Raw genomic sequence first — 52,906 nt, 5'->3', positions numbered from 1 at the left:
TAGAGGATTGTTTGAGTCAGTGTCATTTTAGTTCACCTGAGTTCAGAAACCCTAGAATTCAGTTTAAACCAGTCGAGACCAGTTTAAACCTCGTTTCCAGTGTCACTCCATGCCCTACAGAGGCAAAATCATTTCTCGATCATTCTTTCAAAAACATCATTTTTATTATCTCCCAACTGGTACAACCAGTCATTGGAGCTTAGATCAGTTTCTTAAAAAATTTATTTATATCCAAGACTCAATTCACATTTGGATCGGATCCAGTGCCGGATCTGAAACCAATTATCAATTCTTATCCTCGAGCAGGAATTCTCAATTCCTTGTCTCTGCCAGAGATCCGGGACTTCAAATCCATCAATCAGGGTTTATATTTTGTAATCATTTCATATCATATCACATCATCCAGAGTTTATATTTTGTAATCATTTCATTGTATTGAGTGTTATTTTTGAGATCTAACACTCTGTTTTTTTAAAATATCAAATCCAGATTCAATTTTAAAACTTTTCTTTCAAAATCAATTTAAAAAACCCGAGTTTAAAATCGATATTTTTCATTCGTCAACCCCCAGGACCTTATATTTCTTTGTTTCAAAATATTATCCTTAGAAAGTGATCTGGATTCGTTTTAAACTCAATTTTTAACTCATCTCAATTCTCGAATGGGACCCATCTAGGTGGTGTCGCTTCTAGATCAGTTCTTTCATTCAGATTTCTCAAAATTTTAGTTATTTTAGAGTTTTAGTCGATTTAGGACTCTGTCTTTTTACCTTTTCAAACTTTCATTTATTGGTTTTAAACTAGGAGTGGCCTTACCCCTTACCCATTTCTTTTATTTGGCTTTTTTTTTTAGAGTTTTAGTAGGATCAGGACTCCATTCTAGAGTTTCAGTTGGTTTAGGACTCTATCTTTCATTCCTACTTTTACTTGTTTTCAAGAAAATCTTTCAAAATAAACCAAAAATTTAGAGTTTTAGTCGAATTAGTACTCTGTTCCAGAGTTTGAGTTGGTTTAGGACTCTAACCCTGACTTTATTTTTTAGAAATTCTTTCAAGAACCTCTTCATTTATCTTTAAAAAAACCAAATTTCAAAGTTTTAGGACTTTATCCCAGAGTTCAGTCGGTTTAGGACTCTAGCCTGGAGTTTTAGTTAGTTTAGGACTCTGTTTAAACTTTCGATTTTTATTTGGGGATTTTAACCTTGTTTTAAAATCTTTTTAAACCTTTATTTTAGCCTTTTCAAAACCCAAATATAGGGCCCACATAGGTGGTGTCACATTTGAGAGATTTTCAATTCATTTAGGACTCTAGTTGATTTAGAACTTTGATTTTTATCTTTTGTTTCCAACGTCTTTTTTTGAAAACTTTATTTTTAATTACTTTATTTTCAAGTTTCAAAGTCGTTTTTGAAAAATCAAATGGGGCCCGCAGTAGGTGGCGCCACATTTGAAGAAGTTTAGGTTAGTTCAAGTTTAGTTAGTGTTTGAATTAAATTAGGAATTTGAAAAGCCAAAAATGGTTTTAAAATTCAACCTTTATTTTGACATTTTAAAAACTTTGTTTTTAAATCTTGATTTTAGAGGTTTTAAAAACCAAATGTGGGCCCACATAGGTGGTGCCACATTTGGGGGTTTTCAAAGTTAATTAGGAGTCTCAATTAGGTTACTTAGTAGTTTAGTTAGATTAGAAGTCTTTAGCAAAACCGCACCCCTTAATTGGATTAATTAAGGACAGTTTCAAAAACTAAAACATTTTAATTAAGTTCTAAAAAAAGCTATAAATAGAGGGGCATGGGGGTCGACCAAAGCATCCTCTCTCTCTCTCTCAAATTCATGGGGCTCTCTCTATTCTCTCTCATCCTTACTCCTCCTCCATTGGTGCAAGCAAGGTAAGCTCCTCTTCTTCTTCTTTTATTGTTTTATATTTTTTTTGCCATTGTCGCCCCCTATGTATTGTTTCTTCTTCAATTTTTCGTTCAAGCCCCATGCTATACAATTCAAGATGATGATCTACTGATCATCTACGATTATTTTCACATTTCTGATCAATTGGATTCGTTAGAAAAAAGTTTATTATGTTAAATGCCCGAAAAGGATCGAGATTTGACCTTTTTATAGCTTGAATCCCTCTTTTAATGGCTAAATCAAAATTCTAACCGTGCTTCCCTAAATTTTTTAGTTTATTTCATCATATTCATGTTTATTTTAGCTTTTCAAGCATCAAATCATGATTCATTGCATTATTTGCATGTTTTTTTTATATTTTTAGTATGAACAATCCATGCTATTTCATTCTAGGGTTTTAGATTCATTATTTACAAATCTGGCCGTCTGTTAATATATTTATTTTGCCAAATTATATTCATTAGAAAAATCTGATTTTTTTATGGTAAAATCATGCATATGTCTACAGTTTCAAATACAAAAGTCATGATTTTTAGAGTCTATAACCCTGTGTTCAAAATTCAAAGTTGAAACCTGCTTTTTGAGTCACGAAAATGCTATGGAAATTCAAGAGTACCTTTCTAAAGTCATATCTCCCTTGTCTAAGATCCGATCGACGATTCGTAAAAATGATTGTGTTCTTATGAATCTCTAGTGTATTCTATAAAATTTTTACAAAATTCTATGGTGGATTGCTATTTTATTTCAGTTAAGAATCGGATCTATATTTCTGCAACTGTCAATCGTTATTTAGAATCAAAGTCAACTTGTCGGAATGATTTCTCCCTAACCGGAGATCGTATCGATGATTCGTAAAAAAAGATTATTTCTGTCAGAATCACTAGTATGTCTTTGTGAAATTTTATAAAATTTGAAGACTGTTTGTTATATTTTTCTGCACCCAAAACCAGATCTGTTTGTTTCACATCATTACGTATAGGCCAGAATCAGGTACATATTGCCGAAATCATATCTCCCTAACCAGAGATGCTTTTTCTGATCTATACAACAACAACAACAACAACAACAACTACGCCTTCATTCCAAAACAATTGGGGTCAGCGATATGAACCAAAAAAGAAAATCATTCTGGGTCATCCACATGAATCCTTCTCCTCCAATCATTTCTATCCAATGCCATGTCCTCAGTGAGGTTCAAAGCATTCATATCTTTTTTTATCACCTCCATCCATGTCTTCCTAGGGCTACCCCGACCTCTTTTAACTAATATATTTTCCCATTTCTCCATCTTTCTAACTGGAGCATCATTAGGCCTTCGTCGAATATGTCCAAACCACCGTAAACGATTCTCTCTCATCTTATTTTCAATGGGTGCAATGCCTACTTTCTTACGTATCTCCTCGTTCTGAATCCTATCTTTTATTGTATTTCCACACATCCATCTCAGCATACGCATCTCAACTACACTCTTTTTTTGAATATGATGTCTCTTGGCAGCCCAACATTCTATACCATATAGTAAAGCGGGCTTAATAGTCATCCTATAAAACATTCCCTTCAACCGCAATGGCATTCTACGATCGCACAACACTTCAGTTGCACTTTTTCATTTCATCCACCCAACCTTTATCCTATGATTTACATCTCCATCAATTTCTCCATACTTTTGAAGGATAGATCCCAAATATTTGAAACAATTCTAACTTAAAACCTCTTGCTTCTAAAGTCTGTCTCCATAATTCTAACTTAGCATTAACCCCAGCTCTAGACTCATCAATCAAAACAATATCATCAGCAAACAACATGCACCATGACACATTTTCTTGAATTGATCTCGTAAGCTCATCCATCACTATAGCAAATAGGAAAGGGCTTAAAGCAGATCCTTGATGTAACCCAACCGTTATAGGAAAATTGGTTGTCACCCCTCCACAAGTGTAGGCATTGGTTACTACTCCTTTATACATATCCTTAGTTATACTAATGTACTTGAGAGACACACCTTTCTTCATCATTGTCCACCAGAGAACGTCCCTAGGTACTCTATCGTATGCCTTCTCCAAATCAATAAAAACCATATGCAAATCTTTGTTCCTCTCTCTATTTCTCTCAATAAGTTGTCTAAGAAGATGTATAGCTTCCAGAGTTGATCTTCCAGGCATAAAACCAAATTGATTCTCCGATATCAAGACAACCTTCCTCAACCTAGACTCAATCACCCTCTCCCAAAGTTTCATAGTATGACTCATGAGTTTTATATCACGATAGTTTGTGCAATCTTGTATATCACCCTTATTCTTATATAAAGGCACCAAAGTACTCTTCCTTCACTCATTAGGCATCTTATTTGTTCGCCAAATCAAGTTAAAAAGATTTGTCAACCATTCTAAACCTTTCTCTCCCAAGCATTTCCAAGCCTCGATAGGTATACCATCTGGGCCAACTGCCCTTCTTGATTTCATTTTCTTCAAAGCCTCTGCAATTTCTTTCTTTTGAATCTTGCGCATGAAGTCACGATTCATCTCATGAAAAGGAATGGAGAAGTCTCCAAAATCTTGAGCATGACTTTCATTAAATAACTTATCAAAATAATCTTTCCATCTCTCTTTAATCCCCTCATCTTTGACTAAAACCCTTTGCATTTCATCTTTGATACATCTAACCATACCCAGATCCCTCGATTTTCTATCTTTTATCTTTGCAAGCCTATAAATATCCTTCTAGCCCTCTTTGGTATCCAACTTGTCATAAACCTCCATATATACCTTATCCCTCGCGTTCCGAACTACTTTTTTAGCTTCCTTCTTTGATATCATATACTTCTCCAAATTCTCATTATCACGACTCTTACTTAGATTTCTATAACACTCTCTTTTAACCTTAATAGCTAATTTGACATCCTCGTTCCACCACAATGTATCCTTACCTAGCGGTGCACCGCCTTTAGACTCACCCAATACCTCCTTAGACACCTTTCTCATGCCACACACTGTTTTATTCTACATTGATTCTGAATCCTCCTTGAGACACCAATCAGCTTCCTTAACTACCTGCTCAACAAACATTTCTTGTTTAACTCCTTTCAGTGCCCACCACTTAATTCTAGGATCTATCCTATGTCTATCCCTTTTGCGGCATTGTCTAATTGTAAGATCCAAAATTAAGACTCTATGTTGTGTAGCTACACTTTATCTCGGTATAACCTTACAATCGATGCAACAACCCCTATCTCTCTTTCTAAGTACGAAAAAATCTATCTGACTCGTATTAATCCCACTTTTAAATGTTACTAGGTGGGACTCCCTCTTCCTAAACCAAGTGTTTGCTAAGATCATATCATAGGACAAACCAAAATCTTAAATCCTTTCTTCACTTTCGTTTCTTTCTCCTATGCCATAGCCTCCATGGATACTCTCAAATTCATCCCTACTAATGCCTACATGCCCATTAAGGTCACCGCCGATGAAAAGCCTTTCTCCATAAGATATCCCTTGTACTACTCCATCTAAATCTTCCCAAAATTGATGCTTAATGGAATCATCTAAATCTATTTGAGGTGCATAAACACTAATAATATTAATAATATCTGAACCTAATACTAATTTAATAAGTAAAATCCTATCACCCTTCCTACGGACCTCAACTACATTATCTAAAAACTCACGACTAATAACAATCCCTACTCCATTCCTATTCCTATTTATTTCTGTATACCAAATCTTATATCCCCAAGGTTCTATCACTTTTGCTTTCTCACCTACCCATTTGGTCTCTTGTAGACATAAAATATCAATCTTTCTCCTACACATAACATCTACGAACTCTACCAACTTTCCAGTTAAAGATCCTATGTTCCAAGTGGCTAACCTAATTTTATGGTCTTGGACTAACTTCTTTACCCACACCCGTCCAACAAAGTGAGGGAACCCTTGCCTATTTGACACCACACCCGGGCGCCGGTGTGATGCGTCGCTTCCGGGCGATGACCTAGCAACCCTTGCCCATTTATCACTGCCTCTGGGCCTGTAGAGTACAACGCGTCGCTCTGTAGGGAACGCCCCAACGAAATTCTCATATTGGTTCATAATCATAGGGTATCACTAAGTTTTTATGCGCCTATTGCAACCCTCCTCCTTTATCCGGGCTTGGGACCGACAGTGTATAACGAAACAGTTATACACAAACGGAGTTGCTTTTTCTTATCTATAAAGGGGGTATTTTTGTTCATCTCTCTAGATTCTCTCTGTAAAAATTCATAAACTTTAATTGTTGTTTGATATCTGATTATGGCGTGACACTGTGACAAATACGTGATCGCGGACAAATCACATATTTTTATGTTTTTATTTATTTTTTATATCAAAATAATCTCAAAAATTGTGTTTTTCGATTGTATTTTAATTTTATGGTTATTAGAAGTGTACATATCATTTTTTATGAATTTTAGAATTCATTTGATGCATTATTTAGTTATTTTATAAAATTAGGATGCCACGGAGTCCTGATTCAACTAAAATACAAGCAAAATTGGATTTTTTTATGATATTTCAAATTTTTTATGAAAAGCTTGATATTTTTAGGGTTTGATCATGTTAATAATCATGCTTGGGTGCTCTCCACCCGATTTGGTGTTGTTTTGAACTTGTTTGATTCCTGAATTAAGCATTTTACAAAAATATTTTATGAGAAAGCTTGTTTTAAACCCTGTTTTGTAATAAAGGTCAATTTTCATGGGTATTTCGGTTATTTTTCTCAAAATTTCAAATTTCAAAGTTATTTATTTAAGTCTGCATCATTCTTTATTATGTTTTTTTCAGTGAAGCATGGAAAAAGGCATATATCTGGATAAATCCCTCAATTTCAGATATTGTTGGATAAATCCCGAAAAGCCAACATATTTCTGCTAACAAGTTTGCTAATTTTGCAAGGGGGTTCAAGATTAGATTTTTCTTTATTTTCTTTTTTTTTCTTTAATTTATTATTAATGTAAATTGTAATATTAGAATAAAAATTTACTTTTCTGCTTAGCTTAGGACGCATTTATATATAGTTTAATTCTGATATAACTGCTATTATTTGATCATTCATGCACATATTCAAATCCACAATGGTCAACATGAATGGCGCATGCACTCACTTTTAAGGAGTTAATAAACTCGATTGAGTTCCTATTTATAGCCATAGTCAGAATACGAACAATATTCAGATTTACCATCTTTTTTTAAGCCACAAACAACCTACACTCTTAGGCTATTTTCAGAAATCATTGCATATTCTCAAAACTTTTCTAAGTATTCTTCCTTTTTAGAATCAAATGAACTATATTCAATATGTATTCGTTGTCATAGTCAGGGATACATAGCGAATTTATTTCATCTAAATTCTATGAGACACACAAAATTCTTTTATCAATGATTTTAATCAAAATTCTTTAAAAAATATTTTCTTAAATCACATTCATGCATCATCTAGGTTAAATTGCATCATGAAAAGGATTTCATAGGGTCACATGCCCATCCCTGTTGAGTTGGTTCATAAATCAATCTCAGAAAAATCAATTTTCTCAATGTTATTCCATTTTTTCCATAAAATCGAATTTCTCAAAATAGTTTCTCCTTTCAAATATTTTCTAAGTTCAAATCATGATTTTCCTTCTCTCTAAAGTATTCTCCCAACGTGATTCATGATTTTCAAAGTGTTCTATTTTTCAAGAACTTCCAAATACTTGAAGCATACATCATATTTTCTATATCATTTTCCAAAGTCATAGCACATGCCTGATTCTTTGTGCTTTTAGGAATAGAACATTGATTTAGACAGTTGAGTAAAGTAAAGCACATGATTGATCCTTGGTTCGATTACCTCTGGTTATGGCGTCAGGAATGGTTGAACTTCGTACCAACAAACGAGTCCCATTCTTCAGAATTTTCCCTCATTTTAAAACAGAGGTGAGTTATTTTCAAAAACGTTTTCAAAGGTCAGTTTGACTTGCAAAAGTAAAATTTTGCAATGATAACACATTAACATACATGTACATAACCCAAATCTAGAAATTTAATTACATTGCTGCACACATTCATGTTTTGTAAATTTTTACTATGCGCATGGCCAAGATATTTATAAGCATGTTTTTATTTCATTAATATGATAGTATCAAGTGCATGCTTTCATTTAATGCACATAATCGAGTCAACTGCATGCTTCTATTTAGTACATACATTCATGTCAAATGAATTCACCCATTCATGATTCACACATGGAAATATTCCTGCAACTGCATGTGGGTAAACCCACATGAAATTTTTATACATACACATGCGCTAGAAACCAGCTTTATGCTTAGCATACTATTTGAGTAAATCATATCCCATCAAGGCATGTGAAAATTTACATTCATGACATGAATTAACATCAAAGTGCCTGCTCATAACATAATGTGAAAAAATGCATACCTGTACAATTCTCATTACAGGTTTAAGCCACATTCAAGGTTAAATACATTTATATATATTCATATATATATATTTTTAAAGAAGGCTTACATCCACTTGACAGAAATCAGAAAGTCTTTTTTTTTAATACATGTGACCCAATCGACTGGATCTGGCACACACCCAGCCGAACCACTCGGGTCGGCTGGGTCAGTTTCCCAGCCCAGTCGACCCAGTCGGTTGGGGCTGACTGCCCATGGCTCAGCCAACTGCAGGTCGGCTGGGCCCAACAATTTAACAACTATTTTTTTTTATAAAAACATTGTACGGATTGACAGACACTGCACGAGCCCAGTTGGGCCTGTGGGCATGCTGCCAAGGCCTGGCAGCCAACTGAGTACCACTCGGATGGGTTGCCAGTCGGCCCAAACCATAGAAACTTAACTATTTTAATGTTTCAACAGGTGTGTGCAAGTGTCATCTCTTGCACAAATGGTTCATAATCACCAACTTCAAAAGAGGAATACATATAAATATATTTTTATTTGCCCATGCTTTCACAGGCCTGTACAGATTACTAAACCAATAATAAAAAAAAATTGAAATATTTCCTGCAACACATTTTCATTTAAGCATGAATGACCATGGGTTTCTTAACTTAATAATACATGTATGTAAAGAGTGTGAAACAACAAACGATTCATATGGACATCATGCACACATATTCAAAACTATGAATGTATACAAACAACATTGATTCAACATCAATGCAAGCAAACATACCCTAAGTGTGTAGGGTAACAAGCTAAAAGTTCAATGACATGGAAATTGCCTCGGTGCCAGTAACAGCGTAGATCATGTAACACTGTTATCAAGTATCCTCACATGAAATGCCCAAACACAAAATAGTATAGCACCACACACACACACACATGCAAACAGACTGTTTCACGATAGATTGCAGTGGGTCACCGAAACACTGTCGAATTTTTACATTTTTTTTGTCCAGTCCATAAATTGATTTATGGCAAAATCAACAACAACAACAACAACAACTACGCCTTCATCCCAAAACAATTGGGGTCGGCGATATGAACCAAAAAAGAAAATCATTCTGGGTCTTCCACATGAATCCTTCTCCTCCAATCATAAATTGATTCATGGCAAAATCAAGGATCAGAAATTAAGAACATGAATCTGTAGTGTCCACAACTAGTTGGCTACTCCAAAAGGATTAGTCTGTGGCATAAACCAAATTTATGCAGTTTTTATTTTCACTTGTGCAGATCCTTTTCCTGATAAGGTTGGGGTATACAATGGGCATGTTCAGTTTAGACATAGGACAAAAGCTGACATGCAAAATAACAAGTTTGATATGGGCTAATGCAAAAAACATTGATCTATAACATGATCTATCCATAGGGAATCGATTTCCATTAAGATTAACCTTTCAATGAACATATATACGTTACTTAAGATTATGTTGTAGCACAAAAATAGACATGAACAGAATTTTAATTGAAAAATGAGAGGAAAGAACCATCAATGCACCCATGGAAGAGGATCTCGGAACCCTCTTCCATGTATGTAAAGATATCCACCCATATTTTCGCTTGTAATATGGATTTCCAGCAAGATATTGCATGGGAATCTCACCCATATTCAATACCTCACTCGATTCAAGAGAGGATACCTTTACCTTATTGAAAATCGAAAGAAAATTGTGGATTGTGGTGCAAAAATTTGGGTGGTTTTGGAGAAGATGCTCCTCATCTTCTTCCTCACTTTTTCATTCCTTTTCTCTCTCCATTCTCTCTCTCTCTTTTTGTTTCCTTTGTTTAAGAAAGCCAAAGAGCCCCCCCCCCCCCCCTTCTCCGGTCTTCTTTAGATGGACTGGAGAGGGAGAGCTTCCCTCTTGGGCCGTATCAACTTTCCTTCCTCCAAAATTTTTCAAATCTCAAAATTTGACTTTTTGATAGTTTCCAATTTTCTTTAGAGCTCTTCCTTAAAACTTCGCAAGCCTTAATAGGCATGAGTATGGACTCTTTAAAAAGTCCAAAACCAAACCTAATTAAAAACTCATAATTAATTAATAAATTAAATAATTAATTAGTATTAAATAATTTATAATCATCTAGAGGTTTCCAAAAATAGCCAAATTAACTTAAAACACTTCTTATACTTAATTAACTTCAATTTAAAGTTCCTAATTGAATTTAAAGCTATAGAAACATTGGGCATGGTTTTGGATCTGGATCCAAATCTGTCTTCAAAGATCCAAATAGATTTTAGACTGGACCAAATCCAGATTAATATAGGTCATGAATAGAGTTCAGATCCATATTAATTTGGATCAAAATCATTGGATCCAATCCGATCCAAATTTGGATCTAGTTCGACAAACTGTTCATTTTTTTTGAAAAAATGCAATTTTTGGGGCAACCGGAATTCGAATTCAAAAAAGTAGGGTGTTATTGAGCTCAGAATTCTGAGATGCATCCAACGACATATTACACTGTTATCATCGCAAATTTTTTAACTTTTGCGAATCAAACTGACCTTTGAAAAAGATTTTTGAAAATAACTCGCCTCCGTTTTTAAAATACGGGAAAATTCCATAGAATGGGACTCGCCTGTCGGTACGAGGTTCAACCATTCCTGCCACCTTTAACAGGGGTAATTGAACCAAGGATCAATCTTATGCTCTACTCTATTCAGCTTGTCTAAATCATATTCTAATTTCTAAATGCACAAAGAATCAGGCATGTGCTATGAATTTTCAGAAAATGCACATTTGAAAACATGATGTTTGCTTTGAATGATTGAAATATTTAGAAAATGTAAATCTTGGAAATGATATCACATGAGAAATCGTGAAATGGGATTTGAAATATACTTCTGAGAGAAATAAAAATCGATTTTGAGGAATCCTTGACATTTGGTGAAAATCGATTCTGAGAGACTTGGTTTCTCTTAATTCAAACTTGGAAATTGAAATTCTAACTTAGAAAATTTGAATTTGGAACTTGGGAAATACTTGAAATATTCTTTGAAATTGAATGCTTTTGGGAAAATCGATTTTGCTATAAGACTTGGGAAATTTTGAAGAATTTGATTCCTTTGACTTGGAATTTGAATTGGAATTGGAAAATTCATGAAATGAATGAATATGATTTTGAGGAATTGGGAAAAACTCTTTGTATTTTTGAGAAATGCAGTGCATTTTGAAATTAGCCTAAGAGTGTAGGCTGAATGTGGCTAATGTGAAGATCATAAATCTAAGTATCATTCGTATTCTGACTATGGCCATAAATACAAATTCCACCAAGTTTATAAACTTCATAGAAGCTAGTGCATGTGCCATTCGTGTAGACCATGGTGAATTTGTAAAAATATGCATGAATCATCATTCATCACACATTAACATCATTTAAGAAAATAAACTATATGCAATGCAACCTAAGCTAAGCAGGAAATGTAAATTCTTATTCCAAAGTTTAATTACAAATTACATCACTATTGAAATTTAAATACATGAAAAATAAAGTCTTCAATGTACCTGCAAAACTAGAAAACTTGGTTAATGAATATATGTTGGCTTTTCTAGATTTATCCAACAATATCAGGAAATTATTGGATTTTGCTAGATATAAGCCTCTTCTTGATTCCCTTAAATAAAAATGATAAAGTATGAAATAAAATGGAATAAATAAGGAAGATAAGATATGAAATTTTGAAATTGGGGTCCAAATGACCAAAATACCCCTCATAACAAGACTATGGTCTTGAAATTAGGGTTTTTAGAAAGATATTTTGATAAAATGCAAGTTTTGAAATTTGAATGGAATAAACTCAAACCAAATATGCTATGACATGATTAAAAATATGAAATTAGGGCTAGGGATTTCGAAATTTAGGTCAAATGACCAAATTGCCCCCGATAGCAAGACTATGGCCTTGAAATCAGGGTTTTTAGAAACAGATTTTTGGTAAAAACTCAGGTTTTATGCACTAAATGAAATCAAATGAGCATCAAATTAAACCTAAAGCATCCTAATATGATTATGAACATGATTAAACCCTTAAAACATATGCTTATGCACGAAAATCCAATAATATCTCAAAAACTGTGATTTTAGCAGTGTTTTGGATCTTTCAAGAACCCGGTTTTGCAATTTGCTTAATTCAGCCATCAAATGGATTCTAAAATCCATAAAAATTGGTACCTGCATTTGTTATAACCCTAATGTCGAATTGGAATTATAAAAATAATTTTTTGACATTAAATTAATCCGAAAATTGCATTAAACCCTAAAAATATGCTATTTTTGACCAAATTCACCAACCAGTTTCAATCCAAGACCTGAATCAGGGGTCAAATCTCCATGGAAATTTATGAAATTTTACAGAGACTAACTAGGAAGAAAGACAGAGATTTTCCAATTTACAGATCGGAAAAATCATCTCCGGTTAGGGAGAAACCCTTCCGGCAATATGGGCTAAAATATATCACTCTTAACAGGGATTAAAACGGCTACTTCAGATTGAAAATACAGGAATAAATAGAAAACCTAAACAAAAATTTCTGAAATTTTAGTGGTGAATAGTAGACAGAAAAATAACAATACTCATTTTTTACAGATCATGAATCGGATCTGTGGTTTGGGATTTATGACTAACACAAGTCTGATTAGGGTTTTGGTAAACCCTAACGAGTTTTAAATTTAAAAATAGATTCTCTAAAAAGGGAAAAATAATAAACAGTAATAAAAAAATCCGAAAATTTCACCGCAGACAGATCTATTCAATGTGAATCCATATCACTTTAGAGATCTAAAATCGGATATAAGATGGGAGAAATATCATCACAGCAAGTTACCTTCTTGATTTTAACCACGATTTTAAAGCTTTAAAAACCCGATTTGATGTCTGATTTTTTTGACAGGGTTCCCGAGATCCAAAACCTCTGATTTTTCTACAGTAACTCAATAACTCATGCATACATCACATATAAAAAAATCAGAAATAAACAACGAGTGCTTCAATCCGAAATAACATCATCTTTACCGTTCTAAACCTAGAACACACAGAAATTTAAGAAACTTGAAAAACCATGCATTAACTAATGTAAATAAATAAAATAAACCATAAAACAGTAAATAAAGCTTATTTCTATGCTATAGAATATAAAACAAACATGAATAAACCATGAAAATAAATTAAAAACAGGGAATCAATGGCTGGAATTTGATATCACCTTTAAAACATAGATTTAACCCATTAAAAAGGGTAAATCTTATATTTTATTGGTTAATAATGCAAAGAATCATGTTAAAATCAATTCTAATGGATTAAAATCTCTATAAATCATCCAAAACAGGGTTAGATCACCTTCTTGGAGTGTTCTTGCTGATTCTTGATGGTTCTTGAGGTTGAATCCATGGTTTAATCCATGAAGGGGATGACACCAATGGCTAAAATTGATTTAAAACATGAAAAAGTATTAAATAAAACTAAAAAATATTAAAAATATTACCTTGGTGCTTGCAACTGCAATGGAGGAAGGTGGAGGTGCTGGAGAGGAGAGAGAGGCCACGAAAATTTGAGAGAAAAGAGCCCTCCTTAGGTCCCTTTTTATAGTTTTTCAAAAAGTCACTTAATTAGGGTTAATTAAGAGGTTTTTCATTTTTTTAGGACTCTTTCTAATAAATCCACTAAAGGCAACGATTTTTTGTGGTTTTCTAACCCTAAATGAACTCTAATTAAACCTTAATTAACACCCAATTAAACCCTAAAAAGTCCAAATGTGGTACCACCTAGTATGGACCCACATTTGGTTTTTAAAACCTGAATTTAAAACCTTTAAAAACCAATGGTTTAAAACTTAAATAAAATGGATTTTTAAAATTGATTTTGACTCCTCTAAACCTCTAACCTAACTAGGACAATGACTAACCCTAGTCTAGCCCTGACTTACTCGAATATGGCACCACCCCGAGTGGGCCCTACTTGAGTTTTTTTTTTTTAAATGATTTTAAAACTTGAAATTGAGAAAGTTTTCAAAAGATTTTCAAAAGTAAACTTTGAAATTAAAATTTTTGAAACGGCATAGGGTCCTAACTGGGTCAGGAATCCTCTGGATATGGTACCAACTGAGTGGGCCCACATCGAGTTTTGCAAATTTTGAAATAAACACTGAAAATACCTTTGAAAAGGGGTTAAAATTAATAATTAAAATTCAAGATCTTTGAAAATAGGGTCTCAAGCGAACCGGAACTCCGGGTTAGAGTCCTGAACTCTTAGGACTCTGAGATTTTAGATTTTAAAAGCCAAATGAAAGAATTTTCAAAAGATTTTATCAAGAAATGATGAAATAAGTCAGAAAACACAGTCAGGGTTAGACTCCTAACTCGACCGAACTCTAAAATAGAGTCCTGAACTAACTGGACTTTGTAAAATGACCTAAATTTTGAAAATAATCGAAAAAGACTAAAAATGGAAGTAAAACAGACTTAAAAACAGACTTCTGACTTGATTAGGACTCTGAGACAGAGTCCTGATCGGACTGAAACTTTCAAAAATTTGAGAAATTTTATGAATAGAGGAATTCAGAAGCGACACCACCTCAATGGGTCTCATCTGTGAATTGAAATCGATTAAAATGTGAATTTGAAATGAATCCAGATTGTTTCCTTGAGAAAATATTTCGAAATATAAAGTCCTGGGGTTGGAAAATGACAGAGTATTGAATAAAAACCCAGGTTTTGAAATTGATTTTGGAATAAAAGCTTTAAAATTCAAATCTGGATTGAATGTTTTGAAATAGGAGTGCTGGATCTGGAAAATGAGATGCAATGACATGTAATGACATGCAATGTTATGCAATGCGATGAAATGATATGCAAAAATGTATGCAGTGATATGCAATTACATATGAAATGGACAAACACTGGATGAGGGTGAAAATTTGGGGTGTTTACATACACGAATATCAAATTCTGAATTTCGTTAAAAAATAACCTGAATTTCACTTGAATTTAAAGGTTGAAAATAAAACTCTTTCTCACGCTTCGATTGGTTCGTCTCGACATTGTCAATGAGATCTGGGTCAAACCCAGACTCAAAAACATTGGTCTAAAATCAAGGCTCAAACGATGTTTCTTTCAGACTTAGCCAAATTTTTTATAAGATCATAAAACGACTAATTGCGAAAATATGCGACATTATATTTGTATCACTCCACTTTGATATCGAAAACCTGCATTTTTATAGTCGTTGGAAAGCTGAGACGTAGACCTATAACTTTTTTATTGAGTCAGCTAAAAACCTCTCTAGGGTTTTCATTTTTTAGCTTCAAAACTGGAATAGAAACATGCTTTGTAGATTAAAACAATTGAATAGTCTATTTTTTAAATAACGTTTCTCCCCAATCGCTCATCAAATCAAGGTGATCTTGATAGTGTGGGAAAGCTAACCTCTTGACATATCTCGATCCTTTTTTTTATGTAAAAGGAATATGGCTGAAAAATATTATAAAACAAACAGAAAAGGCACAACCGCGCCTATTCTAGTATGTAGAGCATGCCTCTATTCTAATATTGGAACTAAAAAATGGGAACGCTAAAGAAATTTTTGGCTCTTACTCAAAACATAAAAGTTATAAGCCGCTATCTCAGCTTTCCAACGATTATAAAAACATCAGTTTTAAACATCAGAGCAAAGAGATACAAACCTAAGAAAAAGGACTATTCTGTAAAAAATAGTCACATATTTAAGAAAAAACTCACATATATTTAGGAAATCGCACGTGCAAATACTTAAAAGGTCTTTTTCAATCCGGATATTTGTGATTTTGAACATGGTGAGAATATAAAAAATTATAGGGTTTATCGAGAAATGCATCAAATTACTCATACGGTATGGTAATTTTTTGTAAGGTTAAAGTGAATGGTTTTCAGTGTTGGACAAATAGATAGTTGTGTTAATTAAATGTATGAAAACTATATGGATGATTTTTTCTTGCATATTATTTTCATTTAATGTATAATATGTTATGTGGTTGTTGTAGACAGTTAATTATGGCCTCTAAAAAGGTTAAAGTACATTACCATCTCAGTGATGATTTTCATTGGAGATCTATAATGTTGTCAAAAAATAGTAACTTTAAAGAATTTATAGCTTGATGTCTGATAAAACTGGATATGTTGAAGAGTATTTAAGCTTTCAATATGGACATTCTACGGACATAGAAAGCTAGTAAAGATTTATACTCGTTTTGGATGAGAATGATGTAGACTCTATGTTTTATGGTAGTGATGTTTACTTGATTGTTTTGAGCATACAACATAACAAAGTTAAACAATAAGTAGTTAGAAGTGACCTCCATGAAACAATGTATTTATCTCACGCAATATCTATTGAGAGGAGAGGGCATAAAACAATTGATAACATTGTTGTTCGAAACATATACAAGAAAGACTTATAGTTTCCCCAACCAATTAAGGATATAGATGTCATACGTTCCGAAAATGATCAACTTTCACTGACAATTAATATTGTATATGATCAAATAATGTATAGCTATGGACGTTCACTATAATATTATGGATAACATACATCCTTCCAGAGAGATAAATAACTAAGTACAAGTTGTTGGATTGTGTAATCTGTGCTTGAAATGATGATATTATTTATATGATTAATTATGAAATTTGAAAATGCATGAATGATGCCTACCCACAAGCAGATGAAAAGATAAATATGATGTCTTGTAATATAGTTGGTACATAAAAACAACCAATTTATGGTACCAACAATCATGTAAACAACAGAGAACTGAATGATGATGATGATTATACTATGTTGGATGAGGGTGACTCTGAAAGTATAAGAGAGAACTAAAACACAAATGACATGAGACAATTAATGACAGATGCAAATGATGCACAAACTACAATTGAAAAGTCAAACCCTTTGTATGTTCTATAAGATATATGCAGTAGATTTTTTTTTTTTACTAATGAGATGTAGTTGAATAGGTTCTCATTCAGTGGATTCTCATATAACGAAGAGCAATTGAAAATCATTAAAGCGAATGCATCTAAAATCATTGACGAGTTGCGTAACAAAAAAGTCAATAACCAGACTCTTTTTAGTAGATAACAACAGACTCAAATGACAAAGACATTGTTGTTGGTCAAAGGTTTAATAATCTAAAGCATTGTCATACATTTTTTAAATATCATGTGATCAGGCAAAACTATAAAATAAATTTTTTGAAGAGCTGCAATAATAGAGTGAGAGTTGCATGCACGAGAAAAAAACTTCAAACTATGGCTGATTACCCAAAGGTGCATGAATTAACATTCTTTTAATTGAAGACATACAAAAAAATGCATATATGTGGTGGTTCATTGGGAAATCTTTGAGTGAAAAAAAAAATCTTTTTTCTGTGAATTGCATGTGTTATTCACAAACACTTGCATGATAACTCTAAGAGAAATTATTAATGGCATTAGTCATGAGAAATGTGTGAAGATTAATTATAAACAGGATGATAACACATGAAGGAAGTGCAATTTAGTACATATGAAGAGTCCTTCAAGATGCCTCCTATTGATTTGGATCATTTAATAAAGACAAACTCATAAAATGTAGGGGTACGTGAGACTGATAGAAATGATTAATTTAAGTACCTTTTTTTATCCTTTCGTTTATACATCGATGGCTTTTGAAAAGGGTGTCCTCTAGTTCTTATGGTAGATGACACATTTCTAAAAGAAAAATACATTGATATATTGTTGTCAATACATTGTATTTATTTTTATGGAAAGATGTTTTATGTAGTATTTGTAGTTGTAGATAAGGAGCCTAAAAAATCGTGGGAATTGTTTATGGAGTGTTTGAAGCATGAACTCATATAAAGCAAGTTTAGAGAGAAAAGACAATTGATAGTTATATCAGATAGGCACTTAAGGTTTTTGTATGTTGTCCCCACACATGGCATAATTTTTATGTTGGATATTGCATGAAGCACTAGACAAAAAACTTTGCTAGAAAAATTGGTACACCACTCAGTTCACTTTGATGGAGTGCAACTCGAGCAATCACAAAATAATAGTTTGTATATTTTCTTGAAAAAAATCTAAGAGCAAGATCAAGTCGCATATAATTATATTGTCAATGCCATGAAATCAATAATATTTTTGGTTACGTCGCACTTTTTAGGAAAAATATATGGGTGTTTAACATCTAATATAGCATAAAACTTCAATTTGTGTATTATCTCCATATATGACAAGTCATAATGTCTTTGCTTAAGAGACTTCATATCATATTGATGACACTATTTATGAAAAGAAAGACTATCAGGCAGAAAATGTTAGGCTTTATTGTGCCTGAGATAAAAGAAAAGGTAGAGGCACTAAAAAAAGCATAAATACTAATTGTGGTTGTCGTACATTGCCACCAACGTCAACATGAGACTCGCGACTAACATTATGATTACAATGTGTATCTGGAGAAAGAAGAATGCTCTTAGAACCTTTGGCAAGTAAGTAGGATTTCATGTGAACATGCAATTGCATACATTGTATATGAGGGCAAGCTGTCAGATAATTATTGCAACAAATACTTCAAAGATGATTTGTATATAACAACATATAATATATCCTTAATTTTGCCATTAACGAATAATGTCACATACAACTCTCCAGACACTCTTATTTTAGCCTATCTACTAAAGGTGATGTGTAAACCAGGATGACCAAAGGTGAAGAGATGAATATGAACATCAAAGGATGTTGTGTCATATAAGTGCAATATATGTGGTAAGATTGAGCACAACAGGCGGAAGCACACATAACTGTATATTTGAGTACTTGTTGCTAAATGTATGTGTGCTTGTGTATATATTTGTAAAGAATTGTTGAATGATTTGATTCTATGTATTTATCGAAAGCTTCTTAATGAGCTGCTATAATATCTTTAATGTGATAAATCGATAGGGTTAACATTACCTACAATTACTATAAAGCTTACTTTTTTATTAAAAACCTATCACAATTAGCGAGAGGAAGAATGACCAAGATTTGGAAAGATCAACCCCCAAACTAACAACCATTGACAGAAGGGTGATTTTTTTTATACAAATCACATGTATTAGATCAATAAACAAGTAGGGGTATGCCTAACCCAAGCTTGACTATATATATATATATATATATATATATATATATATATATATATATATATATATATATATATATATATATATATATATATATATGTGTGTGTGTGTGTGTGTGTGTGTGTGTGTGTGTGTGTGTGTGTGTGTGTGTGTTTGCAAAAAGTCTTAAACATAGTAAACCTTAAATGGTAAATCTAATGGCAAATACTAAATAAAACATAAGGTCACATAAATAAAACATCTATAAAAGGAAAACATACATAATACATTCATAACAACAACCAAACAAAAACACTACAAGGCTATTTACGGCTCATATCTAAAAAAAAGTTCGAAAACAATGGTAAATGCCAGAATTGCTAAAAAAAACTAACTAGAGAAGTCAATGAACATCAAAATGGAGCAACAAACTTTTATAGGAATCATCACAAGGGTATAGGAAAAAAGGTTACCACTCTTTTCACATACAAACGAAAAAAAATGAACACAAACGTCTATATATACAAGTAAATTCGCACGCTAAAATGAAACCTAGCATCGCTTAAAGTCAACAACACGTGAAAGTCCATGAATACAACAAACTTTTTATGAATTTTGCATCACGCAACAACCAACGTGAAACTCTTGACGAAATTCATACTCTAATCGCCTATATATACACGTAAATTCACATGCTAAAACGAAATTTTGTATCGCTATAAATCGAGAGCGTGTGAAAGTTCGTAAATTCTGCAAACTTTTTATGAATTCTGCATCGAAAGGCAAACTTTCAAAAGCACAAACGCAAAACTCTTGACAAAATTCGCAAGTAATGTATTTGCATAAGCAATGTCACAATATTTGTACTATTTGTGCAAAATTCTTGATTTCTGTGAAAATGTCGTGTGAATTTCATTTTCAGTGAAATTTAGCGAGATGGGAGTAATGCGCAAAAAATCAAGAGAAATTCACACGTGCTAAGGGTAAAAGGTCCTAAAAAAGTTGTGAACATGCGAAATTGGACATTAAGCAGATTTTGAAATTTGTGAAGCATTTGGGAAAATGCATCAAATTTGTCATACATAACGACCATTTTTCATATATTTTATGCAAACTTTATAAGGCCTTCCTCATAAAACATATGTAGACTTCATCTTCCTTGCCTATATTTTATATGGACTTTGTAAAGACTTCCTCATAAAATATATGTGAACTTTCTGATACTCACTTATATTTTATGCAAAATTCTTAAACCATGCAAATATTGATTTTTTTCCTATATTATATGCAAACTTTATCATCCTTAAATTTTTGGGTGAAAAATCAATAAGTAGTGAGGCCTATCATAGCACTTGCAAATGTTAAAATGGTCATTTTAATGCCACCATTTATGATTTTGAATATCAACTTATTTTGACAAATTATTGGTTTTTTTGGGATGCATGTCTTTTTTGTCATACAATACAATCATTTTTTGACATTTTTATCTATATGAGCTCTCCTGAGTCGAGTCGAACACCTGATGTTCAGGATCAACTCGTTTAAGCAAAACAAGCCGTTCATGGCTCAATTCACCAACTATACAAATCAATCACAAACAAGTTTGTGGTGAGCATAGTGACAAATATCACAAGAATTATGAAAATCTCCCAAGAAATTGCCTGGAAGTTTAAAAGAGCAATTTCTCACAAGCTTTTCAAAATATCACAAGATTTATGAAAAAAAAACATAAATATCACAATTTAAACATGATATTTACATTTTAAACGGCTATTTATCACAAAAAATCATGTATTTTTATTTTTAAATAAATGTTATTAATATTTTCTTATAAAAAATAAATTTTATTTTTTTAATTTTATTTTTTTTATCAACGGGATTTTGCCAAAAAAAACACAAGATTTATGAAAGTTTTTCAATTTCTCATGAGTTTTTGAAAAATGAGAAATTGCCAATAAAAACGTTTGTCACTATGATGGTGAGCTGAACCAACCCAAGTCACAAGATGCTCGGTTTGTTTACCAACCCTACCTGAACCCAAGTTTCTAGGCATAGGCATAAAATTTGTAACTCAAATAAAATTTGGGTCAACCCAAACCCAACCAGAGTAATATGTGGGTTTTGTTTAGGTTTCGGAAACAAGCCTAGCCGCTCTTGGGTCAGGAGCTTGTTCAAACTCAAAATAGGCTCGGCAAGCTAAATCCAAACAATAAGAACTCAGCTCAACTCGCATAAGCTCGTTAGGTATTAAAAAATATATTTTACTTATAAAATTACATATATCTGGCTTTAAGATTTCATTTTTCGTGACCCAACGAAACCCGAACACAACAATTTGTTTTTTGGGCAAGTTCGGGTACACTGATGGGCCGGATACTCGACCCATTGACAGCCCTAATTGACCTCCACCTCTTTTAAAAAGCATGTCATCACTGATGTCAGCCATCAAGTCATCAAATAATCTTCATATCTTCGGGTTAACTCCAAAGATAACTACCAGTTTTTTGTATAAACTGGCATCTCAACATGGTGGGAAATTGATTTTTCCGGGGTCAATGTATCACTATTCATCAATTGACCTGAAAATGTTGATCAGATAATCTATAAATGTCTTATATTTGCAAAGGCATGCTAGTAGATCATTGACATCATGCCTGCCTGACCCGTCTACATGTCTCTCCAACCTGCTCTGTTCCAAAGTATCGACATCATTTTCTATAGATCATGATCCAAAACCTATTCTGCTAGGCAACTCTGAAACTAGAGAGAAAAACTATTATTACAAAATTGTGTTTAACCTATCATTCTTTCAACTTTCTCTGCAAAAATACTGGTTGCACAATTAAGGTAAACAACAACAACAACAACAACAACAAAATAGAAAAGTAATCTAGGGCATGAAGCCTAGATACCAACTTTTCTAAATAAAAAATGTAAAAAAATAACCAGAATAAAAGAAATTTTATTTATCAATATTGTTACTGGATGCAATTCACCACTCATTTTCTGTCATTTTAGGTGATCAAAAGTACTTGTGCACCCATGGGAGCTCTGGACAGTCCTTTAGCGCAAAAGCAACATCATCGCTGCCATGCAAAACAATAAAAAACATCAGAACATCAAAGAATTACCAAAATCATTCAAAAAAAATTTACAATATGCCAGCTAAAATTTATTGGGTTTAGCAATTCATTCTTCATAACATTCTATCAGTTTTGTGCATTCCTCATGTTTATCCAAGAGGGAGAAAAAGCACTTTACCAGGATGCAACTGTGGCATCAGATTCAAAGATTCTTAATGGAAAAATCTATCTGGTGCAACTATGCATGGCATGCAAATCAAAGACTGCAACAGAAAACTATCTGTGAAGGGTTACCACACTGGATTTTTTGTCACTTTACAGAGGGAAAGGTAATCACACAATCTGGCTCGAATTTGGTTAGGTTAACATATTCAAAGTTTCAAACCAAAGAACTCAGAGGTATCAGTAGACCATGTAGATGAAAAAACATAGGATTGTCACCTCACAGTCCTGTTTCCCTCTGGTGAATCTTAAAAGCAATGGTCCACACAAAGTTCTAACCACATTAGTATTAAATCAACACTTCACCAAAGATATTTTACATCTGAGGTTGCAGTTAGCAAAAGGCTCATGAAGGACAACTGAAACAAGAGTAACCAGTGTAGTCAAGGTCTGATCTTTTAGTTTCCAAAAACAGGTACCCATCAGTGTGAAATGTGAACCATGAAGATGATTGTTTGGTAATTTAATTGAGCTACTGGTAGTCAGAAAGCTGTCCCACATCAAGAACCCATGCAAGTTGAATCCAGATGGTGAGTGTCATCTGCAGATACAATCTTCATATTGGTTTCTGCCAACATTTTTAAGACCTGTAATTCAATTCTTTTGCATGGTGAAAACAAAGAAGAATCAGTTTTACAGAAGCATTGATATTATCAATGTTTTTTGCAAAAGGTGAATTATTTTCAAAATGATATACTATTCAAGAATAGGGCTCTTCTAAACATGCAAGCTTAAGCAAAAACTTTTACCTCAGCATAACCAAATAGACTCACCTGGGAAAGTTTAGCTGCAGTTTCTGCAAACTGTGCCGATATCCCTCTTCACAGAGCAGTAAGCGGCATTCTCCAAGCTTGCAACTGTAAAAAGTAATACAATGATAAGTTGAGCAGCATGTTTTGACTGCTTTATGAAGACCAAGACCCTGGTGGTGGAGTGACAAGATATAAACTCCACAATTTTGTTACTTCAAATCTTATGCTTGCCAATTAGTGAGAATAATCCCACCTAGCAATAAAGCAATGCTGCCCCCCGATTTCATGGAAGCTGTGGTTTCAGCAGGAATGCCAATAATAATTTTCATCATATGAATGATTACGAAGTCCAAGAGGGTTGCTGTATGCCAGTGACAGCCAGCATAAAAACTTAGTCACACCCTATGAATATGAACCAATATGAGAATTTCGTTGGGGCGTTCCCTACTGAGCGTCGCGTTGTACTCTACAGGCCCGGAGGTAGTGATAAATGGCCAAGGGTTGCTAGGTCGTCGCCTAGAAGCGACATGTCACACCGGCGCCCGGGTGTGGTGTCAAATAGGCAAGGGTTCCCTCACTTTGTTGGACAGGTGGGGATAAATAAGATAGTTCAAGACCATAAAATTAGGTTAGCCACTTGGAACATAGGGTCTTTAACTGGTAAGTTGGTAGAGTTAGTAGATGTTATGTATAGGAGAAAGATTGATATTTTATGTCTACAAGAGACCAAATGGGTAGGTGAGAAAGCAAAAGTGATAGAACCTTAGGGATATAAGATTTGGTATACAAGAATAAATAGGAATAGGAATGGAGTAAGGATTGTTATTAGTCGTGAGTTTATAGATAATGTAGTTGAGGTCCGTAGGAAGGGTGAAAGGAATTTACTTATTAAATTAGTATTAAGTGCGGATATTATCAATATTATTAGTGTTTATACACCTCAAGTAGGTTTAGATGATTCCATTAAGCGCCAATTTTGGGAAGATTTAGATGGAGTAGTACAAGGGATATCTTATGCAGAAAAGCTTTTCATCGGCGGTGACCTTAATGGACATGTAGGCAATAGTAGGGATGGATTTGAGAGTATCCATGGAGGCTATGGTATAGGAGAAAGAAACAAAAGTGGGGAAAGGATTTTAGATTTTGGTTTGTCCTATGATATGATCTTAGCAAACACTTGGTTTAGGAAGAGGGAGTCTCACATAGTAACATTTAAAAGTGGGGTTAATACGAGTCAGATAAAATTTTTCCTACTTAGAAAGAGAGATAAGGGTTGTTGCATCGATTGTAAGGTTACACCGGGAGAAAGTGTAGCTACACAACATAGAGTCTTAATTTTAGATCTTAGATTTAGAAAATGTCGCAAAAGGGATAGACATAAGATAGATCCTAGAATTAAGTGGGGGCACTGAAAGGAGTTAAACAAGAAATGTTTGTAGAGCAGATAGTTAAGGAAGCGGATTGGTGTCTCGAGGAGAATTCAAAATCAATGCAGAATAAGATAGCGGGTTGCATGAGAAAGGTGGCTAAGGAGATATTGGGTGAGTCTAAAGGCGGTGCATCGCTAGGTAAGGATACATCATGGTGGAACGAGGATGTCAAATTAACTATTAAGGTTAAAAAAAAGTGTTATAGAAATTTAAGTAAAAGTCATGATAATGAGAATTTGGATAAGTATATGATAGCAAAGAAGGAAGCTAAAAAAGTAATTCAAAACGCGAGGGGTAAGGTATATAAGGAAGTTTATGACAAGTTGGATACCAAAGAGGGCGAGAAGGATATTTATAAGCTTGCAAAAATGAGAGATAGGAAATCGAGGGATCTGGGTATGGTTAGATGTATCAAAGATGAAACGCAAAGGGTTTTAGTCAAAGATGAGGAGATTAAGGAGAGATGGAAAGATTATTTTGATAAGCTATTTAATGGAAATCATGCTCAGGATCTTGGAGACTTCTCCATTCCTTTTCATAAGATGAATCGTGACTTCATGTATAACGACCCCAACTCATACCTTTTGAAAATGCGGAATATTTTTTTTAACAGTGCGAAAAACTTCCCAGAGGCCCGAGGTCCTCACAGTTCCAATTCCAACTTGATAGCCCAAACACCACAAACGAACTTGCAACCATCATCCATAAGAACCAAAATAATTTTTTTATTTATGAATAAGAGTAAATTTCATAGACAATGTTTTATTTGACTAAAAATAAAGCAGCAACTAAAAAAGCAAGAAAGATTGAAATAAAAGAAAGAGTCACTATGTCCCCTGCTGAAGCTGTCAAGCTCAAGTATGATGCAAGTGCTAAATACATGTACCCAAACTTGAACATGACCAGTAATTTACTGAAAACAATAATTTGCAAACATGTGTATCCCCTGATGCCTACTAGAAACAGAAAACCTATCGGTTCATACTATAGTCTGGGTATCGTGGCTCCAATCAGAGTGTTCAGTAGCAAAACACAGCAGTATATCATCAAACTAGTCAAAAACATGAAGGAGTGAAATTCAGTAACCTAACGCATCAATGTACAGGGCTAGTATGAAAATTTCCATAAAATTAACCATTCATTAATCACCCTCCTTATAACAAAATCAAATTACGCATGCTGTGATTCATAGAACAAAACTATATGATAATCAAAACTTAATTGCGTGTGCATGAAACGAAAGAATCACCAAGTTAAATCGGTCACCATAAGACCTGTCAATAGCATGAGGCATTCATCCGAGAACAACCTCTCAGGGAAATAAAACAGGGAAATCCCTATTTCACGACTTCAGGGCGTCTGCCCCTATCAGAGATCCAAAAGCTAACCCCTCTTTACTATTGTTACGAAAAACCACTTAAATGTAGAAATCCGGAAATTAACACCTCCCTGCTACTATTACGAAAACCCCTTGTTATCGCAAACAAAACTCTCCCTTACTACAAGCATACTGAAATCCTTGATGTCCATATGCAAACCCCCCTTAGTAGGGGTCAAAATCCCCAAACTCGGTGAATTTTGGGGTTCCCGAACAACCACAACGCAGAATCAGTACTTTTCTCCCCCTTCTTTGGAATCCGGTACCCCATCCCCATGCTCGACCAACGAAACACTTAAAAGAAAGAAAAACAGGAAAACCTACCTTTTCCGGCAAGAGGGGGGTGACTGTCACGGGTGGAAGGTCGTTGGCTCCGATGATGGTGATGGTGGTTGCAGAAGTGATCACAGTAGTGTTGTGTGTCCCAGGTCGTGCGATGACTGCGATGGAGCCGATTCCGATGGTTGACGGCATTGACTTAGCCGCACAGACGACTCCCCTGAGCGACGTCGACGATGCAACAGAGTGGAGAGAACAAGAGGGATGAGAGGAAGAGGGTGTAAGAGAAGATTTGTAGGAGGGTGGCCCCCGAAACTGAAGGAGGTGGTTACCTCCTTCACTCCTCCCGGCGGCTGCGCTGCACCTCCTCCCCATTACGATTTGTTTCTTGTGGGGTTAGGATTCACTCTGAACCCTAACCCTCTCTTTTTATCGGGCAACCTGTATCGGGTTGCCTTTATCCTTAGTTTTTTTTTAACGTGTTACTTACCCGGTACGTGGGGCGCGGCTCGGGTCCGAAACTGGGACCCGCTGCAGATTCAATGGGTATTAGGGTCCGCAATTTGGATCCGCTACTCATTGCAAAGTGGATCCATAGTTTGGGTCCAAATGGATCCAACCGTGGATCCCTTACATATTTTTATTAATTTATTATATATATATATTTCAAGTATGATATTATTTACATATGGATCCGGGATCCGAAAGGTGGATCCCAAGCCCATAACACATAAATTATGCAAATTTATGCATAAAATTTGTGGTTATTACATCCTTTCCCCCTAAAAAGAATTTCGTCCCCGAAATTTCCAAGAGAGTCTTTGTCCTGAATAACCTCCACTTATTCATATTGCTCAAAATGACCCCGTCTTTTCAGAGAAGACCCAAACATAACCTCAAATCAAGGTCTAGAATCGCTCACAGAGTAGCCCTTTTATCCATAAAAGACAAACATTTCATTATGTCAAGATTTAAAATCAATAACGATCAGATTCTGTTACAACTAAAAGCCAAATCTATTGATTCATGTCGAGCTATCTCCATCAATCTTGGATTTTCACGAAATCGAAAGATAATCCCCCCTCAAATCGTAAAACTGAAAACCCCCAAATCGGAAACCCTTAACTGAAAAATAGACCCCCAACCATTAACTTGGGTTCCGAAATGGGGTTGACAGCAAAATCCCCAAATCGGATGTCGTCACTACCGAAACCCCCGGGTTTTTTTTTTCTCTCGAAACCATACACAGAATCGAACCCCTGTTCGATCCCTCACTAAGACTCAATGAAGAACCATACCTGTTTGGTAGGAACAGTCGGTGCATGTCGCCTTGTGTTGGGACGGTGCAGGTTCAAAACCCAATGGTATAGATGTATAATTGGTAGGGGACTGCGTAGTAGGGTGCCGACAACCTTACTTTTTAATTTCTTTTTTTTAATATATTGAGTCTTGGTGAGGGATCGAACAGGGGTTCGATTCCGTGTATGGTTTCGAGAGAAAAAAAAATGGGAGTTTCGGTAGTGATGACATCCGAAATGGGGTTGACAGCAAAATCCCCAAATCGGATGTCGTCACTACCGAAACCCCCGAGTTTTTTTTTCTCTCGAAACCATACACGAAATCGAACCCCTGTTCGATCCCTCACCAAGACTCAATGAAGAACCGTACCTGTTTTCAGTGGGTTTTCCGACGATCAAAGGCTGGAGACACGAGTACAGAGTCGGCTGAAGTCGCCCCTCACTACTGCCGTGACAGGGATGCTCGTCGTGGCCTTTAATGGTTGTTGGTTGCCGCATTTTTTCGGCGACCACCTCTCCTCTGGTGCACGCCCAATCGACTGAGCGAGAAAGAGAAAGAGAGAGAGAGTCGAGTGAAGAGGGCGAAACCCTCTCCACCCCCTTTTTATCACGCCGACCCCCCCCCCCCTCCCCTCTTGCCGAGAGGCGCGAGGTCGGTTACGCCAGTTGTAACCGTCCCCTCCTCCCCATTCTTGTTTCCCTTTTTGCTTTATAAAACACGCACCGGGTCCGGATCCGGGTTCGAACCCCGTGACCCGCGATACCAAATCCAGTTTACAACTGGATCCGGGTCGCCAAGAGCTAGCGGATCCTCAGTTGGAACCTTGTGGGTCTGACCCCTTTGTACCATAATTTTTTTTTATCTTATAAATAATATTAGTTATTTATTTAGTTTTTAAAATTAACATTATATGTATAAATTAACCCTCATTTTGTGGGTTATTTACGGATTCGCGTATCAGGTCCGAACTCTGCTACTCGGGATCCAAATTCCAATTTGAATCTGGGCTGGTTATAAGAGTGGATTCGTCTGAAACTATTTACTGCTTTCTTTATTTTATTATGATTTATATATATATATATATATATATATATTAAAATATATATACGAGTATATGGATCCATAAGGTGGATCCCGGACCCATCTACGCACCATCATAAATAGTTATCCCTCGAATTATTTAATTAATTAAAATTATTGCACTTATATATATACATACAAGATTATACAAGGTAAATTTATTCGTAAAGATCCCTTTATGGGTCCTGGATCCGAAATTTGGATCCCAGACCCAAATCATATAGAGTCACTTAAATTTTCCAGGTATTACATCCCTACCCCCTTAAAAGAATTTCATCCGCGAAATTAAAACGTACCAAACACGTGTAGGTAGTACCAAAATTAAATATCACACAAGCCTAATGATTGACAACTAAGAGATACCTTAGACCAGATTAGTCTGATTGTCCTGTGTGGTTGTCGTAACGGCAAAAACCCTCCCATTAGTCCTTCGCTGACCCTGTTGTTGCTGAGGTATCTGTTGTTGCTGCTGCGGTGGTTGTTGTCCTCCCTGAGCCGCCGACTTGTTCGGACAGAAAGGAGCAATATGCCCTGGTTGCCGACACTGATAGCAAATCCCCTTAAACAATAGGCAAAAACCTAGTGGATGGTTCTTGCTGCAATTGCGACATGTTGACGGAGCATTTCCTTGTTGTTGCCCCTCATGGGTCCGTTGCTTCTTGCCACCATGAGTCTTTCTGCATGCATGTGAGTCCTTCCTTTTTCCGCCCGAAGCATCCCCTCCATTGGTGCCTACCCTTTGTGACACATTTCTAGACCTCTCCCAGTCCTTGGTCAGAATGGTAGTTGACTCTATCGCATCGGCCAAAGTAGTAGGCCAACTCGTCAGGACGCGAATTCGCAACCCATCCTTCAACCTGTGCACATACTTCGTCGCTCTCGCCTTCTCGCTCTTGAAGAGGTTCGGACAGTACCTCTCAAGACTCCGAAATCTAGTAGTGTAGTCCACTAGACTCATGGTCCCCTGAGTCAAATCGAGGAACTCTCGTTGCATTTGTTCCTCGACGTAAGAGGGAAAGTAAGCATCCAGAAACTCCCCTCTGAACGCCTCCCAAGGAATCTCGTCTCAGTCGGCGAACTTCACCCTTCGCAGGGTGTCCTGCCACTTCTTGGCATCGCCTTTCAGACCAAGGTTTTAAAACCCGTGACTCGGAACTCGACTCGTTCTTTATTGACTAGTGACTCGGCGGGTCAACTCGGTGACTCGGACCGGGTTTTGTTAACTTTTGATTTTAAAAGAAAAACAATATATAATTTATCTCAAACCATGTTTTTCAATAAACATATAGTCTAAAGAGTTGACAGTAAAAAATTGCAAGTTCAGAGTAGAAAAAGTACAAACTTCTTCATAACAAGGTCACATGGAAAGATCAAGTGACATGACATTGAATAGAAATGATTAGAGGAGAAGGATTCATGTGGAAGACCCAAAATGATTTTCTTATTTGGTTCATATCGCCGACCCCAATTATTTTGGAATGAAGGCGTAGTAGTTGTTGTTGTTAAATGATTACTAAAATGCCTCAAATTTAGATGTAATATCCAAAAAAAATCATAATGGAATGTTGCACATTCAAGAGGTAAGAGAAAACAAAGGTGGTTTTACAAGATTGACCAAGTTAGGCTAAAATGAGAACCTCAAGGAAAAAGAAAGTCCTTCTAAGCCTAAAAAGTTTGTTGAAAAAGGATATTTTTGACCAAGAATTATATTAGCAAGTAGCAACCAGCAATTTGTCTGAGAGAGAGAGAGAGAGAGGAAAATGACAACAGCATCCTAGTGTTAATGACATTTGCAGCAGAATATAGTATCAAATACTTCACCATACTATAGTATAGCAAAATTTTGTCTCTTCATAACAAGAGAAACACTCTCTTAACCTATAATACAGCACAAAATGTTACCATTATGAAGAGAACAGTAAACAAAAACATTTCAGCATACCTTATGCTGCTCAAAACTAATGATTTTTTTCATGTTAACACACTAGACAAGGTAAAAAGGTACCTGATTCTAAATAGAGTATCCCAACCAGGGAATGCTTCTCCATTGCTTACACAAAGAGTAGATACAATTGATGCAAGCTGCACAAAGGTACATGACAAAAATCTTAAACAAATGAACTTGAAATGAAAATTAAGAATAATGAGCAACATCAGCTTAAATTATACTGTAGCAATAAATAAGGAAAAGGGCGCAAAATCAGTCCAAACTACCAGAAATGGGTAGATAACAAACAGATCTGTCTACAGCTCAAACTCCTGCCTCTATTGTTTGCCACTAGGGCATGCTTACTTGGTTTTCAATGGGCAGATGCTCACATGAGACTGATCTACTCTGTTTAATAAGCTTGTTCCTTTAGTTGAGTAGCATACGAGGTCCATCCAACCTGAACCTAGTCTGGGTATTTCTCAACCACAACCAGATTCAACCTGGGTTATGCCATTCTAGATATAAACTATAAAAACAAATGAAATACATATGAAAAATGCAAGCATGTATAAGGAAAAATGGGAAAAATACATGGTAATAATTTAAAGTTTTAATGCATAGAAGATGCCTGGCAACAGTTTATTAATCATTTTTTGATGTGTCACCTCTTTTACTATCAAGAACAGGTATCAGGCAATGGCTAGAACTATGATCAATACTCTTTTGCTTCAGCATTCAACAATATGTTTTGTTTTATATTCACTGTTCCAACTCCAACATATAATAAAAGTAACAGCCTACTTAAGGACCTAGGAAAGATGCCTTCGCTGAAAAGATGAACAATACTAATGTCCACAGATTTTTTATTTGAACAATTTCAAGCTGTCATTAATTGCTATATGTGCATTCTTATCTCCAGTTTGTTCACTTCTTTGTAAAGTCTCTCACTGTTATGTTTATTCTTCGTCTCAAGGAAACCTTCTTGTTTAGACCATGAATTTTAAGCAAGTGTTACAAATTAAAGATGGCACATGTATTTTGTTTTTCTGGAGTATATTTTTATTCAGTGCATTTGTGAGACAATATTGTATTATATATGTATAAAGGCAAAATGCTTTATTTTATACTGCATATTTTATGCACTAATTTCGTACTAGCATTACTACATTGATAATGAAGATATTCTGACAGATTTACAACTGTTTTTTTCACAACACATACATATACACAGAAATGCCACATGTAGAACCATGAGGGCAAATAATGGATTTTATGCAATCACACAAAGTAGAAAATGATCCAGTCCTATTCATTGTTTGGGATTATTTTTCTATATGAAAAATAATTGTAGGAAGTTGATGTTCATATGGAAAGCAATTTCAAGGAATTAACCTTTCCAAAGGCTATCTCAGCCATTCCAGACTTGTAGAGATCATGAACCATAGCCACCAGCATGATTTTGCTGAGTTTTGAACATCTTTTTATCATCTGTAAAAAGAAAACAGTCACAACAAATAAGTCATACAAAGTTACCATCAGACTTGTGATAATACAACATAAGAGAAACTGTCACTGCTTGTAGTTGCCAAGGGCTCGGTTTCAAAAAGGCAGCTGCCTTGAGGCAAGGCACCAAGATTTTGCACCTCCCTGATGGAGCCTCAAATATGCAAGAAACGAGACACTCCTAAGGTGATGCTTACATGTCACATCAGACTGAAGACAGACTTGAAGAGGCATATGCCTATTTGTCTATATTAACTTTTTCTATTTTGAGTTACTTTGGCAATTTTTATATACAAAAAGAACATAAAAAAAGGTACAGAAGTAACATCAAAAAATAAGGTTTTCAACTTTGAGGACGAAGATTTGCCTCTTGAGTAAAAAAAATTAGGGAAGATGCTTTTTTTATTACACCAATAGATAAATTATACTATTATTTATTTAAATGGATATTTCCAAATATTTAAGGGAAAAACTAAATAAGTAATAAAATAGGAAGTACCTTCTAAAAATAAGGAAAGGTGAAAAAGAAAGAACAACTGTTATATGATAATAAGTAATTAGTGTTTATCTAAATGAAATTCAAATGTTGCAAAAGATCATAGTGGAATAACTTGATATTCTATTTAGAATATTGTAGAGGAATATTAATGCACTTAATATGGATTTGCCAAAAATTAGGAGACTAGAAAATGATTGCACTAAATTAAATAGATAATGCTAATGAAATATCAAGAACTAAGTTTGTTTGAAGTAAATTTTAAGAACAGGGTAAAGTATTTTAAAAAAAAAAGCGCCTAAGGTGTCACCTATTTGAGTAAAACTTCTTAAGATTTTAGTCATTACATTTAACTGCCTGGGTTTTCTATTTGCCTTTGCAGTAAAGAGACAAGATTCTATAATCATTTAGTTGACCATGATTTAGTTGAATAAAGTGGCTGAGAAGAACTCAATTCATTTTGCAAGAAAATTTGTTGGAGTATTTTCATCAATGAAGGGCTAAAAAGTAATTTCATACCCTAGGCAGCATTGAGGCTGATAAGAAAAAAAAGCCAGCTGTTAAACCTAATAAATATTAGGCATCTTTGCACAAATAGGTCAAAATTCAGGTGGGTTTGTAATTCACTCTAAACAAATTGGCCGTAATAATAAAAAGGATGGAAAGAAGTTCATGATCCAACACCTATCATAATTAAGTTTTTAATTGTTAAAAAATAAAATAAAATTAAGGCTTATGTCTCAGACCACCTTGAGGTTTAACATCTTGCTTCATGCGACAAACTGCCATGATTCTGCCTGAAGCCCTTTAACAACCTTGATCAAGTATATAGCATTTGAAATTTAACAGCTCAAACACTGGATGTTTCAGAAAGCTTTCTATTTCTCTACAAAATAATGTTCCAACCAGCATTTGAAATTTACAAGGAATAAATGGTAGTAAAGATTTCTCACCTGAATATGTGGAGCCTGAAACATTTCATGTATGGCTGCTTCAACTTCAGCCATGCCTACAAGCTGTTTTCCTACATATGAAAGCAAATAAATGAGAAACACAAAGGCCCATCCGTTTAATTGTATCATTTCATCCAGAATCATATAAAGACTATCATACGAATAATATGAATACCAAAGTTGCACATATTGGAAATTCAACCACTATTTTGACCAAGGCGTTTGAATATATCATTATTCAGGCATTGCTAACATCTTTGGGAATGCATTAACCAAGCTCATTATAGTTCCAAGCATTTAAAAATCTAAATCATTGGTGTTTGTACCAATATTACTCTTTTAGGTAAATATGTTCCAACCTCAGACTGGTCAGTGGTCACAGGAGACCTATGTAGTCAAAAGCACCGAATAGGCACCCACCGACTAGTCGCTTAGGCATAATTAAAATGCCTAGGCATTGTAATTCCTAGATAGGTACTTTAAAAGGTAAATTTGCCGATTAGACATTGACTACAGTGCCTAGTCAGTGACTAAGCTGTCCTCGCCTAGGCACAAAGGCAGTTTAATCATTTTTTTATTATAAATTTTTTAACGTACAAAGGGAGGAGGTTAATTTTAAATGATTATGTTTTTTATATATATTTTTCTATTAAAAGCTGAAAGAAATATATATATATATATGTGTGTGTGTGTGTGTATGATTTTTGTTCGTATATATGTGTGAGTTTTTGTAACTTTTTTTATAAAATCCTTAAAGCATGTTTAGTATTACTTATTATATGATATGTTATTTATATATGTATGTGTTATTGTGCTTCTGTGATTTTTTCTGTTAAATGCAACAAGTATGATTTTTTTTTGTATATATATGTGTGTGTATTACAATCAATTTTTTGGTGAAAGGTTGAAAGCATATTTTTGTTGATTATACTAAATATGTTGTGAATAATTTATATATTATATTTATATTCTAATTATATATATTTTGTGAAAGCATGTGTAATTGTGTACTTGTCTTATCAAAACATCTTATTACTAAAAGAATTAAACATATTTTTATGTATAATTTTTATTTTATTTTATTTTATTTATTTTGTAATTATTGAATTAGTGTGCTGACTAGTCCCGTCTAGTCCTCAACTAATCTTTTTAGGGGTCTGCTGGTTAGATACTGCCTAGCACTTTTGACTACATAGCTTACTCTCATGGGTTTCTTAGATCAACAAACATATGGTACTTGACCAAGGTTGCCAGACTAGGAAGCGAAAGCGGAAGAAAGAAGCGGGGCATTTTAAAATTTAAAGGAAGCGAGAAGTGAGGAATAAAAAAAGAAGCGATATGAGAATTGAATGGGAATTAAAATAGGAATAGAATATAACACAAATAAAAACTTAAAATAAAAATGGTTGTTCTTAATTGTTATGATTTTAATGTAAGAATTAAATTTTTAGCAAAATCTAAAAATTGTAAGAAAAAACTCGACCCTTAATCAAGAAGAAAATACCTAATCCAAGAGAGAAAAAACCAAGAAAGAAAAGAGAAGAAATTTAATAATAATTCACCTGTTCACACCAAAGTACAAGTCCCACGAATATACATAAGCATTCGAACCCTTTTTACACACTTTTAACATAATTTCAATGACATTTGGCCTTTGCGCCTCCCTCCTCTATAAATAGAAGAGGTGTTCTCCTCTTGTAAGCATGGGGTTTTCACCCTTCTCTTCCTTTCTTCAATAAATCCAACTTATGACTTTAAGTCATTTTCTATTTTTGAGAGTTTTGTGTGTGCACTTATAGTGTTTGTGTTCTTGGCTCTTAAGGTCACTCTTAAAGAGTGCTTTTTACTCCATTGGAGCTTCCGCCTCTTAGTCAATCCGCTGACTCAGTGACCCAGTAGGGAGTCACGAGTTTGCCAACTATGCTATAATAAGAAAATCAAATTGAGGATGGCATATTATGTACCTGCAGCAGCCATGCTGCTGGAAGATGTCATTTTAGATCCAAATGATTGTTTGATCTTATAATCTGCTAATTCAGCAGCACGTCTACACAGTTCCAAGGCACGTCGAGCATCTCCAGAGATGGCTGCAACCTAAACATAAATGAACGTACAAAGTGAAACTATTGAATATTTTATGTGTGCAGGATGCATAAAGAGAGCAGATATTACTACTTAAGCATGGATCAACATCATGCATTTGCACAATGTACAAGTGTTTTACATGCATAAGGTGTCAGCACATGCATGGAAATTCAGCATCCTAACACTTGCTCCATTCATACATCAGTTGATGCATGTCTGTCCAACTAAACTGTGCATGGCAGGTTCAGCTAATAAAAAAACTACAAAATTTGCATACAAAAAGGTTAACAAACAAACCTTCCTTGCTGCAAATTCTATAGCTTGCTTTTCAAATGCATCAATGCCATTAAGACGGCTTGATATAATTTCCTGCAGCTGCTGGTGTGTATATGGTCCAAAACAGAGCCTTTGCATACCCATACGGCTTGAAATACGGGGAAGCAACTTTTCTGGTAGATCCATGGTGTTTGCTATTCCTGCACATAAAGTTGCATGTAGTAGTATGTATTACTTTCGATATGTTTTTTAGCACTATAAAGCAGTTGTAGAAAGTAGATCTTACCAACAACTACTAACTTTGAATGTGCTTTGGTAGGCCAATCAAGTATGTTGTACAGTATCTGTCATCAGGAGACTATTTTAAATCAGCACATTGAACAACCTCCATCCTTGTTCAGAAACATCAGAATACGGGCTGCCCCAGAAAACAATGCCTTAATATTACTTTCAGAAACGCAAACCAATAATAAGATAAATACTATTTGATTACCGCCTGATTGCGTGTCACAAGAAGATCCAGTTCATCTATGAGTAGAATACAAGGCTGAGTTTCTTCCTGTGACTCATTATTTTCTGAGAATCTCTCATTCAACAACTGAAGGGCCTTTTTCCATCCAACTCTGTGACCACTTAATGCTTCATAAATGACCTACTAAAAAGCAGTCACATTTAGTAGAAAATTGGGAAAAAAGAAAAGAAAGTCAGCTGATACAACAAATTAATACCCTATAAATATTCTCAGGAGAGGCCAACTTTAGGCCATTAATCTCTACAAACCGGTAAGATGGAATCCTCCCTGCGTCAACTTCAGACTTTAGATTCCTCATTACTGCAAGTACGCTCATGGTCTGCAGTCATTGATCAGAGTATGACCTTAGCATTTAACATGTGATAACATCTCATACTCAATTTGTAAAACCCAAGATTTTTATGATATTCTAATCAAATAAAGATGAATTTGATGTGCATATGTGACTTGTGTGTGATTGCTTGATTTTCTTGATTTTCTTGATTTTCTTGATTTTCTTGATTTTCTTGATTTCCTTGATTTTAGTATTACTGCAAAATTTAGCCTCAATGTATGTAGAACATGGTTAAAAAGTTTGGAAAAATTCAAAATAGTAGACTAAATAAGAAATTAGAGTGTAAATGGAATTTTAAGAAATTTACTCTGACTTTAATGAAAATTTAGATTTGAATTTAGTGTAGTCTTGGATTTGGATCCATAGGGTGACACGCCCCTATGTGGACCCCATTTGGATCCAAGAGTTCTTGTAGTTTGAATCTCAATTTCACTTGGTTTTAATTAGGAATTATTTAGGATTTAATTTGGAAAATTAGAATACTTAATTAATTAATTAAATGATCAAAGAGGGTGGGACGTCCCCCACCTCTCAAATCATTAGATAACTTAGTGAATTGTTAGTTGGTTAGTTATTAAAGTGGAAATGTCAAAATTGGAGGAGTCTAAAATAACTACGAGTTTAATAAAAAAGTAGTTGGAAGTGATAAAAAACAAGTTTTTCAAATGTTTTGGACTCTCAAACCCCCTGGATTTGGGAGAGAAAGAATCTCATACCAAAGTAGGAAAGAGGGGTGAGAGGCTTTATAAAGCCTCCCACATGCCCCCCTCTCCTATCACTCTCTAAACTCCCTCTTTCTCCTTTTCTCTCTTGTTTTTTTTTTTAGTTTTTGTTTGTTTTTCTCTCCCTCCTCATTTACAACCCTGGGAGGATTCTTTGAGGTGGGTTGCAGCCATTAAACCTGCAACTTAAAGGAGTTTGGAAAGAATAAAGTGTTGGAACACCCAATTCCATCAATTTTTCGAGTTTTGACCTACCCGATTTTCAGAGGTAAGATTTACGTGGGTTTTTGCATCATGCATGCATATACATGTTGAGATATATTTCAGATGTATATTCACATATGAATCAGCCCCAAATCAAGTTGGGATTGATATCGTATAATCTAGAATTTTTATAAATCCTTTTTAGGGTTTTTACAAAAATTGGTTCCGAAGAAACCCTCATAAAAAGGGTTTTATTTGGGAAAAGCATGTTGGATCTAATCAGGTATGATTCTTGTATGTTTTACCTTATGAAATCAGTCCCTAAACTATTTTTGAACTTATATCATAATGTTTTAGGGTATGTGAAGCTTTGAAAGGGGTTTTTACAAAAATCATTTTTAAGAAAACCTCAAATATAACCTGCTTTGAAAGAAAATCATACTAAATGTATTTATTGTAATTCCAGATGTTATTTGGGTTTTAAATTAACCCGTAAACTATGTTAGAATTGATAATATATAGTTTAAAATTTTTGTGAGGCCTTGAAAAGGTTTTTACAAAAAAATTATTTTTGAGAAAACCCTGATAAACCTCGTTGTTGGGTTGAAATCCATGTTTGATGATTATAATATTCTAATGGTGATTTTAAATATTATTTGTTGTTATGATTATGATCTAGATCATATTCATGTGTGATTCATGATTTTAAGATGGCTAAAATCAAATATCATAAATAAAATTTTATAGATCATATCGATTAGGGTTTATGAGCCTTTTTCAGAAAAATATGATTTATATAATTCTATTTGTGATATGTGTTTGTTTAATTCATGAGCAACCATGTTTTATTCATTATATTAGATCTAATATACATGAAAATCATGTTTATATGGTTTATTTTGTGAAAATGTGAATTATACATGATTTTCATAAAAAGACAGTCTTGATTTTCAATCTCAGACACTTTTCAAGAACTTTATCGTATACTCAAACAGCTTGGCCAAAAAATCCCAAATTTTAGAGGGATGTTATATACTCATTGATGAAGTCCCAAGAGAAATTTTAGCTTTCTTCAAGATCCAAATAAGAAGTTACGGTCTCTTAAAGGCAGGACAAGATTTCTATACCGACAGACATCTTGTATTTTGACTACTTTTCAGATTTTATTTCTCTTAATTTGTACCATGGTTATGACTAAAAAATTTATGTGTTATAATACATATTGATGAAGTTCCAATAAAAATTTGGTGCAAAGATTCATTCCAGTCTATGAGATAAAAATCACGGAAGTTAGCCCAGAAACCTAAAATTTATGGAGCTTTGTTTGTCCAAGAACCTGAACAAGCTATGGTCTGTGAATTTTAATTCATAGCACCAATGGAGTTTGGATATGATCTAGATGGGAGATTATACCAGACATGTCCATCTATTCATAGTAATTTTTACATAATTTTTTTTGTTTCGTAAAGATATTGAATTGATGCTTCTTCAGAGGAACCGAACAAGATAGAGCAGTTTATGAGCGAAAACAGCAATCTAAGTAAAATAATTATTTTTCTCTGCTCCAAACTTAGATTAAGGCAAAATTTGTGGTTATGTTTAGCTAACACATATGTGCATCTACTGTTAAATTTTCAGATTTTTTCTTATTGAAACCTAACCGAGAAAGAATTCCCACTGACTGATAAAATTCAGCCTTTGTAATTTCGAGTTGGAACTCTTATGCTCATATTGTCCGATTTCCCAAAGTAGACCAATTGGGACATGGTTTAGTTCCAGAACTGAACCAAATGAAAATATGAATGGTTGAATATCATTATGTATTTTTATTGATGTTTATAATATGCACCTGTGATTATACATGCTTAGCACATTTTTATATATAATGCATGTTTAAATTAATGAATAACATGTTTATGTTATGCATGTGTTACAAGAAATGTTTGTAGCATTATGTCATGTATGTGAGTATAAAATGCTTGCAGGGTAATAGATACTCATATGGTTGATGCACATGGGTGTTCAAAAGAAATTACATGTTGATCTAAGGTTTCAAATCTAATTATTACAATGGTTATTCATACGTGGTAGTTGCATTAACACATAGCCTAATAAAGATAACCCTATTGCAGGATTTCAGGTATACCTTACCAAGGTGTGTAGAACTGGAATAGCCTATGTCTACCTTAGACAGGGTAGGCGGTATAAACTCTCTAGACCACTCAACTATGAAAAAAAAATATTTCAAGTGGCAATGGCTCGGTTGGTCCCCATGTCCAAAGAAGTTAAGGAGGGGGCTACCAATTTTAATATGTTCATATCTTTTGCAAAAGTTATGATCGATCATGTTTGGCCAGTAATCAAGCCACCAAGAGAGCTTTCTCTCGATTTGGAACCACTCCTAGTAGGTGCGACTCAGTCAGTCTCACAGAAAATCAAATCACATATCATAATAAACACTCGAGTGATCTATTTTGTTTCATGATACCCTACATATACCCGATAGAGTTTGGTAAAAAGAAAAACAATAAAATAACTGCTCACTTTCCTTTTTTGCATTCATTTATAGATATATGGTTGATTGTGGAATATTCTGAAATTATGTATTCATGAATTTGACGTAGTAGTTATTGAGTTGAATGTTTGGTGATATACCGTGTGCAATGAGATTAATGCATGATTGTAATAACCTGGGAAAAAAATTAACCTTTGATTAGGATCGAATCCGGACCCAAACCCGACCCAACTGAGGCGTCGCCTCGGTTACCTCTTAAAGGATAACGAGGCCGAAGGGGGGGAGGTTCTCGAAACCCCCTTCCACCCCGACTCTCTTGTCTCTTTCGCCCCTCATCTCTCCCGACTCCCATCTCTCTCCTCTATGTTGCCGAGCACCGCCAACGATGCCAACGACCTCCCGTCTCTGGTGAGCTACTCTCCGGCAGCCTCCCAAGGTACGCACCATCGCCCCTCTCCCCTTCTTCTCCTCTTTCGTCTGTCTCTCTCTCTTTTCCCCCTCGTTTCTCCGTTACGCGAGGGGGGAACCACCTCCCTGCTGTCCTAGATCGCAGGGGAGGGGCAAAGCCCCCTCCCTGCGACCCCCTTTTAGCGAGAGAGGGGCGGAGCCCCTCCCTGTGTCATGCAGGGTAAGGGAGGGGCCGATTCCCCTCCTGGTGCCCTTTGGTTGCAAGAGTGGGGCCGAGCCCCCCTCCCTGCATCTCCGTACGGCAGAGGAGGGGTTGAGCCTCCTCCATGCCTCCTGTTCCTCTAAGAAACTGACAGGGGCCTTTGGTCCCTGTCTTGTTTCCCTGTTAAGCAAATCGACAGGGACCTTTGGCCCCTGCCTCCTCTCCCAAAAGCCGCAGGGGGCTGTTGGCCCCTGCGCCTCTCTTTCTCTCTGCTCATTTTCCTGGCAGGGGCCATCGGCCCTTGCCTCTTTTTACTATTCTAGATGGGGCCATCGACCCCTGCCCTTTTTTGCTATTCCAGCAGGGACCGAAGTCTCCTGCCCCTTTTCTGTTCCAGCAGGGGTCGAAGGCCCCTGCCCTTTTTGCTTACCAGCAGGGGCCGATGGCCCACTGCCCTTTGTGCACGAGTCTATACCCTTGGCCGACAGGCCCGAGTAAATTTCGAAAACTACATCGTGATGAGGATAGATCATTGCAATGGTTGGTCTTCAACGAGGGATTTCTAGTAAGCGTGAGTCATCAGCTCGCATTGACTACGTCCCTGCCCCTTTATCTTTTCCAGCAGGGGCCGATGACCCCCTGCCCTTTGTACCTTTCTAGCAGGGGCCGAAGGCCCCTGCCTTTTTAAATAACCAGCGAGGGTCGATGTCCCTTGCACCTGCACTTTTGGCGGCAAGAGTCGTTCAGCCCTACCCCAACCTTATGTATTGGAGAAGTCGAGTCTTCTCCTTGTTTTTACTTGGATTCCGCTCGGGCTCCGCGACCCGAGCCGTCAATCGTTTACACCCGTAGACGCCAGCAGGCTTGCAACTCTCCGAGGTAGAGGAAGATTGCACGGAAGACTTGGACAATTGAATTAAGTTCAACTAACTAAAAATGACCATTAAATAAATATATATATATATATTTATACGAGTATGCACTTAACTCAAGGACACGGTTTCGCGATCCTTGCCCTTTACTTTCTGTCGTGTCTTTTACCTTCTGTCAGTCTTTACTTGCCGTCGCACATCGCGTCGAGGTTTTGCGTTACACTCATGCTTACAGTTTTTACTTGTCGTTGCGCGTTGTGTCGAGGTTTTGTATTGCACTTTTGCTTACCGTCTTTAATTTGTCGTCGCACTTTGCGCCTAGGCTCTTGCTTTTGCATATGTGTTGTTATTGCCTTGCTATTGCAGATGACGTGCAGGTTTTCGCTCTTTGCGTATGCCTTAAAGGCATCCACATGGAGGATGCAAGGGGCATTCACCACTCTCTCTCTTGCGACGAGAGTTGAGTTGGGAGCTAGCATTACGTCCTCGTCTAAGGAGAGGGACACCTCGCAAGGATCCTGACTCTTCGAGTACGCAGTCCTGCAAACAAGTTGGGGTTCGAGCGAACTTCCTAACAAGGGTTCTGTTGAGAAACCTGTACCCATCTATCGAGGCCAGTATCGAGTCATGCGAGGCATGTAGATACCCTGATAGCGGATGAGATTCTAGAAAATCGCATGCATAATGTTGGCACAAGTTACTAGTTGTTTCAAAAGATAAAGAATGTCAAAAGTAAAATTGATAAACATTACATCTTTGTGAAACACTCATGTTGAGGCTTCTATTGAGGAGTTATACCCCCTTCATCCTAGAGTACTTGTAGTCGTGCACTACACGCTAGTACTGCGATGATCGGATGAGACGGTCGTGCGACTTCGAATAATGTGAAATGCACAATGCTGTAATCACTTAAATGGTGATTGATTCGCCTTCACATGAAAGATGCTCGAGTGGTTTAAAGACCACAGCATAAAATGGGTCGTTCGTTAAACAACCTCTAACGCACCCATTCGCTTCTTGTTGTCTCTCAAGGGAGAGGAAAGAGCAGTACAAAACTCCAATGGACAGGTTGTTAACAACCACCGCACGAGCAATGATCCGGCCTCCCCAGTCATTGGAGTTAGGGGAAAGGGGCTACAATGGTTAGCTCAACACTTCTGCAGAAGTTAGATGCATCTGTGGCACTGCTTATCAACCTTTAAGGAATCCTCTCTCGGCTAAAGTCGCCCCTTTAGGAGCGAACTCAACTAGCTATTCGGGTTATTGAAAATACATAGAATAACAGATGTCTGAACTAGTCTCAGTTGTTTCTACGTTTTGCCTACGCGTACCCGTAGGCCAGTAATATCGAAACATAAAGTATGTTCACATTGGTTGTTGGGTCATGAGACGTGCTTGCACTACTTACACGCTTGCACTACTTACACGCTTGCACTACTTACAAGTTTGCACTACTTACGCGCTTGCACTACTCACGCGCTTGCACTGCTTATTCGCTTGCTCTACTGACCCGTTTTGCACTGCTTACTTGCTTGAACTGCTTACGTTATGCACTGCTTACCTGTTTAACTACATGTCTGTTTTAAACTACGTAACCTACTGAATTAAATGTACATAATTCAGTTTCTTATAGTATCTATTGTGCACCTACTAGTTTTTCGTGAAACTAACCCATTCTATAGGTACAGGTGATGATTAGGTATACCACAGGCGATGGCGCGATGGCAAGATGGCTCCAAGACTTTCTTCTTCCTGTTCTTAGCTCGTGTCCTAAACGTTTGGGGGTTTTGTAACGGATTTTCCTTGGGAAATCCGAATTTTGTACTATTTGGAGAACTTCTTAAATGAAAGTGGCTTTTCCAAGTGTTTGCAAGTAGCATGGGTTGTGCGCTTTGGTTCGCGCCCAAAGTTGTCAGCTTGCTTTTCTAAAATTAACAAAAAAATAGTCTTTCGTTGATTTCACAAACCATCTCTGAAATAAAGATATTTTTTTTAGTCTCTTGTCTGTTTTTCTGAAAGGTTTGCAAGTTTAAAATTTTGGGGCGTTACAATGATTATGTAGGCTTAATGTTTTGTATCAATGCAATGCTTGTGTGAATTTTACCGAGGCTCTTTAAAGTCTCACACTTGTTTTCAAAATAAAAAAATTTCAAGTAATGAATGATCAAGTTGGAGCGGATGCAGGATGTTGCGAGGGTGCTATGCGAAACCAATCGTTTGGGTCCTGGGGACATCTATTTTGACTTTTATTTAAACATTTTAATTGATTGTTTAAATTCTTAAGACAGAATATGTGAATGCTTTATATTTTATATGAAATCATTTAACATTTAGATTAATTGATGGTTGAATGCGATGTGTTTCGTGATTGTAATCCGCTCGAGATGTTTAACTAATTTCAAATTTATAATTTTCATTGTTTTTCAACAGAATTAAAATATATTTTTGTCAATTGGATGCCTTTTCTCAAACTTTGTTTTAAGAAGACATTAAACGTCGGTGCACAGGCTGGCTCTTTAGAGCTTAATTTGGTAAGGCAATGCCATTGATAAGTTATTTAAGTTACTAATTCTTCTATATAATGTGTTCAATCGGTTTGATAATGGTGGTTTTGGATTGGATCTGGTAATAGGAAGCTAAAACACATTTGAGCTTGCACTCAAGTGGAGGTCGTCTAGTGCTTGGTACGGTTGGAACGTATTTGTTGGTAAAGTCATTGCATTATTACATATTAAAAGAAAAAAATCCTGGATTTGGTTAAAATTTTGGTGGCATTACACAAATTACAAGAACAAGAGATAGCAAAGGATCCTAAGCAACATAGGGAATGAAATTGACTAAAGATAACAAATTTGATGCATAAGTTGCTACCTTGCCAGTTCCAGGAACACCATGTATGTAAAGGCAACGACCAAGGCACTTTTCTCCACATATGGCTCCCTTAAGAAATGAAGTTATCTCCTCCATTTCCCTGGTATACAAAAGCATATAAGCCTTTAAGCAAAAGGTAGAGACCAAATGTAAAGGGATGTAAAATATTAAACATACTTGAGTCTACAAGGCGGTGATTTAGGCAGAGTTGCTAATAAAAGTGTCACTTTTGCCTTTTCAATTTCAGTCTGCTTGTGACATCTCACATGCTCTGGGATTTTCTTTGTCCCTATCTTGTGAAGCCCAAATATTCTCCCCTTCCTTGAGTTCTATGAGATTAATCACAATCATCAAAGCACACATCCAATAGAATGGCTACAGTACAATGTACGCCCAAAAAAAAGATAGGAGATAAGTACCACTGCCAAATGATGAGGTGGAGATTTGGAAGTAAGGTGTTCAGCAGTTGACAGCCCTTTGCAAGTTTTCTGTTCATATTTTTCATCTTCAGTATCAGAAGTTGAATCCTTGGAAGAGTCCCAGTCATCTTCACTGTTATCTTCTTTATCAATCTGTTACAAGGAAGCAAGTGCATACATCAAAGTTCCACATCTTTGTTTACCTTCACTTTGTTTCAAAGTTAAGATTAGAACTTTGTTCCATGGTCAGAAGAAGCAGACCTCCTTGTCAGTATTGGTCTCAGATATGCGCTTGAATGTGTGCCAGTGGACATCATACTCATATTCACAAAGGAAGACATCATCTCCTTCATTGGTCTTAGAGAATTCATTAGGGTCCATAACATAGCAATGCCTCATGACAGACTCCATCTGCATTATTTATGGGTACAGTCAAATGGGAGAAAAGGGAAGAAAAGAAATTCAGCAACTCAAAATGTTGAAGTGATAAACATGGAAACAAGGCTGTGTGCAATGTAACTAATCAACATGTATCGGGTACCCTAACCAAACAGTGACAAACCTACGCAACATTAAAGTAGTGAGTTGTGTATAGTTCCTTTAACATCTTAAGGTAAAAATAGAAATCAAACATGCTTGAGATAGAAAGCTGCTGTTTTTCTGTGTACGTTATATTTGGATTATATTCCATATCCATGCCATCCAGTTGTTAGAATATCAAACTACAAAGCATCCTTAAATATCAGAACATGCAGCAAAAGCAAGATTTCAGGCAAAGAGTTAAACTAAGAAGCACCAGTTTTCAGGAGCCATTCAAGTTCCCACATTTCCTGACCCTAACTTGCAGAGGAAGAAATCAAACAGGTGCAAAGTGAAGTTCATGGATAAGATATTGAATATGCAATAATCATAAGAAAATAATGGAAAGAAAAGTGCATAACGTTAAGATTCCAGCATATGACGGAATAGACTAGCCAAGGAACCAATACTAGGTGCCAGGATGTGGTGATTCTGGTGAATGATTTTATGGAATTTGTTGGAACTAAAAAAGATAAAAAGAACAAATATAACCTGCTTTATTCATCCAAAACCATCTAATTGAGCTTGATGGTCAGTACTAATCTTGATTAAGTGATGAAGATATAAGTACACAGATAGCAAAAAAGAATGAGATGTTTTTAATGATGCCTTCCAGAGGTGGATAAAATTCCTTTGACCTAAGTGTGAAAAAATACTTTGCAAAAGGTTGGTAAATGGGGGAAAAGTAGCATGTTTAGTTTAGATCCACAGGATTCCTTAATTCGTTGATAGAAGCGTAATATTTGGAGACAGTGCTATGTCTATGCATGTTAGGGCTGGCAAACAAACTGGCTCAGTTCAGCATGCACAGAGAGCATTCAAGTTCATCCAAAAGGCTCAGTAAGCCAAGGATGAACGCGAGGGTTCAGCTCGATCAACTTGTATAGGCTCATCAAAACAAGCATGTCTATTGTTTATGCACCAATTGTGTCAAAACTATGTGATTGGTCAAATGGTTCAGGCATTTTTTGTGTAACCAGAAGGTCATGGGTTAAAATCTCACCATTGAACCCACGGAGAACAGAACCTTTTTTTTTATTTTAAATAAGCCAGATCAAGCTCAAGCTTGGCTCGGCACTCCATGAGCCTGAGCCCCAGCTGAAGTTGGGTTCAAACATAAATGTGCTGCGACTGAACAACAGAAGTCCAGCTGATTCTGCTCGTTTACCAGTGTTGCAGGTACAAGACATGCCAGCATGAAGAAGGACAATGCGGAGATTTTGAAGCCCATGGATGTCATAATGGAGTTGCTTCCTTGGCCACTTTAAGGATGGATAACATTCTGGTGAAGTTTGATAAATGGATTGATATAGTATGAGAGAGAGAGGTGAGTAATTTGTGCATGTCATTAAAAATCTAATAAAGTTTTAGATATACGTACAAATGTGTAATATGGGGCAATATGAGGATTTGAACAGATTTTGAGGCTACCAATGGATGATGGGGTACACATGGCAGCCTGATTTCTATAGGAAAATAAACTTTGTGTAAGCGGACAGGGGAAATAAACCCCAGGGAGTTGAGCAAATTGGCAGTCAAAAAATATAGACATCTGTGTTTTTTCAAATGAAGTGTAAAAGCTAACACCTAGATAAGTTTTAATAAGACGGTTTCTCATATATGCAGTGAACAGTTATATTGCTAACCTACATCAAATATAAAGGACAATGGAGATGCAGATGAACTATTTGAACAAGTTCATAATTGGCAATTTAAAGTTCGATGCCAGCGCATCTTTGTGGAACATAATGTTCCAATACCATAACGCAATAGAGATGAGAACAGAGAGTGGCTTTACTAGCCATAGTCAATGATGCTCTGGAGGGTAGCACCTTGGCTAAGCATAATCAATAATGCTACGGAAAAAACAACAAATTCCTTGTCACTACTGGCTTTCATATATTCATGGAAAGTAAATAGTTTATCGAATAACTTGGTAAAATTAGTACTGGTTTGTCAAAAAATTTGAAATGGATGGCAAAAAATTAGTCCATACTTATATGCTTGCCAATGGGAAAAACAAGCATGAAATGTTAATCATGACTATGACAGCAGGCAACACTTAATGGCTTTGCTACCTCTATGTCGTCAAAATCATTCGTCCGAAAAAGCTCACGTCGAAGATTATGTGGCTGCCTCCCTATTGTTGTCTCCTCGGGGATTAGATACCATCGTCCTTTGAACCAGTAAGTACCATCTGGTTCTTTCCATATACTACAAAACATTCAAGAGCTCAACTCAGAGAGAGAGAGAGAGAGATTTATGGTTATAAAAAATGCAGTGAAATAATATGGGGTGATCTTTTACATACAGAAGCATATCTATTGAAATGAAAGGTTCAATACAAAGAGCAATTGTGATACTTTCAAGGGAAGAGTGTAATGATGATGATGAAATTGATAAAGACATAAATGGTCATGAAGCTTGCATTACCTCTCAATGCGAGCAGCCCACAAATCACTAGACAGAAGCCTCTCCCTTGCAGTTCTACTTCGCTTCCTCCCATTCGGCAGCTTTGGCAACTCTATTGCTTGCCCCTTTTTTCGGGCATCACAGAACCTGCAAATCCACCCACCCTCTGGCACTTCCCGCATCTTGAGCCGTATGCATTTGAGGTGAAATCCACCCAGACAATCATCGCACTCAATCATCAATGTCTTCCCCGACTTGAAGCAAATCTTGCATTCCTCCACCTCAGGATCGTCGCCGTCCGAATCCGCATCCTCTCTCCTCTTCACATAGACATCATCGCCCACACTAAATTCACCACCGTCATACATAACACGCCGATAGAACACTCGTTTCTTCAGGGTCTTCCACGTCCTAGTAGTCTTAGCTCCCCTTTCCGTCTGCGTTTTCCCTCTACGGCAAACTCTACCTTTCCTTTCAACCGAATCCACAGCCAATTTCCCTCTCAGCGAATGCCTAACTTTTTTCCCGGGCGATTCCTCCGGTTTGCTCGATTTCTTCCTCTTTTTCAGCTCCGACTGAGTGGGAGTGACGGGAGAGAGGAGATCAAAAGCCGAAACCTCATACTGTTCCTTTCCATCTTCCACAGAGATCGTCTTTTCATGGATTTTTGCGGGAAATGTAGGTGGAGAAGCGGGGAATTGGGGGAATGAGGGATTAAGCCTGGAGGATCGGCGAGGGGTGGAGCGGCTTGGGGTGATGGGGGGAGAGAAATGAGGGGTTTTGCAAGGATCGGAAGGGAAGGGTTTGGGTTTTGAGGGGGTTTTGGCCATCCTCTCTCTCTCTCTGGTGCTTGGGAGGGAGAAATGACGAGCGGCGTCGCCATTTTATACCTTCCTTTGGTTTGAGGAAATGGCGGGAAAACCTTTTTCACCTCCTTTATTAGCTGTTAATTCCCCGTTTTTAGCGCCCTTTAATCTCTATATCTCTCTTTGCTGTAAATTTTTTTTTTTTTAGTGTTTTAAGGATTTAGCCCGTTACTCTCTCTATCCAAATTTGGGTGTAAACTGATCGATCCGAATGTATAATCGGATCAAACACGCGGGAATGTCTCTGGACTTTCATTTCAGAAACGGATCTGACAAAACCGATATATTTATGATGACATGCCCAGTAAACTCATTTGGGTCTGGATCAGAATTTGTATTTGTTGCATAATTTTCTGGATGGCGTAGGACGTCACACCAGTATCTGATCAGTCATCTCGTGGTTGAAAAAAAGTAAAAATTTTAATTTTTTAATGTTTTTTGCACATCTAACCCTCGAAATGTTATTAAGTAGAAAAACGACCTTTGGTTGTGTCCTTGGTGACACCAGCGCATATGCTGTGACACGTCAACACGGACACAGATACACACAGTATTATTTTAATATTGTTATATAATATTTTATTACATTTTAGTATTATTTAATAAACTATTTTTAATGTTAACATATTCAAAAATATTTTAAAATGACTAAAAAAATAAAAAATTTGTGTCCATGTCCCATTTTTTGAAAAAAAATCAAAGTTTCTATTTCGAATATGTACTTGAGTCCATTAATCATTGTGAGATAGGTTTTTTAAATGTGTTTGAAAAGTCAATGGCCTACAATGCATTTAATTTTCAACCCTCAAAATTGTATTTTTATTATCAAAAATATATTATCCACAAACATATTTTTTATCCAGTTATGATGATCCAATAGTCTGATTCCAAGCAAATGAACCAAATGCATCTTAAAGGTACCATATTGCTTGGAACGATCAATTTTGGGTGGTTTTTTTTTTATTTTGACCTTACAAATGTGTTCATTGTGATTGATTTACTAGAAATTGATACTTTGGTCATTTGATTTGGATGCATGAATAGGTTTTTATAAGGTTTAAAAATCAACCATTTATAATTTTCATAAAAATTTTAGGCTTTAAACATTGAATGACCCTCTTAAATGCACATCTTGGCTTTATATATAAAGTTTTCCTCTTTATAACATAATGTTTCTCTTAGACGTTCATGATCAATAAGATTAAAAAAATTTATATTTTTGTATTCCTCTTTTAGTTTGTTAATGTTTTGAATGCACTTAGTGCTTGTGTAGTATCTTTGTGTTCTTGTATTGTCCCTTAGTTGGACTTATGTTTGTGCATGTGCACATTGTATTTATGATTTTATAAGGTCTTAGAGGCCCTCGTTTTGTATTTTCGCATATTTCATTATATGGTATTACAGTTAAGGGGCTTTATAATTCTTTGGTTCGAGTTTGTGTTTTGTAAAAGATTTGTGATTGTTGTGTGACTTTGATTCAAGAAAAATCTTAACTCGGTATGTAGCTTATATCTTTAGTGTCACTTGGGTTATCGATCTTATGCATTATACATGAAAAAAAGAAATCATATTTTTATATTTAAAACTTTAATTGTTATTTACAAAAAATTAAAAATTTAAATATTTTTAAAATTACTATTTGATTCATTTTTATTAAATATTTTATAAGGTTTATAATATTTGTTTGATCTTATGAAATTATATATGTGCATGCATTTTGAGATCTACTTTGAATCTTAGTTTTTTGAGCTTGCATAATTTAATATGTATGTATATGATATAGTATTCTTGAGCATGTATTGTTGGCATTTAGATGCTTTATTTGAATACTACATGGTTATAAATGTCAAATCACATTCTTATTTATTATTGAACTTTGTTTTGTTTATTTTTAAAAATTTATTAAATATTTTAAATTATTTTGAAATGGTATTATGTGTCATTTACAAGTATGATCTTAGGAGATTTTGCTTAACTTGTATCTGATTTTTTTTATTTCTTTACTCTTCACGGATTCTTATGTGAAACTTAAGTTGGATTATGAAGTATTAAAAAATATATGTGGTTAGGATCTTAGTGATCATGGATACCATGCTATTTTTGAATTTGAAATAAAATAAATTTTTTATTGATATATGGTCCTTATGGACTTATGATTGTCTTATACAATGAATGAGATTATCTATCCGTGCATAAAGTATTGGGCATGGTTTTTTATGGAAACCATTCACTTTTATAAATATATTTTTTAAAAAATTATTTAAAATAATTATGTTATTGGGTATTCCAGTTGTTGGCTCTTTTGTGGTCCTTGTGATTGTGTTATTTTCTTAGTAACTTGAGAATTATGAGAACCTTTTTGTGTTTGCCTTTTGTGGGTGTTATAAGTGTTTATCTTGTAGTTCAATTTAATAATTATCTATTATTGATGAGCATGTTTTGTAATTAAAAACTCTCATTGGTGGACATTTTATTTTGTCATAAGATTGCATGTTTTTATTAAAACTTATTTGCATCATAATAACTCACATAGTTTTAAGTATTATGTTTATAATATTCAATAAAATATCATTTTTTATATTGCGAGACTTCTTGTGTAGCCCTTTGTGAGTTTTGTAAGAATGTTCTTTAGAGAATATTTTTTTTGTTTATCCACTTGATGTTGATGGACATTATGATTCGTGATTGAAGGCTTTATAATTGCATTACTTGAGGATTTTTGTTTTACTTGAAATTTTTTGTCTTCTTGCTTCTTGTTCCTTGAAAGGTGTCTTTCAAGGTTTTTATTATTTTACTTTATAAGTTCATCACTCTTCTTTCGGTACATTCATAATTATTTGTTTGGCCTTATCGATGTGAGATTTTTGCACTTCTATGTTGTGGGATCAAAGTTAGTTGTTGAGGTGAGTTATGTGTGCACCTCTGCCTTCTTGTCATATAGAAGGCCAAATGATTTGGCTCTAACTGACAGTTGATTGTCCTCTAGTTCTATAAGTGTATTATATCACTCATTTGTTTCTTGTGCACCTTGATGTTGTGGATTAAGGGATAGTTGTTGAGGTGAGTTATGTAGACATCTCATGTCATCTTATAGGTTTATATTCTTAGGGTTATGAATGATATATTGGCATTTGTCTTGGATCTGAATGATGGTTAATTGGCCTATTAACTCGTTGTTGTTGGAAATCCAAGTTAATCGTTGGGGTGAGTTGTGTGTGAACCTCTTTTCATCTTGTCAGTATATGTATGTATCTAACTGACAGGTGACTAGCCTTGATTTTTATGAGTGTGACCATTGTTACAATATTATATGCTTAATATCTTGATTTTCCCATGATGATAGTTATGTTTTTTGAACCATGGAGTTTGAGTTTTGAAAGATTGTTAAAACTGTTATTCTTATTGTTCTTGATAGTATTAGTTTGTTTTTATTATAAGGTACCACTTGTATTTTCTTATGTTATGTCTTTTATTCAAGGGTCATTATAAGTAGATAAGAGATGTTTACACACTTTTGTGTGTCTGTTTAGCTCATAAGTGACATTGTGATTATACTCTTGTTATAGAAGTTGATACAATTATTTCGAGTAACATTATATGTAGACAATAAATGTTTTCAATGTGGAGAGTTATGTATACCCATTGGTTATACTATTTTTCTAGTCGTTGATACACTTGTTTTAAGTATCATTTTATGTAGAAA

At 35.4% G+C, this 52,906-nt stretch overlaps 1 protein-coding gene and 1 non-coding gene across 2 annotated transcripts; both read right to left on the bottom strand.

Moving 5' to 3' along the window:
* Positions 1-22,523: 22,523 nt before the first annotated feature.
* On the bottom strand, positions 22,524-49,167 carry LOC149827991 (origin of replication complex subunit 1A-like). The gene is made up of 16 exons (XM_090018616.1): positions 48,359-49,167; positions 48,004-48,139; positions 45,608-45,757; positions 45,347-45,499; positions 45,105-45,256; positions 44,928-45,027; positions 36,996-37,118; positions 36,761-36,919; positions 36,554-36,611; positions 36,289-36,467; positions 35,871-36,000; positions 33,907-33,977; positions 32,347-32,442; positions 31,030-31,106; positions 23,580-23,663; positions 22,524-22,587 (listed from the first exon to the last, which is right to left on the bottom strand). The coding sequence occupies exons 1-16, from the start codon at positions 49,165-49,167 to the stop codon at positions 22,524-22,526; spliced, it is 2,541 nt and encodes an 846-aa protein (XP_089874742.1).
* On the bottom strand, positions 45,623-45,700 carry LOC149827992 (small nucleolar RNA snoR28). Its single transcript, XR_016438314.1, has one exon. It is a non-coding gene; the product is annotated as a small nucleolar RNA snoR28 (small nucleolar RNA).
* Positions 49,168-52,906: the final 3,739 nt, after the last annotated feature.

This window comes from Nuphar pumila, chromosome 10 (genome assembly GCF_984573655.1).
Source record: "Nuphar pumila chromosome 10, dmNupPumi1.hap1.1, whole genome shotgun sequence".
NCBI lineage: Eukaryota > Viridiplantae > Streptophyta > Magnoliopsida > Nymphaeales > Nymphaeaceae > Nuphar > Nuphar pumila.
Note: the sequence above shows the minus strand (reverse complement) of the source record. Positions and strands in the feature narration are given on the sequence as shown.

Coding starts and splice junctions, on each gene's coding strand:
- LOC149827991 (XM_090018616.1), bottom strand. CDS start 49,167: ATGGCCAAAACCCCCTCAAAACCCAAACCCTTCCCTTCCGATCCTTGC. Junction 36,468..36,553: donor TTCAAAGTTAGTAGTTGTTG/GTAAGATCTACT, acceptor CTTTATGTGCAG/GAATAGCAAACACCATGGAT. Junction 22,588..23,579: donor CTGCAGCTAAACTTTCCCAG/GTGAGTCTATTT, acceptor TTTGCATGGCAG/CGATGATGTTGCTTTTGCGC.